We start from the raw sequence: 72,089 nt of genomic DNA on the forward strand, positions 1-72,089 counted from the left end.
TTGGTGATGTTAAAACAGTTAAAAATATGCAGAAATGTGGGGGAAAACGGCAGAATTTGTTTGTGTTGAGAATATACAATATATAATATATAATTGAAGGGGTGAATGATTACATATCAAACATAATATGATCATTTTTACCAGAACATGTCACTGTAAAGAGAGTACTGTCACGTTCCTGACCTGTTTTCCTTTGTTTTGTATTCATTTTAGTTGGTCAGGGCGTGAGTTGGGTGGGTTTGTCTATGTTTGTATTTCTATGTGGGGTTTTGTGTTCGGCCTGGTATGATTCTCAATTAGAGACAGGTGTGTATTGTTTGTCTCTAATTGAGAGTCATACAAAGGCAGCCAGGGTTTCACTGGTGTTTTGTGGGTGTTTGTTCCTGTGTCCTCACAGGACAGTTGAAGGTTAGTCACGTTTGTTGTTTTGTAGTTTGTAGTGTCTTGTTTGCTGTTTGTTCATTAAAAGATGGCTTATTTCCCTCAATCCGCATCTTGGTCCTATCCATGCTCCTCCTCGTTAAAGGGGGAGAACAACATTGACTGCCTTTACAGAAACACCCACCACAACAGGACCAAGCGGATTGAGGAGAGAGAACAAGAACTAAAGCAATGGAGAGAAGAGGAATGGAGTTGGGAGCAAATTTTCAATGGAGAAGGACCCTGGGCTAAGGTGGGAGAGAATCGCCGCTCTCGGGAGGAGAAGAAGGCAGCCACAGCCCAGGAGCGCAGGTATGAGGGTACGCGGCTAGCACGGAAGCCCGAGAGGCTCACCCAAAAATTTCTTGGGGGGGGGCTAAAGGGGAGTGTGGCGAAGCCGGGTTGGATACCTGAGCCAACTCCCCGGGCTTGCCGTGGAGTAAGAGGGCGTCGTACTGGTCAGACACCGTGTTATGCGGTGAAGCGCACGGTGTCCCCAGTACGCGTGCTTAGCCCAGTGCGGGCTATTCCACCTTGCCGCACTGGGAGGGCTAGGTTGGGCATCGAGCCGGATGCCATGAAGCCGGCCCAACGTATCTGGCCTCCAGTACGTCTCCTCGGGCCGGCGTACATGGCACCAGCCTTACAGGTGGTGTCCCCGGTTCGCCTGCATAGCCCAGTGCGGGCTATTCCACCTCGCCGCACTGGCAGGGCTACGGGGTCCATTCAACCTGGTAAGGTTGGGGAGGCTCGGTGCTCAAGAGCACGTGTCCTCCTTCACGGTCCGGTATATCCGGCGCCACCTTCCCACCCCAGCTCAGTACCACCAGTGCCTACACCACGCACCAGGCTTCCAGTGCATCTCCAGAGCCCTGTTCCTCTTCCACGTACTCTCCCTATGGTGCGTGTCTCCAGCCCGGTGCCTCCAGTTCCGGCACCACGCACCAAGCCTCCTGTGCGTCTCCAGAGCCCTGGACGCACTGTTCCTTCTCCCCGCACTCGCCCTGAGGTGCGTGCCCTCAGCCCGGTACCTCCAGTTCCGGTACCACGCACCAGGCCTAGAGTGCGCCACGAGAGTCCAGTGTGCCCTGTTCCTGTTCCCCGCACTCGCCCTGAGGTGCGTGCCCTCAGCCCGGTACCTCCAGTTCCGGTACCACGCACCAGGCCTATAGTGCGTCTCAGCCGGCCAGAGTCTGCCGTCTGCCCAGCGGTGCCTGAACGGCCCGTCTGCCCAGCTCCGTCTGAGCCATCTGTCTGCCCAGCGCCGTCTGAGCCATCTGTCTGCCCAGCGCCGTCTGAGCCATCTGTCTGCCCAGCGCCGTCTGAGCCATCTGTCTGCCCAGCGCCGTCTGAGCCATCTGTCTGCCCAGCGCCGTCTGAGCCATCTGTCTGCCCAGCGCCGTCTGAGCCATCTGTCTGCCCAGCGCCGTCTGAGTCAGCCGTCTGCCACGAGCCATTAGAGCCGCCCGTCTGTCCCGAGCCAGTAGAGCCGTCCGTCAGTCAGGAGCCGCTAGAGCCGTCCGTCAGTCAGGAGCTGCCAGAGACGCCCGCCAGTCAGGAGCTGACAGAGACGCCCGCCAGTCAGGAGCTGCCAGAGACGCCCGCCAGTCAGGAGCTGCCAGAGACGCCCGCCAGTCAGGAGCTGCCAGAGACGCCCGCCAGTCAGGAGCTGCCAGAGACGCCCGCCAGTCAGGAGCTGCCAGAGACGCCCGCCAGTCAGGAGCTGCCAGAGACGCCCGCCAGTCAGGAGCTGCCCGCCAGTCAGGAGCTGCCCGCCAGTCAGGAGCTGCCCTACAGTCAGGAGCTGCCCTACAGTCCGGAGCTGCCCTACAGTCCGGAGCTGCCCTACAGTCCGGAGCTGCCCTACAGTCCGGAGCTGCCACTCAGCCCGGACCTGCCGGAGTCCCTCAGCCCGGACCTGCCGGAGTCCCTCAGCCCGGACCTGCCGGAGTCCCTCAGCCCGGACCTGCCGGAGTCCCTCAGCCCGGACCTGCCGGAGTCCCTCAGCCAGGACCTGCCGGAGTACCTCAGCCAGGACCTGCCGCCCCTTATCCCGGTGCTGCCCCTTGTCCCGGTGCTGCCCCTTGTCCCGGTGCTGCCCCTTGTCCCGGTGCTGCCCCTTGTCCCGGTGCTGCCCCTTGTCCCGGTGCTGCCCCTTGTCCCGGTGCTGCCCCTTGTCCCGGTGCTGCCCCTTGTCCCGGTGCTGCCCCTTATCCCGGTGCTGCCCCTTATCCCGGTGCTGCCCCTTCATTTAGGTGTGGTTAGTGGGAGGGTGGTCATTGGGAGGGGGATAAAGAAGCGGGGATTGATTATGGTGGGGTGGGGACCTCGTCCACCGCCAGAGCCGCCACCGTGGACAGACGCCCACCCAGACCCTCCCCTAGACTTTGTGCTGGTGCGCCCGGAGTTCGCACCTTAAGGGGGGGGTTCTGTCACGTTCCTGACCTGTTTTCCTTTGTTTTGTATTCATTTTAGTTGGTCAGGGCGTGAGTTGGGTGGGTTTGTCTATGTTTGTATTTCTATGTGGGGTTTTGTGTTCGGCCTGGTATGATTCTCAATTAGAGACAGGTGTGTATTGTTTGTCTCTAATTGAGAGTCATACAAAGGCAGCCAGGGTTTCACTGGTGTTTTGTGGGTGTTTGTTCCTGTGTCCTCACAGGACAGTTGAAGGTTAGTCACGTTTGTTGTTTTGTAGTTTGTAGTGTCTTGTTTGCTGTTTGTTCATTAAAAGATGGCTTATTTCCCTCAATCCGCATCTTGGTCCTATCCATGCTCCTCCTCGTTAAAGGGGGAGAACAACATTGACTGCCTTTACAAGTACTAAATGTTACATATTACTGAATTAACTACTGTACAGCCATTTGTCCTGGTTGCTCCTCAACACACTTTCAGCATGAAATGTATGTTGTTTGTCTACCTTGAGAGTGAACAAATCCGTTCGAGTCATGATAAGTTCTAGCAATCCTGACTTGAGCTTTGTTCAATGTCACAACGCTGTTGTATGCTCCGTCCAAACTGTCACAATACTTTTCTCTCAGGTCTCTATGCCCTGAGGAGATCTGCTATTTTTACGCAAACACACACACACACACTGTGTGTGTCTCTCTCTATCGAAGAGACTGAGCAGCTCTCTGCCTCCAGCTCTTGTTGAAACCCTGTTGTGTCAGTGAGGTGGACAACAGAAAGAAACATTGTGCATATGAAATCCCTGAACGGTGCTTTTAGCCTCCAGGCTTTCCACCTATTCCTTCATCGTATGAGACAGGACTCAGACACAATGTCATCAGGTAGATAAAGTATATTAGAGTAGAGAGTGAAGGAGAAGACAGTCTTCTGAGGGATTGTGGTGTCTGGAATCGTTGTGGATGCTTTTTATTGTTTGGGTAGATTTCGCAAGACTTGATTGTTGCATTTCTTTTCCCATCGCCGTGCTTTGAAGAGAACTGTAGTGTTGTTTTCGAGCCAGAAAGTAAGGTCTCTGTGAACACCAGGGGTGATTTAGGGTCAAACAGAAATGCCAGGCAAATGAGTAATATTCTATAGGTGTGGAGAGGAAATCAACCAGATGCTGCCTGCGTGACCAAAGTGCAGACCACCAAACTCTATTCATAGAGCTGCTATTGTCATTTCATTTCCTGGTGGTGACAGTATCACAGTTGCACATCCAGATGATAGTTTTTGCTCTAACTTCATAAAGTGCCCATGCTGGAACCTGGTCTCACATTTGACGTTTGAACGTAGCCTTGCAGTTTGACGCTTGCGAACGGTTGGACAAACGTCAAGAATGGAAGTGAGTTTGTGATATCAGAACTCATCCCATTGCTAACTGTACCTTCTCCTATATATAAAGGAACGATGAATAGGGAGACAAAAGAGACTCGTCCTCTCTGGAGAAAACGTCTCCCTGGGCACAGATCTATTCCACGTTGGTTCAACGTAATTGAATTGAAATGATGTGGAAACAAAGTTGATTCAGCCAGTGTATGCCCAGTGGGACGTGCATCTCTCCCGTAATAAACCAGTGACATCATAATCACTAAGCTAATGACAGCCATTATCAGTGGTGTCATTAGGCCTGGGCTTCTGGGGCTTCAGCCCGGGATGTTTTTGGTCCAGCCCCAAACATTTTGATGCTCATATTAAAAAAAAAGGTGTTTAACTCTGTGACAAAAACTACAGCAATATAATATACTGCGCTAGGCAGTAGCAGACACTGCAAGAAGCCCCAGGAGTAACACGGTGACTGCTGTGTGTGATTGTTCGAGATTTTTCAACTCAGTGGAACGCTCACGTCCCTTCACCCCTCCCCCATCCCTACGGCACTGGTTAGATGTTAATGTCATCACTCAGCCTGTCACTCAGTCAGAGTCTGCAGCATAGCAGAGTAAATATGGATATTCTGAACTTCTTCCAAAAGAGAGGCAAAAAAAGCGAGCAGGTTGAGCAGGTTGAGCATCAGCAGGCAGCAGTGAATGAGGTGTAGGGGGCAGAATGGCCAGAATGTCAAAGTGCAGAGTTAGCCACAGGTTTGTGCAGGGTTGGTGCTAGCTAACTAGCTAGTTAGTCTCTCTCGGCATAAGGGTCGGCTAATGCCAATAAGCTAGCGTTAGCGCTCTGCATCCTTAAGCTATTGGGTGTCAGTCACCCAATAGTTATTTAACAGTATATTTAGTGAATGGGCAAGCTATGGATGTTGATATAAGTCATGCTATTAGAATATGTTTTATTTCAAGCGAGTGTATTTGATGGGTTTCATTTCTGTATCTAGCTTGGCTGGCTAGCCACTTTGGTAGCTACTGTCTGGCTAGCTAGCTGAGACCAGAGATGAGAGAACGTTTTTTCTGACTGAAGCACATATCTTCTGACAGTGACTCAGTGCCCCCCTGTGGACTGAAGCTGAACTTTACTACAACTAGATATTTAACCCTGTTTAAAATGGGCAATGTTGAGGTGGTAGAACTGACTAAATTAAATGAAACATAGGAGGTCTTAAAACCTATTCCATTCTACAGGAAAACACGCTAGGCTCATGTCTGTTATTTAAATTGGTGAAATTATTTAAATGAGCTTAAATTTTTCTTACTCTTTTTATTCACTTAGCTACTTACTTTTCTATTATTGTTGCGTTGTTGAGAGGTTAACCTGCAAGTACCCATTTCATTGCCTTGTGTACTCCATGTACAGTGCCGTCAGAATGTATTCACACCCCTTGGCTTGGTTGTTACAAAGTGGGATTAAAATAATTGTACATTTTGTTAATGATCTACACAAAATACTCAAAGTGAAAGAAAAATATTAACATTTGTTTTTAATTAAATATATTTTGATGAGAAAAGTATTCAACCCCCTGAGTCAATACATGTTAGAATCACCTTTGCCAGCGACTACAGCTCTGCAAGCCTCCCCCTTTTTCCTCCAAACATAACGATGGTAATTATGGCCAAACAGTTCTATTTTTGTTTCATCAGACCACAGGACATTTCTCCAAAAAGTATGATCTTTGTCCCCATGTGCAGTTGCAAACTGTCGTCTGGCTTTTTGATGGCGGTTTTGAAGCAGTGGCTTCTTCCTTGCTGAGCGGCCTTTCAAGTTATGTTGATATAGGACTCGTTTTACTGTGGATATAGACACATTTGTACCTGTTTCCTCCAGCATCTTCACAAGGTCTTTTGCTGTTGTTCTGGGATTGATTTGCACTTTTCACACCAAAGTACGTTCATCTCTAGGAGACAGAATGCATCTCCTTCCTGAGTGGTATGACGGCTGCGTGGTCCTATGGTGTTTATAATTGCGTACTATTGTTTGTACAGATGAACGTGGTACCTTCAGGCATTTGGAAATTGCTCCCAAGGAGGAGCAATGGAGGTGAAGGTCTAAAATGTTTTTTTCTGAGGTCTTGGCTGATTTCTTTTGATTTTCCCATGATGTCAAGCAGAGACCCACAGTAGCTACTGTAATTGAGTACTGGCAATGTCTGCTGTGGCAGGTGTGAAGGTACCTGAAAAAAGTGCACCAAAGTGCACCAAATTCCTGCATTTAGCTATTGAAATAACTTTTGGGGGGGATGGGGGTAGAATGCACCTGGAGGCCACTACTACTTTTGCACACACTGTATATAGACTTTCTTTTTTTTCCTACTGTGTCATTGACTTTTTTATTGTGTTATTGGCTTGTTTATTGTTTATTCCATGTGTAACTATGTGTTGTTGTCTCTGTCACACTGCTTTGCTTTATCTTGGCCAGCTTGCAGTTGTAAATGAGAACTTGTTCTCAACTAGCCTACCTGGTTAAATAAAGGTGAAATAAATAAAAAATAAAATAAACTGGCTTTGGGCTAAGCCTCCCAATGTCTTCAAATCCTAGAAATGCTGCTGGCCATTACACCAGAGGCCAATTCAGGACCCCACTGGACATTATGAAGCCTATCACCTAAGTACCAATTTCACGCCTACCCCGACTTCACTTCCACTGCAGCAAATAGCCTAGTTTCAGACTTCTAATTATCCTTACACCTCTGAAGACTCGAGCCACTTCCATGCCAGTCGGAAGAACGTAGGCGTTTTATCTCTGAACACTCTAAAGCTTGTTTCCCCAGCGACTGTTGGATAAGGGGAACCACGGGGTGCTAAATAGCTAAAGACACTAACCACCCAAGCAGTAGACGACTCTCTCTGCTTCCGCACGGCAAGTGGTACCGGTGCATCAAGTCTGGCACCAACAGGCTCTTGAACAGCTTCTATCCCCCAGCAATAAGATTGATAAATAGCTAACAAAATAGCTGCACTCACTCACACATAATATGCACACACATCCGTGGCAGTCGGTGCTGTTTAAGATGAGGTAGGACAATCATACTGGATGACTGTCGTTCATATTCCATTCACCCAGTTCAAATCAAATCAAAGTTTATTTGTCACGTGTGCCGAATACAACAGGTGTAGACCTTACAGTGAAATGCTTACTTACAGGTTCGAACCAATAGTGCGAAAAAAAGGTGTGTGTGTGTGTGTAGATAGGTAGGTAGGTAGGTAGGTAGGTAGGTAAAGAAATAAAACAACAGTAAAAAGACATTTGAAAATAAGAGTAGCAAGGCACTATTGGTTCGAACCTGTAAGTAAGCATTAGTCAGACACAGGTTAGTCAGGCTGATTGAGGTAGTATGTATATGTAGATATGGTTAAAGTGACTATGCATATATGATAAACAGAGAGTAGCAGTAGCGTAAAAAGAGGGGTTGGCGGGTGGTGGGACACAATGCAGATAGCCCGGTTAGCCAACATGCGGGAGCACTGGTTGTTCGGGCCAATTGAGGTAGTATGTACATGAACGTATGGTTAAAGTGAATGCAAATAGTCCGGATAACCATTTGGTTACCTGTTCAAGAGTCTTATGGCTTGGGGGTAAAAACTGTTGAGGAGCCTTTTTGTCCTAGACTTGGCACTCCGGTACCGCTTGCCATGCGGTAGTAGAGAGAACAGTCTATAACTGGGGTGGCTGGGGTCTTTAGCAATTTTTAGGGCCTTCCTCTGACACCGCCTGGTGTAGAGGTCCTGGATGGCAGGCAGCTTTGCCCCAGTGATGTACTGGGCAGTACGCACTACCCTCTGAAGTGCCTTGCGGTCGGAGGCCGAGCAATTGCCATACCAGGCAGTGATGCAACCAGTCAGGATGCTCTCGATGTTGCAGCTGTAGAACCTTTTGAGGATCTCAGGACCCATGCCAAATCTTTTTAGTTTCCTCAGGGGGAATAGGTTTTGTTGTGCCCTCTTCACGACTGTCTTGGTGTGCTTGGACCATTCTAGTTTGTTGTTGATGTGGACAGCAGGGAATCTGAAGATCTCAACCTGCTTCCCTACAGCCCCGTCGATGAGAATGGGGGCGTGCTTGGTCCTCCTTTTCCTGTAGTCCACAATAATCTCCTTTGTCTTGATCACGTTGAGGGAGAGGTTGTTGTCTTGGCACCACACGGGCAGGTCTCTGACCTCTTCCCTATAGGCTGTCTCGTCGTTGTCGGTGATCAGGCCTACCACTGTTGTGTCATCTGCAAACTTAAGATGGTGTTGGAGTCGTGCCTGGCCGTACAGTCATGAGTGAACAGGGAGTACAGGAGGGGACTGAGCACGCACCCCTGGGGAGCTCCAGTGTTGAAGAGCAGAGTGGCAGATGTGTTGCTATCTACCCTCACCACCTGGGGGCGACCCATCAGGAAGTCCACGATCCAGTTGCAGAGGGAGGTGTTTAGTCCCAGGTTCCCTAGCTTAGTGATGAGCTTTGAGGGTACTATGGTGTTGAACGCTGAGCTGTAGTCAATGAATAGCATTCTCACATAGGTGTTCCTTTTGTCCAGGTGGGAAAGGGCAGTGTGGAGTGCAATAGAGATTGCATCATCTGTGGATCTGTTTGGGAGGTATACAAATTGGAGTGGGTCTCGGGTTTCTGGGATAATGGTGTTGATGTGAGCCATGACCAGCCTTTCAAAGCCCTTCATGGCTACGGACGTGAGTGCTGCAGGTCTGTAATCATTTAGGCAGGTTGCCATTGTGTTCTTGGGCACAGGGACTATGCTGGTCTGCTTGAATCATGTTGGTGTATCAGACTCAATCAGGGACATGTTGAAAATGTCAGTGAAGATACCTGCCAGTTGGTCAGCACATGCCCGGAGCACACGTCCTGGTAATTTTTATTTTTTTATTTTTTTATTTTACCGTTATTTTACCAGGTAAGTTGACTGAGAACACGTTCTCATTTGCAGCAACGACCTGGGGAATAGTTACAGGGGAGAGGAGGGGGATGAATGAGCCAATTGTAAACTGGGGATTATTAGGTGACCATGATGGTAAGAGGGCCTGTAACGGTCCTGACCTGTTTTCTGTTGTTTTTGTATGTGTTTATGGTCAGGGCGTGTGTTTTGGGTGGGCAGTCTATGTTTTCTGTTTCTATGTTGGTTTTGGGTTGCCTGGTATGGCTCTTAATTAGAGGCAGGTGGTTTGCGTTTTCCTCTAATTAAGAGTCATATTTAGGTAGGGTGTTCTCACTGTTTGTTTGTGGGTGATTGTCTTCCGTATCTGTGTTATGTTTTGCACCATACGGGACTGTTTGGTTGTTCGTTTCGTTTTGATGTAGTCTGTTCCTGTCCGTGAGTATTACGTTAGTTATGTAAGTTCATGTTCAGGTTTTTTCGTCTACGTCGTTTTATTGTTTTGTAATTTTGAAAGTGTTTGTTTTCGTGTTGCCATCGTGTCAAATAAAAGATGGCTTATTTCCCAAATGCTGCGTTTTGGTCTACTGATCCTTCTCTCCTCTCCTCATCTGAGGAAGAGGAGAACGACAGCCCTTACAGAATCACCCACCACGCTAGGACCAAGCGGCAAGGGAAAACTCAACGGATTAAGGGACAGGAAAAGAAGGAGCAATGGACATGGGACGATATATTGGACGGAAAGGGTTGCTACACATGGGAGGAGATCCTGGCTGGTAGGGATCGCCTCCCATGGGAACAGCTGGAGGCACTGAGGAGAGCAGAGGCTACAGGAGAGAGGAACCGGAGTTATGAGGGAACGCGTCTGGCACGGAAGCCCAAAAAGCCCGTAAGTAACACCCAAACATTTCTTGGGGGGGGGCTAAGAGGTAGTGGGCCAAGGGCAGGTAGGAGACCTGCGCCCACTTCCCAGGCTTACCGTGGAGAGCGGGAGTACGGGCAGGCGCCGTGTTACGCAGTAGAGCGCACGGTGTCTCCTGTACGAGTGCATAGGCCAGTGCGGGTTATTCCACCTCCCCGCACTGGCAGGGCTAGATTGGGTATTGAGCCAGGTGTCATGAGGCCGGCTCAACGCGTCTGGTCTCCAGTGCGTCTCCTCGGGCCGGCATACATGGCACCTGCCTTACGCATGGTTTCTCCGGTTCGCCTACATAGGCCGGTGCGGGTTATTCCACCTCCCCGCACTGGTCGGGCAACCGGGAGTATTCAACCAGGTAAGGTTGGGCAGGCTCAATGCTCAAGAGTGCCAGTACGCCTCCACGGTCCGGTATTTCCGGCGCCACCTCCCCGCCCCAGCCTAGTACCTACAGTGCCTACACTACGCACTAGGCTACCAGTGCGTCTCCTGAGCCCTGTTCCTCCTCCACGCACTCTCCCTGTAGTGCGTGTATCTAGCCCGGTGCCTCCAGTTCCGGCACCACGCACTAAGCCTCTTGTGCGTCTCCAGAGCCCTGTACACACTGTATCTTCTCCTCCTACTAATCCTGATGTGCTTGTCCTCAGCCCGGTGTCACCAGTGCCGGTACCTCGCATCAGTTATAGAGTGGGCTTTGAGAGTACAGTGTGCCCTGTCCCTGCTCCCCGCACTAGTAGGAAGGTGCTTATCCTTAGCCCGGTGCCTCCAGTTCCGGCACCACGCACCAGGTCTACAGTGCGCCTTATCCGGCCAGAGCCATCCGTCTCCCCAGCGCCATCTGAGCCATCCGTCTCACCAGCGCCATCTGAGCCATCCGTCTCACCAGCGCCATCTGAGCCATCCGTCTCCCCAGCGCCGTCTGAGCCATCCGTCTGCAATGAGCCTGCAAAGCCGCCCGTCTGCCATGAGCCTGCAAAGCCGCCCGTCTGCCATGAGCCTACAGAGCCGTCAGCCAGACAGGAGCCGCTAGAGCCGCCAGCCAGACAGGAGCCGCCAGAGCCGCCAGCCAGACAGGAGCCGCCAGAGCCGCCCGCCAGACAGGATCTGCCAGAGCCGCCAACCAGACAGGATCTGCCAGAGCCGCCAGCGAGCCATGAGCAGCCAGAGCCGTCAGAGAGCCATGAGTGTCGAGAGCCGTCAGCCAGCCATGAGCGTCGAGAGCCGTCAGCCAGCCATGAGCGTCGAGAGCCGTCAGCCTGCCATGAGCGTCGAGAGCCGTCAGCCTGCCATGAGCGTCGAGAGCTGTCAGCCTGCCATGAGCGTCGAGAGCCGTCAGCCTGCCATGAGCGTCGAGAGCCGTCAGTCAGCCATGAGCGTCGAGAGCCGTCAGCCAGCCATGAGCGTCGAGAGCCGTTCAGTCAGGATCTGCCTGAGTATCTCAGCCGGGACCTGCCCCTTGTCCCGGTGCTGCCCCTTATCCCGGTGCTGCCCCTTGTCCCGGTGCTGCCCCTTGTCCCGGTGCTGCCACTTATCCCGGTGCTGCCCCTTGTCCCGGTGCTGCCCCTTATCCCGGTGCTGCCCCTTATCCCGGTGCTGGTCCTTATCCCGGTGCTGCCCCTTGTCCCGGTGCTGCCCCTTGTCCCGGTGCTGCCCCTTGTCCCGGTGCTGCCCCTTGTCCCGGTGCTGCCCCTTCTCCCGGTGCTGGCCGTTCATTTAGGGGATGTTAGTTTTAGGGTGGTCATTGGGAGGGGAAGACAGAAGCGGGGAGTGACTATGGTGGTGTGGGGACAGCGTCCAGAGCCTGAGCCACCACCGTGGTCAACTGCCCACCCAGACCCTCCCCTGGACTTTGTGCTGGTGCGCCCGGCGTTCGCACCTTGAGGGGGGGGGTTCTGTAACGGTCCTGACCTGTTTTCTGTTGTTTTTGTATGTGTTTATGGTCAGGGCGTGTGTTTTGGGTGGGCAGTCTATGTTTTCTGTTTCTATGTTGGTTTTGGGTTGCCTGGTATGGCTCTTAATTAGAGGCAGGTGGTTTGCGTTTTCCTCTAATTAAGAGTCATATTTAGGTAGGGTGTTCTCACTGTTTGTTTGTGGGTGATTGTCTTCCGTATCTGTGTTATGTTTTGCACCATACGGGACTGTTTGGTTGTTCGTTTCGTTTTGATGTAGTCTGTTCCTGTCCGTGAGTTTTACGTTAGTTATGTAAGTTCATGTTCAGGTTTTTTCGTCTACGTCGTTTTATTGTTTTGTAATTTTGAAAGTGTTTGTTTTCGTGTTGCCATCGTGTCAAATAAAAGATGGCTTATTTCCCAAATGCTGCGTTTTGGTCTACTGATCCTCCTCTCCTCATCTGAGGAAGAGGAGAACGACAGCCCTTACAGGACCAGATTGGGAATTTAGCCAGGACACCGGGGTTAACACCCCTACTCTTACGATAAGTGCCGTGGGATCTTTAATGACCTCAGAGAGTCAGGACACCCGTTTAACGTCCCATCCGAAAGACGGCACCCTAAAGACGTAATCCGTCTGGCCCTGCAGCCTTGTGTATGTTGACCTGTTTAAAGGTCTTACTCACGTCGGCTACGAAGAGTGTGATCACACAGTCGTCCGGAACAGCTGATGCTCTCATGCATGCCCCAGTGTAAGATTGATAGATTTAGGCTTCTACATGATACTTACATTTTCTCTATATCCATCATGAGGAAGCTACAACCTATGAATGAAAGTTTATTTGAGGTGACAGACAGTGACACATTCAATACTGCGTTACACACGCTTACCTGCATCTAGCTGATCTAGAGTGTAATCATTAGTCCAACAGTTGCAAATTCAGCCACGTTATATTCCTTCTTGCATCTACGCTCTCTCCTCCTCTCACATTTCCCCTTCGCTTGTGGACTTCAATGCACAACACATCAACTGTATGTGATCAGGCGAAAAATCCTTTCAAGACAAAACATATCATAACCTCTAGCAGCTACACACAGCCTACATCGTTGTCACCATCTTAGCTAAACTAATGTGCTAGTCAACATAGCTAATAGAACTAATGAGTTAGTAAACCTGCTACAATCATGCAGTCAGTAAGCAGCTTAGCAGTTACACCGGCAGGCCCCGGTGGTTATAAATTAGTAAAACCTAAAGCTTACCTTGACTTGGAAGAGTTCCAGTGTTAGATAACCATAGCCAGCTAGCCTACATAGCATCCCTCTATTTGAGCCTGGTGTTTGAGTAGGCTAAACTAGCATACTGCATTTGCTGGTTAAGTAAGTGTCACGAGATTTTTCAATCCCAGTGATGATAACTAAACAATTATTTAAACTTTGACCAATCCCCGAGGTTTGTAAGACCCTGGGTTTAATAATAATTAGGCAAAGACTCAGATTCTGCAAAAGGTTCGTAAGCTTTATTCAGAAAACGTTCTAAAGTCAACCAAAATTTGAACAGTCTTTATAACCCCCTCTATACACACACACACACACACACACACACACACACACACACACACACACACACACACACACACACACACACACACACACACACACACACACACACACACACACACACACACACACAGACAGACAGACAGACAGACAGACAGACAGACAGACAGACAGACAGACAGACAGACAGACAGACAGACAGACAGACACACAGACAGACACACAGACAGTTTTATCACTTTTCTACCAGCCTTGGCAGTTTCTCACCGTTCCTCTCCTCCCAAGATTAGAGAGGCCTTGGAAGGGCCCTCCTGTTATCAGGTCATGTGTAGTCTATTAGCCTCCTTTTTCCCAATCATACATTTCTCCCTCTTAACTTGTCCCACATTACTACATAGTAACACAACGGTCTAGTCACCCATATTATGGAATTATGACTCTTAACACATTTCATAAAATTATATGATTTCAGGGTGGAATCCTTTAGTCATTACTTTAAACATATAAATTCCCTTATCAGTAAGTGAAATTTAAAAAAAATAATGCTGAAATAACTGTCTCGCTCTCTCTCTCTCTCTCACTTCTCCTTACTTTTTGAATTAATGAATTTGTTCAAAACTGTTCATATATTGTCTTTCTCTCTCTTTGAGTCAACTACTCAGCACATTTTATGCACTGCAGTGCTAGCTAGCTGTAGCTTATGCTTCAGTACTAGATTCATTCTCTGATTCTTTGATTGGGTGGACTACATGTCAATTCTATCAAGGCACAAGGCGAGACCCAGATGCAGAAAGGAGGCAGATGGTTGGACTCTTAGATGTTTATTGATCCAAGAAAGAGTAGGCAAGAGAATGGTCGTGGACAGGCAAAAGGTCTAAACCAGTTCACAGTCCAGGAGGTACAGAGTAGCAGGCAGGCTCGAGGTCAAGGCAGGCAGAATGGTCAGGCAGGCGGGTACAGAGTCCAGAAACAGGGAACGGTCAAAACCGGGAGGACTAGCAAAAAGAGAATAGAAAAAGGCAGGAGCACGGGGAAAACCAAGCTGGTTGACTTGGACATACAAGACGAACTGACACAGAGAGACAGGAAACAGGGATAAATACACTGGGGAAATCAAGCAACACCTGGAGGGGGTGGAGACAATCACAAGGACAGGTGAAACAGATCAGGGTGTGACCAGTTCATGCTGCAAGAGTTCTGATAGGTTGGAGAACGTTCGCCAGATGTTGTCATAATTACTGTGTAAGTCTATGGTAGGGGGTGAGAACCATGACCCTCCTAGGTTTTGTATTGAAGTCAATGTACCCAGAGGAGGATGGAAAATAGCTGTCCTCTGGCTACTCCATGGTACTACCATACAGAGCGCTCTTGAGGCTACTGTAGACCTTCATTGCAAAATAGTGTGTTTTAATAAATTATTTGGTGACGTGAATATATTTAGTATTATCTAAAAAGGATAACTTTTGAAATATTTCAATATTTTTGAGGAGGATGGTCCTCCCCTTCCTCCTCTGAGGAGCTTCCACTGACATGCATTTATACTGCCTCTACACACACGCACACCGACTCACATACAAGCTGCTGCTACGCATTTTTATCTCATATACTTTTGCCTAGTCACCTTACCTCTATACATATCTACCTCCATCACTCCAGTATCCCTGTACATTGTTAATATGGTACTGACCCTGTATATAGTCACCTTACCTCTATACATATCTACCTCCATCACTCCAGTATCCCTGTACATTGTTAATATGGTACTGACCCTGTATATAGTCACCTTACCTCTATACATATCTACTTCCATCACTCCAGTATCCCTGTACATTGTTAATATGGTACTGACCCTGTATATAGTCACCTTACCCCTATACATATCTACCTCCATCACTCCAGTATCCCTGTACATTGTTAATATGGTACTGACCCTGTATATAGTCCCCTTACCCCTATACATATCTACCTCCATCACTCCAGTATCCCTGCACATTGTTAATATGGTACTGGAACTGATCCTGTATCTAGTATGCTTACTTACTCACTTATTGTGTGCTTCATATTTCTTCTTACTTCTTGTGTTTTTTTCCCTAGTATTACATTGTTATTGATTATTGCATTTTGGGGTTTTGAGTTTGCAAATGACACATTTCACCTTATTTGTGCATGTGACATTAAAACTTGAAACTTTGTAAAATCGCCTTCGTTTGATTTGATTACTTACCTTTCAATCACTACACCCTCCCTTCTATTCCCATATATTTGATTGGCTGATTAGTTTGTGCCAGTGTTTCATGAAGCTACATTTCCTGTCCTATCAAAATAACTCAGTGATATGTGTGTGTTGCTCCCAATGACCGTGTGTATGGCCTGCTCCAGCAGTGATCTAAAAGGAAGCAAGACATCTCACTGGCTAAATGTTTATGGTTCGTATAAAAGTAGACCAGACCCAGCTGCTATCGCATTGGTGTCTATGGGACCGGAACTGTGACAATTTTTTGAAAGGTAAAGGGCCTGAGTAAGACATCTTAATTTATCCACCATCATTGGCTTTAGGTGCACAGATCCACAAGACTTCGCTCAAAGTCTGTATCAGTAATTTTGGTAACACTTTACTTAACACCCAGTGTTATAACACGTCATAACCATGTCATTATATGCCGAAACAGCTGACATAACTTGCCATAACCTGTCATAAGATGGTCATAACACTGTCATGACCCATATATTTACACCTGTTGTGACACATATTGCATTATTTTATGCCTGGTTATAACACCTACATAAGAGAGTCAAAACCCATATTCATTCAAATGAGTTTTTTCCCTGCCAAGAAGTTTCCTTTCATTTGAAAGTTTGTTTCTTAAATCCTTTGTTGTTGTTGTAATGAATCCTTTACAGTCATGTTTTTTTCATCACATTTTAAATAACTTGTAGAAAATACAAATGTATGACACTGTCATGAAGCATTATGACCAGCTTGTGTCACTTTACTTGGACTAAAAAATACACTTTAAGACACTGTCAATACGCATTATGACAAATAGGCGTATCACGTACATGCCCTTATGTCAGTCATCAGACAAAAATAGGGTGTTTTGCTCCTGAAATCAGCCCCTACATTCATCCCAGTCATCAGCAACAGAGCATTGGGGTAGTTGCATGTCTGACATCAATGTGTGCGCAATTACAATGATCATTTAACATGGCAAATAAAAATAAAAATATATATAACAGAAACATACTGTTGACACGTAGAAAATGGTGTAATGGAATGTTTTGCCTTGTGTGGTAGGTTTTGACACTCTTATGTAGGTGTCACTAAATAAAATAACTACCGTGGTAGGTTTTGACACTCTTATGTAGGTGTCACTAAATAAAATAACTACCGTGGTAGGTTTTGACACTCTTATGTAGGTGTCATTAAATGAAATAACTACCGTGGTAGGTTTTGACACTCTTATGTAGGTGTCATTAAATAAAATAACAACCGTGGTAGGTTTTGACACTCTTATGTAGGTGTCATTAAATAAAATAACAACCGTGGTAGGTTTTGACACTCTTATGTAGGTGTCATTAAATAAAATAACTACCGTGGTAGGTTTTGAGACTCTTATGTAGGTGTCATTAAATAAAATAACTACCGTGGTAGGTTTTGACACTCTTATGTAGGTGTCATTAAATAAAATAACTACCGTGGTATGTTTTGACACTCTTATGCAGGTGTCATTAAATAAAATAACTACCGTGGTAGGTTTTGACACTCTTATGTAGGTGTCATTAAATAAAATAACTACTGTGGTAGGTTTTGACACTCTTATGTAGGTGTCATTAAATAAAATAACTACCGTGGTAGGTTTTGAGACTCTTATGTAGGTGTCATTAAATAAAATAACTACCGTGGTAGGTTTTGACACTCTTATGTAGGTGTCATTAAATAAAATAACTACCGTGGTATGTTTTGACACTCTTATGTAGGTGTCATTAAATAAAATAACTACCGTGGTAGGTTTTGACACTCTTATGTAGGTGTCATTAAATAAAATAACTACCGTGGTAGGTTTTGACACTCTTATGTAGGTGTCATTAAATAAAATAACTACCGTGGTAGGTTTTGACACTCTTATGTAGGTGTCATTAAATAAAATAACTACCGTGGTATGTTTTGACACTCTTATGTAGGTGTCATTAAATAAAATAACTACCGTGGTAGGTTTTGACACTCTTATGTAGGTGTCATTAAATAAAATAACTACCGTGGTAGGTTTTGACACTCTTATGTAGGTGTCATTAAATAAAATAACTACCGTGGTAGGTTTTGAGACTCTTATGTAGGTGTCATTAAATAAAATAACTACCGTGGTAGGTTTTGACACTCTTATGTAGGTGTCATTAAATAAAATAACTACCGTGGTATGTTTTGACACTCTTATGTAGGTGTCATTAAATAAAATAACTACCGTGGTAGGTTTTGACACTCTTATGTAGGTGTCATTAAATAAAATAACTACCGTGGTAGGTTTTGACACTCTTATGTAGGTGTCATTAAATAAAATAACTACCGTGGTAGGTTTTGACACTCTTATGTAGGTGTCATTAAATAAAATAACTACCGTGGTAGGTTTTGACACTCTTATGTAGGTGTCATTAAATAAAATAACTACCGTGGTAGGTTTTGACACTCTTATGTAGGTGTCACTAAATAAAATAACTACCGTGGTATGTTTTGACACTCTTATGTAGGTGTCACTAAATAAAATAACTACCGTGGTAGGTTTTGACACTCTTATGTAGGTGTCATTAAATAAAATAACTACAGTGGTATGTTTTGACACTCTTATGTAGGTGTCATAACCAGCCATAAAATAACGCAATTTATGTCACAACAGGTCTTAATATATGTGTCATGACAGTGTTATGACCATATAACAGGTTATGTCAGCCATTGTGACATATTATAACATGGTTATGACCGTGTCATAACGTGTTCTGACGCTCGGTGTCAAGTAAAGTGCTACGGTCATTTTACATACATTTGACATTATTTATTGACGATTGGCTGTAAAAACAGATTTAGTGTCACTATCATGTCAAAGCACAAGGCAGATTATCTCAAACCCAGGACTTGGCCCATGAAAGACTGTATCCACTGCCACAGACTTTTGGGAAAGACAGCATGCTCTGTCATGAAGCTAAGTTCAAGGATAAATTCACTCGTCAGTGGACAGTTGAATAGCAAGACACAGCCACCTTTCCATGGAAATGAGGTGAATAAGCAGATTACTCCATCATGGGCTGGACGGACAACCGTGTACTGCAACGTCAGAATGAAGTTCACAAAATGCAAAGGAGTAGGCCCATGTGGACACAGGCAAAGACCAAGGCAGAGGGGAAAACAATGGAGACCAAAACTGGGGCCAGATTCTCTGAGCTATTTAAATTGACATATTTCATGCTCATAGACATGGATGTAGTGGACCCTATGCATAATATGTTACTGGGGACAGCAAAGCACGTTTTAAGAATCTGAAATAATGTTGGTGTGCTGGATGGTGGCGTACTAAGAAATATTCCGCTTAAAGTTGATGCACTGAAAACACCTGCAGAGATCCCACTGGGCACGCACTGGTTGAATCGACGTTGTTTCCACGTCACCACAAAGAAATTGCGTTGAACTAACTTGGAATAGACGTTGAATTGTGTGCCCAGTGTGATTGGCCAACTACATGCTAAAATCTCAAGACATTTGCCTGCCCTGTAAAACAGCTGTTTGTCATAACAAGTGAATAAAGGAATGATCTGAAGAGTGTCTTCAGATGAATGTATGCTAACAAGATCTCACCATCGTACAGCTGACAGAGCAACATGATGAGGTAGACATGCTGGGAGAGGTTCAAAGTCAAAGTTTTCATTCATCGTGTGTACTTGCAAAGTGGTTCGCCACTGACAGACAGATGGGCCTACCACACATTCACCCAGATGCAGAGCTAACACCAGGCGTAGTAACACAGTTGTTCTCTTGTGATGTGCTTGTTGGTCCAGCACATGAAAATCCATGCATTTCTCATGTCATAGCTCGTGTAAATTGGTTCCAGAAACATCAGAATCAATATAATTTCAAGCCCCCTGTTGAGGTTTGGGGCAAGGCATTGAAATCTGTTTCAGAGGCACAATTTTTTCCAGTTCAGAGAATTATGAACCGTTGTGCGTATTGCCAGTATAAAGTGCAGTTTGCCAGTATAAAGTGCAGTTTGCCAGTAAAAAGTGCAGTTTGCCAGGATAAAGTGCAATTTTCCAGAACTACAGAGAGTAACTGTGGTAGTAACCCTTTCAAGCAGGGCTGTTTTTTAGGCATTCGGCTGCTTGGAGGAAAAACTGTGAGAAATCAAGGGGCCTATCATTGGGAATTTGAGAGCAAAGCTACTGTCCACTTCTTAAATTGTAGAGGTAAAAAACATTTCATTATTAATCATTGTGTTTATTTTACAAAGTGTATCATTGTCACGCCCTGACCTTAGATATCTCTGTTTTCTATATATTTTGGTTAGGTCAGGGTGTGACTAGGGTGGGTACTCTAGTGTTGTATGTCCAGGGTTTTGTATATCTAGGGTTGTTGTAGGTCTAGGGGTTTTGTATTTCTATGTTGGCCTGATATGGTTCCCAATCAGAGACAGCTGTTTATTGTTGTCTCTGATTGGGGATCATATTTAGGCAGCCCTGTTTCACACTTTCTGTTGTGGGATCTTGTCTATGTGTTGTTGCCTGTCAGCACTTGTTTGCATATCTTCACGTTTCATTTTGTTAGTTTATTCAGTGTTCATTCTTTAAATAAATAAGAATGTACGCATACCACGCTGCGCCTTGGTCCGATCCTTATAACGAATGTGACAATCATACTTTAAAAAAAGTTTTATTATCCATTTTTTTATATGCAACTTTGCATTGTACTGTGAAACTGCTTGACGTGGTAAAATCCAATTTTTAGCTTGGCCTTCAATCAATCACTCCTTTGTGTTTGATGTTCTTTGATAACATTTGACCTCTTTTATTGTGGGCTTGTTTTTTCATTTGATTGTTTTAATTGTGTTGCTATTTTAAATGCACGTCAAATAAATGTTGAATTGAAGTTAATGGATGATTGCATGAATATAGACTCCATTAACTTTATAGTCTATCATTTTTATTAAGATCAATCAATCAAAAGTATTTATAAAGCCTTTTTTACATCAGCCGTCAGAAAGTGCTATACAGAAACCCAGCCTAAAACCCCACACAGCAAGACATTCAGGTGTAGAAGCATAGTGGCTAGGAAAAACTACCTAGAAAGGCAAGAACCTAGGAAAAAACCTAGAGAGGAACCAGGCTCTGAGGGGTGGCCAGTCCTCTTCTGGCTGTGCCGGATGGAGATTATAACAGTACATGGCCAAGATGTTCAAATGTTCATAGATGACCAGCAGGGTCAGATAATAATAATCACAGTGGTTGTAGAGTGTACAGCAGGTCAGCACCTCAGGAGTAAATGTCAGTTGGCTTTTCATAGACAAGCATTCAGAGTTCAAGACAGCAGGTGCAGTAACGAGAGAGAGTTGAAAACAGTAGGTCCGGGACAAGGTAGCATGTCCAGTGAAAAGGTCAGGGTTCCATAGCCGCAGGCAGAACAGTTGAAACTGGAGCAGCAGCAAGACCAGGTGGACTGGGGACAGCCAGGAGTCACCAGGCCAGGTAGTGCTGAGGCATGGTTCCACAAACCGCGGGCCCAGCTTCCGGCAGGGCAGGCGAAGGGGCAGGTTTCGGATCGAGAGCCAGACCCTGTCCTCACTGCGGTGACGGTCAGCGCTGGTCTTTTGGCACAGCGCGGTCTGCTGGAGGTGACCATGGGCGGCTTCCCAGGTCTCCTCTGTGCGTATGAAACAATCGTCCACCGCAGGAGCCTCGGTCTGACTCTGATGCCACGGTGCCAGAACCGGCTGGTACCCCAATAAATACTGAAAGGGGGAGAGGTTAGTGGTGGAGTGGCGGAGCGAGCTCTGCCCAGGGCACGAACGCCGCCCACTCCCCGGCCGGAAGTGGCAATAGGACCGCTAAAATCTGCCCACATCCTGGTTCACTCTCTCCACTTGCCCATTACTCTCAGGGTGGAAACCCAAGGTGAGAATGATTGAGACCCCCAAAGGTTCCATTAACGCCCTCCAGACTCTTGAAGTGAACTGGGGACCTCGATCAGACACTATATCCTCAGGCACCCCGTAGAACCGGAAGAAGTGTGTAAACAGGGCCTCCGCAGTTTGTAGGGCCGTAGGGAGACCGGGCAGAGGGAGGAGACAACAGAACTTAGAGAAACGATCCACAACGACCAGGATCACGACCAGGACCAGGATCGACCACAACGACCAGGATCTTCCTCCCTGTGAGGGAGGAAGATCCGTTAGAAAATCCACCGACAGGTGTGACCAAGGCCATTGTGGAACGGGTAAGGGATGTAGCTTACCTCTGGGCAGGTGTCTAGGAGCCTTACACTGGGCGCACACCAAGTAGGAGGAAACATAAATCCTCACGTCCCGAGCCAAGGTGGGCCACCAGTACTTCCCAGTCAGACAGCGCACCGTCCGACCGATCCCCGGATGACCAGCGGAGGGCGATGTGTGGGCCCAATAGATCAACTGGTCACGGACAGCAGACGGAACGTACTGACACCCGACGGGACACTGAAGTGGAGAGGGCTCTGTACGCAACACCTGCTCAATATCCGCGTCCAGCTCCCACACGACCGGTGCTACCAGGCAGGAGGCCGGGAGAATGGGAGTCTGATCCATGGGCCGCTCCTCTGTGACATACAGCCGAGACACTGCGTCTGCCTTCACATTCTGGGAACCTGGTCTGTACGACAGGGTAAACACAAAACGGGTAAAGAACATAGCCCACCTTTCCTGACGAGGATTCAGTCTCCTAGCTGCCCGGATGTACTCCAGGTTGCGGTGGTCAGTCCAGATGAGGAAATGGGGTTTAGCCCCCTCAATCCAATGTCTCCACGCCTTGAAAGCCTTAACCACAGCCAACAGCTCCCAGGCCCCCACAACATAGTTCCGCTCCGCCGTGCTGAGCTTCTTCGAGAAGAAAGCACAGCGGCGGAGCTTCGGTGGCGTGCCCGAGCGCTGAGAGAGCACGGCTCCGATCCCAGCCTCGGACGCGTCCACCTCCACTATGAATGCTAAAGAGGGATCTGGATGGGCCAGCACGGGTGCCGAGGTAAACAGAGCTCTTAGGTACCCAAAGCCCTGTCCGCCTCAACCAACCACTGCAGACGTACAGGACCCCCCTTCAGTAGTGAGGTAATGGGAGCAGCCACCTGGCCAAAAACACGTAGGTAGTAATTGGCAAACCCTAAAAATCGCTGCACCTTCTTTACCGTGGTGGGAGTCAGCCAATTACGCACGGCTGCTATGCGGTCACTCTCCATCTCCACCCCTGATGTGGAAATGCGATACCCTAGGAAGGAGACGGCCTGCTGAAAGAACAGACATTTTTCAGCCTTGACATACAGGTCATGCTCCAACAGTCGTCTAAATACCTTGTGCACCAAGGACACATGCTCGGCATGTGTAGCGGAGTATACCAGAATGTCATCGATATACACCACTACACCCTGCCCATGCAGGAGCATTCATCAACCCGTACGGCATGATGAGGTACTCATAATGCCCTGAGGTGGTACTAAACGCCGTCTTCCACTCATCTCCCTCCCGGATACGCACCAGATTGTACGCACTCCTGAGATCCAGTTTAGTGAAGAAGCGCGCCCCGTGCATTGACTCAATCGCCGTGGCGATAAGAGGTAGCGGGTAACTGTACCTCACCGTGATTTGATTGAGACATCTATAGTCAATGCACGGGCGCAGACCTCCATCCTTCTTCTTCACAAAAAAGAAACTCGAGGAGGCGGGTGAAGTGGAGGACCGAATGTACCCCTGACGCAGGGAATCGGAGACATATGTCTCCATAGCCACCGTCTCCGCTTGCGACAGGGGATACACGTGACTCCTGGGAAGTGCAGCATCTACCAGGAGATTTATTGCACAATCCCCCCGTCGATGGGGTGGTAATTGAGTTGCCTTCTTTTTACGGCGGATACTCTCTCCCTTCCTGAGGGAGCTTGGCGAACGGTGGCCAGGTATAGGTCCAGTTGTAAAAGGAACCCCTGGCACTATACACTATTTGCCATCCCATCATACTCCCTGGGAAGGGAGATACGCATCCCACTGGAGCTGGATCCGGACGGGACGGGTAGAGGTAACCCCGGTTGCGCTGGTCGAGGCGCTGGAGAGACTTCCTGTCTCTCCCAGCGGTCTATGGCATGGTCAACGCGATCCATCATGGCACCGAGATGATGTAGCATTGCCGCGTGTTCCTGGACGCGCTCCTCGACTCCTCTGACCGGGGTACCTGCTCCTGCTGACTCCATGGTAGGTGAAAGATTCTGTCAAGTGTGTGCGTACTGGTAGCGAAGTCAGGTGCAGGAGAGTAGAGATTTGTGAACAGGCGCACACTTTATTGAGGCAAAAGTGAAAAACGTGCAAAACAGTCACAAGAATTATGTTAAACAATAAACATCTTCGTGATATACCACGGAAAAAACAAACCAGTCTGACGCGTCGACAAATAACACTTAACACAAACATCTTTCACAAAGACATGATGGGGAATAGAGGAATAAATGCATGTAGATTGATTGGGGAATGAAAACCAGGTGTGTAGGGAACAAGACAAAACAAATGGATACATGAAAAATGGAGCGGCGATGGCTAGAAAGCCGGTGATGTCGACTGCCGAACGCCGCCCGAACAAGGAGAGGAGCCGACTTCGGCGGAAGTCGTGACAAAAACACGTTTTTAGAAATATTTGCAACTTTATTAAAAATAAAAAGCAGAAATACATTATTTACATTATTTACATAAGTATTCAGACCCTTTGCTATTAGACTCGAGATTGAGCTCAGGTGCATCCTGTTTCCATTGATCATCCCTGAGATATTTTTACAACTTACCAATGGTGAATTCAATTAATTGGACATGATTTGGAAAGGCACACACCTGTCTATATAAGGTCCCACAGTTGACAGTGCAAAAACCAAGCCAAGAGGTCGAAGGAATTGTCAGACACAAATCCCCCGAGACAGGATTGTGTCGAGGCACAGATCTTGGGAAGGGTACCAAAACATTTCTGCAGCATTGTAGGTCCCCAAGAACACAGTGTACTCCGTCAATCTTAAATGGAAGAAGTTTGGAACCACCAAGACTCTACTAGAGCTGGCCGCCCAACCAAACTGAACCACCGGGGGAGAAGGGCCTTGGTCAGGGAGGTGACCAAGAACCTGATGGTCTCTCTGACAGAGCTCCAGAGTTCCTCTGTGGAGAAGGGAGAACCTTCCAGAAGAGCAACCATCTCTGCAGCACTCCACCAATCAGGCCTATATGGTGTCCAGATGGAAGCCACTACTCAGTAAAAGGCACATGACAGCACGCTTGAAGTTTGCCAAATGGCACCTAAAGGACTCTGACCACGAAAAACAAGATTCTCTGGTCTGATGAAACCAAGATTGCACTCTTTGGCCTGAATGCCAAGCGTCATGTCTGGAGGAAACCTGGCTCCATCCCTACAGTGAAGCATGATGGTGGCAGCATCATGCTGTGGGGATGTTTTTCAGCAGCAGGGACTGGGAGATTAGTCAGGATCGAGGGAAAGATAAAACTGAGCAAAGTACAGCGAGATCATTGATGAAAACCTGCTCCAGAGCGCTCAGGACCTCAGACTGGGGCAAAGGTTCACCTTCCAACTGGACAACGACCCCAAGGACACAGCCAAGACAACGCAGGAGTGTCTTCGGGACAAGTCTCTGAATGTCCTTGAGTGGCTCAGCCAGAGCCCGGACTTGAACCCGATCGAACAGCTCTGGAGAGACCTGAAAATAGCTGTGCAGCAGCGCTCCGCATTCAACCTGACAAAGCTTGAGAGGATATGCAGAGAAGAATTGGAGAAACTCCCCAAATACAGGTGTGCCACGCTTGTGGCGTCATACCCAAGAAGACTCGAGGCTGTAATCGCTGCCGATGGTGCTTCAACAAAGTAGTGAGTAAAGGATCTGAATACTTATGTAAATGTATAATTTTCATTTTTTATTGTTAACAAATTTGCTAACATTTCTAAAAACCTATTTTTGCTTTGTCATTATGGGGTATTGTGTGTAGATTGATGAGGGAAAAAAGCAATATAATCCATTTTAGAATAAGGCTGTAACGTCACAAAATTTGGAAAAAGTCAATTTCTGAATACACTTGGTAACAGGCCAATTAACAATTAACACAGTCTTCCTGTCTTTAGCATTTCACTGTGATGGCTGCTGTAAATAAATGGGACAAATTACTGCCAAAGAAGAGTGATTTACTCCAAATGCTCATTAGGCTCATTACCTGTTCAGTTGAAAAGGTCAAGTGGGTTCAAATCAGTTCAGTCAGTTCCTATGGAGAAGCAGCTCTCAAACACAATAGGCCTAATATTCAATGGAAATGGACCTTGATCCCTTTGACCCTTAATGTTTCATATTCATAAATGTTATATATAGAATGCAGATTATTCAAAATCCCATATTTATTTTACAGAGCTGTGAATGTACAGAACAAGAAGACCTGTACGTTGTTAAAGCTCCCATTTCATAGCTTTTTTGACGACGTTTCCATCCGAAAAGGATCTTCGTCAGGTCAAACACGCGGAGTGTTCACATCCCAAAATATACAAGGAGTTGTATAAGTCCACCGTCAAACACATGACCTCATAAACAATTACAGTATTTTACCTCTCTGTGTACATGCTAGGCAGACAGAGAGGAAACAATTATGGCTAATAGATGCTAACAACATCATTTACCTTGAAATGGCCATTCAGTGACTATGGAGAGCAATTGTTTACTCTACCATCAGCTCCCCTGAGGCCCCACTTGACATTTCTCAATGAAAGGCCACCAAGGACCCTGCCTGTTATGTCGTGTAGGCCAGTGCCAGAGCACCATGTTTTTAGAGATAGAGAGAGGCGGTGGATGCAGTGTTTACATGGGACTAGATGTAATCAGCTCGATTGCATTTTGGCAGGGGTGGCGGGTTTAAAGAGCACTCGTGTGAGCGCACACACACGGACACACGCGTTTGTGCACCTTTTTAAAAATAAATTCAATTTTAACATTGGGAAACCAACTCCACTTGGGATTAATCCTTTTGTTTTCCCGAGTGGGTCCACTTACGCTCAGCAAACACCAAATCAAAGCCAACCAAACCAAACCAAACTGAGCCTGTGTTGCAATTAAACTACAAACCCAACAAGACATAGCACTCTTTCCATTTTCAAAGCTCCAGAAGGAATACATTTACATTTGGACCGAGGCCAGTCTTTGTTTACAGAGCATCCCCATCCCAATAGTCTGCCTGGCACTCCCGCTGTATGGCAGAGAGAGAGGAGACCACAGGGAACGGAGTGATTTATGCTAAGACAACACCCAGGACCCCCCAAGTGCGTCAGTGCTCCAAGAAATCTGCTTAAACAACAATAGAGGGAAGAATTAAACCAGCCAGACATCAGCTAGAATGATTTACCAAGGCAACGGTGTGTTGGAACCCGGTGAGGTTCAAGCTTCTTGAAAATCAGTCACTATGAGTCACAGAGGCCAACTCATGGTGCAAGGCTAAGCTAGCTGATGTAGGCTAAGGCCTCCAGCCATTGTTTAACCCCCTGGCACTGGTTTTGATGGAGAGTGACAAAGAACAGGATGACAGGAGGGACAGGTACAGAAAGGTCTAAATGCCATGCTGGGATGGAGCTGACCTTTCTTAATGTCTGGAGGACCTGGTAGCTTGGGGGTCGGGAAGGAAGGTGGGAGGGAGGGAGGTGATGAGAGGGAGAACTGTGGAGGTGAATGGTATGGCAAAATATAAATCTGTGGAAGTTTCCGGTAAAAGTGGAAAGGCTAAGTTGCAAAATTTGACTCAATCGTTCGGTTTGTGAAAAGATTTTGATGTGGAGACACCCTAGACATGGGCCTTAGGGGCCGTAGCGGCCATCTTACAAAATGGCTGCCAACTGTAACACTAATTTACAGTTCAGAAGGACTATTTTTAGATAAACACTGGTATTGAACTTGTATTGTTCTGTACCTTACACCTTGTGATGACAGCTTAAAACACAGGACAGTTGAGCTAAAGGATGGGCAAAGTGCTCTCTCTCTTTCTCTCTCTCTCACTCTCTCTCTCTCTGTTTCTCCCCCCTTTCTCTCTCTCTCTCTCTCTCTCTCTCTCTCTCTCTCTCTCTCTGTTTCTCCCCCCTTTCTCTCTCTCTCGCTCGCTCTCTCGCTCTCTCTCTCTCTCTCTCTCTCTCTCTCTCTGTCTCTTTCTCGCTTTGTCTCTCTCTCTCTCTCTCTCTCTCTCTCTCTGTCTCTTTCTCACTTTGTCTCTCTCTCTCACTCTCTATCTCTTTCTTTCTCTCTCTCTCTCTCTGAATTCAATTTAATTTAAAGGGTTTTATTGGCATGGAAACCTATGTTTACATTGCCAAAGCAAGTGAAATAGATCATAAACACAAGTGAAATAAACAATCCGAAATTGTAAGCACAACACACACAACATTTTTTAAATAATAGAGACATTTCAAATGTACAGTGTTGTAACAATGTGCAAATTGTGTAGTTGTAGTACAAAAGGGGAAATAAATAAACTGATAAATATAGGTTGTATTTACAATGGTGCTTGTGCTTCACTGGTTGCCCTTTTCTGGTGGCAACAGGTCACACATCTTGCTGTTGTGATGACACACTGGTATTTAACCTAATAGATATGAGAGTTTATCAAAATTGGATCTCAAATTCTTTGTTGGTCTGTGTAATCTGAGGGAAATATGTGTCTCTAGCAGGAGGTTAGTAAGTGAAGCCCCCCCTCTCTCTGCTCATCTCTCTCTCTCTCTCTCTCTGCTCATCTGACACAGAGTCACAGGCACACGGTGATTCCTGATTTGCCCTCGTCACAAACACACAATCTGGTTGGTAGAGCCTATATGAGGGACAGTGTATCCATTGATCTTTACCGCGTACGTTTTTATTGAGGCGCGCGCGGTGTGTCGACCTATAAAAGAGGAGTGCGGCTTGGAGCGCGGGACCAGACTTTCCCCTGTTCTGTTCTTGAGGTGCGATAGAGACTCCATACAAAGATACTGAGCAATATGGAGGGGACTTTCCGAGAGCAGCTTTTCTTCCTTGTGTTATGTCTGTCATTTCTGAAGGGAGACACCAGATACATCGAGGTAAGCCTCAGAAGTCACTTTGCCCTTAATTTACCTTTTTCGTTCCCATGTGTTTAATGTACGAGACTTTGTCATACGAGCTCAATTAATGCAATAATGTTTTCTGTATGAGAAAAGTTGTTACAACTTTTTGTACTCGGTCAAATAATGTTATCATTGTAATAACTGTCATTGTGCACTTGATTTATGCATTACGTACGCTTCTAACCTTTACTAAAACACTTGAGTTATCTTGCTTGACGGTATATTGTTGTCACTTGTCCACATTAAATCTTGACCCTCTTTTTCTAAATATTATCTAAATGTGGTTGTTTTTGTGTGCAGGAAAATGACATTACACCAGAGGGATTATTTGCACTTCTTAATTCAGAGCTCAAAAGAGAAATACCCGAGACATTAATTTACAGACGACCCCTCCGTAAGTAACTAACTGAAGTAATTTCTTAAAAGCCTTTATTATGCATATTTGCCGTATACACGGTCGATCTGTGAAGCAATAAAAACAAATTGCCGACATGATCAAATCTTCAAAAATGCTTTTATTTAGCATGAAAGGTTTATAAAAATGTAAATTTTGAATTTTTCAGTTACAATTGTGAACGGATTTGTGTGAATACTATATAATCGAAAATAATAAATGTGTGATTTAGGCCTCTTGTAATTTATATAATTATAATCTGAATATAACTTTATTGACTAAATTTACAAATTGATGTATACTACTTGAGGAATTGGAAATGTATATTAGATTGCATTTTTTTGTCAGAAAAAAAGATAAACAGCCAATGTGCACACAATTTAATGTTAACCCTGTCTCTGTCTCCATTTCTCTCTCCCTCTCCATGTCATCTCTCTTTCTGTCTCTATATCTCCCACTCTCCCCCTCTCTGTTACTCCCACACCCATCTCCCTCCTTCTTCCCCTCTTCCCTATCTCTCCCCTCTTTCTCTCCTCCTTCTCCCTATCCTTCTCTACCACCTTCCCTTTCTTCCTCCCGTCCTCATCCTCTCCCGCTCTCAGGTTGTCTGGACATGGTGGCAGTAGAGGGTCAGTTCACCTTCACAGCAGACCGGCCTCAGCTCAGCTGTGCTGCTTTCTTCATCGCTGAGCCCGAACAGGTCATCAGTGTGGAGTATGACAGTGTCGACATCGACTGCAGGGGAGGAGACTTCATCAAGGTAACCGCACGCACACATGCAAAGTACACACGCACAGCAAACACACACACACCACCTCTTTCACACCCACATACATCCCAAATACTATTCCCCTCCCACCTTCACCTTAACTGACATCAGCACCACCAGGTCCAGGGATAGATTCACTTTTCCAGACAATGGGATGATGGGATGAAATTCCCGGCAGATTATTTTGTTGTTATTCGTGCCCAGGTCTGAGTAGTGCTCTTCCCCCGTGGCTAGGCGTAATCCCTCACCTTACCCCCTGGCCTGGGAACACTCGTTCTCAGTAGAAGATAATTACAGACTCCTAAATACCACAAAATGATATAGTCACTTAGCAGATGCTGTCACCAAGGGTAACATAGGGTATTTTCCGGTGTCGTTTTCTTACTTGACTTTTGTGAATTTGTGCTAAGGCTTCAATTGAGTCCCACCCTTGATTTACAGCCAGGTCATACCAGATCGACTTCAGTATTCAACGTTTGTCCAAGTCCCCAGGACATCGGGAGATACCTCCAATACCGTCCACTAGGGGCAACCTGAGCACCTATTACCATCTAGTAGGCTCCAAGGATGGCGTGTTCAATCCCAGTGCTAGGCACTCTTTGTATTTTTCTGTTTTAACCCTATCCCAATCCTTAATCCTTACCATAGCCCTTTACACTCATACGCATATGTGGGTTGAAAATGGCATCTTTGGGCACTAATAAGCACCTAATCGGAAAGCAGTATTTTGAAAGATGAGACGTTGAGGATTATAATAAATACTGATTTGATGTCGTACAAGCAAGCCAAACACCCGTGAGTCCAAATGTGCACTTCACATTTCTATATTATACAACTCATGTCATATACAGTGTCAACGTCTTTTTCATCGCTGTGTTTGATGTACAGCCACAAGATGACATGGTCGTACCCTGGGTTGTTCATTGTGAAGAACACCCGCCTGAACGTGCGCATGACTCCTTTCTCTGCGCCCCAAAATGACGATCGGTTTCTCTGAATTGCCTTGTGGAAAGCCTTACACTTACCTTACATCATATTTTATAACTTGTCTTGTTATGTTGGCAACAGAACAAGCTCGCAAGTAACACCCACCTGACACAGATTGCGATTTATAATGAGATGTGTTTTTTTAATGTTTTTACAGTAATTGTGTTTGGATGCAGGGCTGTGTTCCAAACAAAACAACTACAAGTGTGCTTGTTCTAGTTCCTTAACAGCACATGGGAGAGCTACAGCACCATATAGTTGAGGACTCTTCTTTGAGTCATAAAAGTGTATTGGAATTACTTTGGAACTGTAAACGCTTTGGAGGGATGTTTGGCCACTTGGAGTTAGTCCTCTCACTCAAATCCTTGTCATTTTTCTGTCTTATGTTGCACCCACCTCAAATTTTCCAGGAATATTCTATTCATCTTACTAAATGTTCAGAATCGTTATCAGATTTCGTTATCAACAAATGCGGTGAAAAGTACAGTAAATGTCAAATGCGCATAAAATCAACAGTGTAATGTTTGGATTCAGTCTTGTGTCAGGTGAACTGTTGTTTCATCAACTTTGGTCAGATAATTTCCCCACGATCTCAAAACTGTTCCTTTCAATTGCTACCATGCTTATGCATTTGCTTTTCACATTTCTTCTGTAAGAAACGTTTCAATTTAGCCATATTCATATCGGCCAATTCCCTCGAGTGTAAAGAGTTAATCAGTCGGAATTAATGGCTAAACTTAACTGTAGAAATTTGACGTTTAAAAAAAATTGCATTGTTTAGAAGGAGTGCAAGGGCAAATTGAGTCACAGAGTACGCATTTTCTAACGGAAATATGCAAATACATGCTACAACGCGCCAATAGGATCTCGCTAGCTTGTGCTTGGCTCTGCCCACCGCCTTGCTTGTTCTGCCCACTATGCTTAACTTGCTCCCATTGGAAACGATACCCTGTGGTCTATCTTGGGTTAGTTCTTAGGTGATACCTTGTTTGGAATTAACCACACGCAGACACAACAGAGTCACTTCTTGATTTGAACACTGGCGCAAACGGAATCCACCTTTAAAAGTCAATTACAGTGAACAGGTTGTTCATCTGCATTTTTTGGAACCCTCGTTATGCGTACAGAGAAAACTTCTGGGGATTGGATTTGATTGAATGCTTTTGATGAAGTCCACATCTCTCTCCTCTCCCAGGTGTTTGACGGCTGGGTGATGAAGGGAGAGAAGTTCCCTAGTTCCCAGGACCACGCCCTGCCGTTGATGGAACGCTATGTGGACTACTGCGACTCTGGGACGGTCAGGAGAACCGTGCGGTCGTCTCAGAATGTTGCCATGCTGTTCTTCCGCATTCACACTGCCGGGAGCTCCTTCACGCTGACAGTCAGGAAACCCATCAACCCTTTCCGTGAGTAGAGACCTGCACCAGCCTGGTGGCCAGACTTCGTGTTAATGACCTTTAAGGTTGTACTTTGAGTGCATGAACTGAAGCCCCACATCAGTTGTCCTGATCTTCTCCACATTCTGATTGTGCCCACATTTGTCGACAGGTGTAGACAATCAAGTCGCATTGTGAACTGATTGTGATTAGATCTTCCTGACCACGTCCAGAGGTAGTCGAAGATATAACTTGTACGGATTTCCTTGAAGTGTAAAAAGATCCGGACAACTCAAGCTTAAAGCCAATTTATGCTTGCTCTGGGGGGCACCGTAGAGAAGGCTTGAAGCAATTGCAGAGTCTCCGGAGGCTTGCGGAAGCCAAATGGAGCTCCGTACCGCATCGCCGCGTACCTCCCAAATGTTGTAACAATGCGTCGGGCTCTGTGGAGCTCTGCATTGACATGATTAGTTGATGGTAGGTGGGAGCAAGAGGTCCTGTATAAACACAAACTCATTTCCTTGACAACAGCTCTGATCTGCTCCACGAAGTGCAAGAAGTAGGCCTATAAATGATCTGACTTCTGTAGAGGCCTCAGTGCAGTAAATGCTGTACGGCCACTGCAACTGAAAGGTTGCTAGATCGAATCCCCGAGCTGACAAGGTAAAAATCTGCCCCTGAGCAAGGCAGTTAACCCACTGTCCCTAGGCCGTTATTGTAAATAAGAATTTGTTCTTAACTGACTTGCCTAGTTAAATAAAGATTAAGTAACAATAAATAAGAAGATTGACCATGTAGAGCCTTTTATTCCTTTTGGCCAAGGTCACGCTTGTTCCGCTCTCTAAAGAGAAATCACACCGGCCAGTTGAAGTAGTAATTATGGACAAAGTTACCTCTACAATTCCTCTAGAATTAACATTGTGGTCTTCATTAGAAACAAAGTGCCTATACTGGCACTGTGGTCGGATGCCACAGGCATTCGAAATTAGATAACGCATATAGAAGTAAGGATATTTATGAAGAGATATCGTTCCGAATGAGAGAAAAAGGGTTCTCCCGTTCCCACGTCCAATGCCAGTGAAAAATATTAATAAAATACTGGAAAACATTGTACAGAAAGGCCAAGGGCTGTAATAACAGGCGTGCTATTAGGTGTGCCAACATGGGGCAGGATGCCAATGTAATGCTATAATAGTACTTTATACCACGTTATAATGCCAGGGTTGTGTGCTAATGTTTTAGGTGACCCTTTAGGTTGTTCAAGCTGCTCACGTCTAAGCCGTACTTGTGTGTGTGTGTTTGCATTTGTACTAAGCAATTTTGCCCACTTAAATGGATGCATTTTTGCTATAAGGTCAACACGCCTTGAGACACTGAAACATCCCCCAGCCCGCGCACCAATGACATGGACGTCAATTAAGGCAGCCCCCCGATCCTCTCTGATCCAGAGGGGTTGGGTTAAATACAGAAGATACATTTCTGTTCAATGCATTCAGTTGTGCAACTGACGAGTTATCCCTTTCCTATCTCATGCCACCCCCACCTCTCCCCCTACAGCCTGTAATATCATCTCACAGACACCAGAGGGCAGCTTCACCATGGTGATACCCCAGCAGCACAGGAACTGCAGCTTCTCCATCATCTACCCTGTAGAGATCAAGATTGCTGAGCTCAGCCTGGGACACCTCAACGACTTCCCCATCAAGGTGAGCCCTGAGCAGGGAAACATCTGAGCCTAGAGGTCCGAAGCACTGCTCATTTTCTTTTCGCCCCGGGATATGTTTTGGTTGATTAATGTCACTCACTAATTAGCCAGAGATTCCACTAACTAGGTGTCACAGGTCATTCAAAAATCCTAATAAGAGGGGAAGAATAGGAAAAACATCAGCGATTCTGGCTTCTGGCAGGAGGTGGTTTAGTGAACTACCCTGCCAAAGACCTAGAGAACTGTGTTAGCTCGCAGTGAAGATGAGTGGATGCTTGGAGTCAGTGGACATGAGTGTGAGGGGGTAGAAGGAAAGAAAGAAAGATGGAAGGAAGGAAGAAAGAAAGGGAGGGAAGTAAAAATACTTGTTAATCCATTGAGCTGGTCTCTCTCTACAGAGGTCTATCCCAGGCTGTGCGGGAGCAGGGGACTTTGTGGAGCTGCTGGGAGGGAACGGGATGGACCCGTCTAAAATGTTCCCTGTAGCTGACCTTTGCTACAACTTTAACGGTCCCGGTGAGCGGCACACACACCATCACCATCCTAACTACAGTAGATCTTTACTACCCACCATCACAATCCTAACTATAATATATCTTTATTACCCACCATCACCATCCTAACTAGAATATATCTTTATTACCCACCATCACCATCCTTATTAGAATATATCTTTATTACCCACCATCACCATCCTTATTAGAATATATCTTTATTACCCACCATCACCATCCGAACTAGAATATATCTTTATTACCCACCATGACCATCCTAACTAGAATATATCTTTATTACCCACCATCACCATCCAAACTAGAATATATCTTTATTTTCCACCATCACCATCCTAACTAGAACATATCTTTATTACCCACCGTCACATCCTAACTAGAATATATCTTTATTACCCACCATCATCATCCTAACTAGAATATATCTTTATTACCCACCATCACCATCTTAACTAGAATATATCTTTATTTTCCACCATCACCATCCTAACTAGAATATATCTTTATTACCCACCATCACCATCCTAACTAGAATATATCTTTATTACCCACCATCACCATCCTAACTAGAATATATCTTTATTACCCACCATCGCCATCCTAACTAGAATATATCTTTGTTACCCATCATCACCATCCTAACTAGAATATATCTTTATTACCCACCATTACCATCCTAACTAGAATATATCTTTATTTTTCACCATCACCATCCTAACTAGAATATAAATTTATTACCCTCCATCAGCATCCCAAGTAGAATATATCTTTATTACCCACCATGACCATCCCAACTATAATATATCTTTATTACCCACCATCACCATCCTAACTATAATATATCTTTATTACCCACCATCACCATCCTAACTAGAATATATCTTTATTACCCACCATCACCATCCTAACTAGAATATATCTTTATTACCCACCATTACCATCCTAACTAGAATGTATCTTTATTACCCACCATCACCGTCCTTACTAGAATATATCTTTATTACCCACCATCACCATCCTAACTAGAATATATCTTTATTACCCACCATCACCATCCCATGTAGAATATATCTTTATTTTCCACCATCATCATCCTAACTAGAATATGTCTTTATTACCCACCATCACCATCCTAACTAGAATGTATCTTTATTACCCATCATCACCGTCCTTACTAGAATATATCTTTATTACCCACCATCACCATCCTAACTAGAAAATATCTTTATTACCCACCATCACCATCCTAACTATAATATATCTTTATTACCCACCATTACCATCCTAACTAGAATGTATCTTTATTACCCATCATCACCATCCTTACTGGAATATATCTTTATTTTCCACCATCACCATCCCATGTAGAATATATCTTTATTTTCCACCATCATCATCCTAACTAGAATATATCTTTATTACCCACCATCACCATCCTAACTAGAATATATCTTTATTACCCACCATCACCATCCTAACTAGAATATATCTTTATTACCCACCATCACCATCCTAACTAGAAAATATCTTTATTGCCACCATCACCATCCTAACTAGAATATATCTTTATTACCCTCCATCACCATCCCAAGTAGAATATATCTTTATTACCCACCATGACCATCCCAACTATAATATATCTTTATTACCCACCATCACCATCCTAACTATAATATATCTTTATTACCCACCATCACCATCCTAATTATAATATATCTTTATTACCCATCATCACCATCCTAACTAGAATGTATCTTTATTACCCACCATCACCATCCTAACTAGAATATATCTTTATTACCCACAATCACCATCCTTACTAGAATATATCTTTATTACCCTCCATCACCATCCTAACTATAATATATCTTTATTACCCACCATCACCATCCTAACTAGAATATATCTTTATTACCCACCATCACCATCCTAACTAGAATATATCTTTATTACCCACCATCACCCTCCTAACTAGAATCTATCTTTATTACCCACCATCACCATCCGTTTTAGAATATATCTTCATTACCCACCATCACCATCCTAACTAGAATATATCTTTATTACCCACCATCACCATCCTAACTAGAATATATCTTTATTACCCACCATCACCATCTTTACTAGAATATATCTTTATTACACACCATCACCATCCTAACTACAGTATATCTTTATTACCCACCATGACCATCCTAACTAGAATATATCTTTATTACCCACCATCACCATCCTAACTAGAATATATCTTTATTACCCACCATCACCATCCTAACTATAATATATCTTTATTACCCACCATCACCATCCTAACTATAATATATCTTTATTACCCACCATTACCATCCTAACTAGAATGTATCTTTATTACCCACCATCACCATCCTAACTAGAATATATCTTTATTACCCACCATCACCATCCTAACTAGAATATATCTTTATTACCCACCATCACATCCTAACTAGAATATATCTTTATTACCCACCATCACCATCCTTACTAGAATATATCTTTATTACCCACCATGACCATCCTAACTAGAATGTATCTTTATTACCCATCATCACCATCCTTACTGGAATATATCTTTATTTTCCACCATCACCATCCCATGTAGAATATATCTTTATTACCCTCCATCACCATCCTAACTATAATATATCTTTATTACCCACCATTACCATCCTAACTAGAATGTATCTTTATTACCCTCCATCACCATCCCATGTAGAATATATCTTTATTACCCACCATCACCATCCTAACTATAATATATCTTTATTACCCACCATTACCATCCTAACTAGAATGTATCTTTATTACCCATCATCACCATCCTTACTGGAATATATCTTTATTTTCCACCATCACCATCCCATGTAGAATATATCTTTATTTTCCACCATCATCATCCTAACTAGAATATAGCTTTATTACCCACCATCACCATCCTAACTAGAATATATCTTTATTACCCACCATCACCATCCTAACTAGAATATATCTTTATTACCCACCATCACCATCCTAACTAGAAAATATCTTTATTGCCACCATCACCATCCTAACTAGAATATATCTTTATTACCCTCCATCACCATCCCAAGTAGAATATATCTTTATTACCCACCATGACCATCCCAACTATAATATATCTTTATTACCCACCATCACCATCCTAACTATAATATATCTTTATTACCCACCATTACCATCCTAACTAGAATGTATCTTTATTACCCACCATCACCATCCTAACTAGAATATATCTTTATTACCCACAATCACCATCCTTACTAGAATATATCTTTATTACCCTCCATCACCATCCTAACTATAATATATCTTTATTACCCACCATCACCATCCTAACTAGAATATATCTTTGTTACCCACCATCACCCTCCTAACTAGAATCTATCTTTATTACCCACCATCACCATCCGTTTTAGAATATATCTTCATTACCCACCATCACCATCCTAACTAGAATATATCTTTATTACCCACCATCACCATCTTTACTAGAATATATCTTTATTACCCCCCATCACCATCCTAACTACAGTATATCTTTATTACCTACCATGACCATCCTAACTAGAATATATCTTTATTACCCACCATGACCATCCTAACTACAGTATATCTTTATTACCCACCATGACCATCCAACTAGAATATATCTTTATTACCCACCATCACCATCCTAACTACAATATATCTTTATTTTCCACCATCACCATCCTAACTAGAACATATCTTTATTACCCACCATTACCGTCCTAATTAGAATATATCTTTATTAACCCCACCATCACCATCCTAACTAGAACATATCTTTACTACCCACCATCACCATCCTAACTAGAATATATCTTTACTACCCATCATCACATCCTATCTAGAAAATATATGTATTACCCACCATCACCATCCTTACTAGAATATATCTTTATTACCCACCATCACTATCCTAACTAGATATTAGCTTTATTTTCCACCATCACCATCCTAACTAGAATATATCTTTATTACCCACCATCACCATCCTAACTAGAATATATCTTTATTACCCACCATCACCATCTTAACTACAGTATATCTTTATTACCCACCATCATATCCTAACTAGAATATATCTTTATTACCCACCATCATATCCTAACTAGAATATATCTTTATTAACCCCACCATCACCATCCTAACTAGAATATATCTTTATTACCCACCATCATATCCTAACTAGAATATATCTTTATTACCCACCATCACCATCCTAACTAGAATATATCTTTATTATTAACCATCATCACCATCCTAACTATAATATATCTTTATTACCCATCATCACCATCCTTACTGGAATATATCTTTATTTTCCACCATCACCATTCCATGTAGAATATATCTTTATTTTCCACCATCACCATCTTTATTCGAATATATCTTTATTACCCACCATCACCATCCTAACTAGAATATATCTTTATTACCCACCATCACCATCCTAACTAGAATTTATCTTTATTACCCACCATTATCCTCTTAACTACAATACATCTAAATTACCCACCATCACCATCTTTATTAGAATATATCTTTATTACCCACCATCACCATCCTAACTATAAAATATCTTTATTACCCACCATCACCATCCTAACTAGAATATATCTTTATTACCCACCATCACCGTCCTAACTAGAATATATCTTTATTACCCACCATCACATCCTAACTAGAATACATCTAAATTACCCACCATCACCGTCCTAACTAGAATATATCTTTATTACCCACCATCACCATCCTAACTAGAATATGTCTTTATTACCCACCATCACCATCCTAACTATAAAATATCTTTATTACCCACCATCACCATCCTAACTAGAATATATCTTTATTACCCACCATCACCGTCCTAACTAGAATATATCTTTATTACCCACCATCACATCCTAACTAGAATACATCTAAATTACCCACCATCACCATCTTTATTAGAATATATCTTTATTACCCACCATCACCATCCTAACTACAGTATATCTTTATTACCCTCCATCACCATCCTAACTAGAATATATATTTATTACCCACCATCACCATCCTAACTAGAATATATCTTTATTACCCACCATCACCATCCTTATTAGAATATATCTTTATTACCCACCATCACCATCCTTATTAGAATATATCTTTATTAACCCCACCATCACCATCCTAACTAAAACATATCTTTACTCCCCACCATCACCATCCTAACTAGAATATATCTTTATTACCCACCATCACTATCCTAACTACAGTATATCTTTATTACCCACCATCACCATCCTAACTAGAAAATATCTTTATTACCCACCATCACCATCCTAACTAGAATATATATTTATTACCCACCATCACATCCTAACTAGAATATATCTTTATTACCCACCATCACCATCCTAACTAGAAAATATCTTTATTACCCAACATCACCATCCTAACTAGAAAAATCTTTATTACCCGACCATCACATCGTATCTAGAAAATATCTCTTTTACCCACCATCACCATCTTTATTAGAATATATCTTTATTACCCACCATCACCATCCTAACTAGAATATATCTTTATTACCCACCATCACCATCCTAACTAGAATTTATCTTTATTACCCACCATTACCATCTTAACTAGAATACATCTAAATTACCCACCATCACCATCTTTATTGGAATATATCTTTATTACCCACCATCACCATCCTAACTACAGTATATCTTTATTACCCACCATCACCATCCTAACTAGAATATATCTTTATTTTCCACCATCACCATCCTAACTAGAATATATCTTTATTACCCACCATCACCATCATAACTAGAAAATATCTTTATTACCCACCATCACCATCCTAACTAGAATATATCTTTATTACCCACCATCACCATCCTAACTAGAATATATCTTTATTACCCACCATCACCATCCTAACTAGAATATATCTTTATTACCCACCATCACCGTCCTAACTAGAATATATCTTTATTACCCACCATCACATCCTAACTAGAATATATTTTTTTTACCCACCATCACCATCCTTATTAGAATATATCTTTATTACCCACCATCACCATCCTTATTAGAATATATCTTTATTAACCCCACCATCACCATCCTAACTAGAACATATCTTTACTCCCCACCATCACCATCCTAACTAGAATATATCTTTACTACCCATCATCACATCCTATCTAGAAAATATATGTATTACCCACCATAACCATCCTTACTAGAATATATCTTTATTACCCACCATCACTATCCTAACTAGAATATAGCTTTATTTTCCACCATCACCATCCTAACTAGAATATATCTTTATTACCCACCATCACCATCCTAACTAGAATATATCTTTATTACCCACCATCACCATCTTAACTACAGTATATCTTTATTACCCACCATCATATCCTAACTAGAATATATCTTTATTACCCATCATCACCATCCTAACTAGAATATATCTTTATTACCCACCATCACCATCCTTACTAGAATATATCTTTATTACCCACCATCACCATCCTAACTAGAATATATCTTTATTACCCACCATCACCATCCTTATTAGAATATATCTGTATTACCCACCATCACCATCCTAACTATAATATATCTTTATTACCCACCATCACCATCCTTATTAGAATATATCTGTATTACCCACCATCACCATCCTAACTATAGTATATCTTTATTACCCACCATCACCATACTAACTACAGTATATCTTTATTACCCACCATCACCATCCTAACTAGAATATATCTTTATTACCCACCATCACCATCCTAACTAGAATATGTCTTTATTACCAACCATCACCAACCAAACTAGAATATATCTTTATTACCCACCATCACCATCCTTACTAGAATATATCTTTATTACCCGCCATCACCATACTAACTACAGTATATCTTTATTACCCACCATCACCATCCTAACTAGAATATATCTTTATTACCCACCATCACCATCCTAACTAGAATATATATTTATTACCCACCATCACCATCCTAACTAGAATATATCTTTATTACCCACCATCACCATCTTTATTAGAATATATCTTTATTACCCACCATCACATCCTAACTAGAATATATCTTTATTACCCACCATCACTATCCAAACTAGAAAAATCTTTATTACCCACCATCACATCCTAACTAGAATATATCTTTATTACCCACCATCACCATCCTAACTAGAATTTATCTTTATTACCCACCATTATCCTCTTAACTACAATACATCTAAATTACCCACCATCACCATCTTTATTAGAATATATCTTTATTACCCACCATCACCATCCTAACTATAAAATATCTTTATTACCCACCATCACCATCCTAACTAGAATATATCGTTATTACCCACCATCACCATCCTCATTAGAATATATATTTATTACCCACCGTCACCATCGTTAATAGAATATATCTTTATTAACCCCACCATCACCATTCTAACTAGAATATATCTTTATTACCCACCATCACCATCCTTATTAGAATATATCTTTATTACCCACCGTCACATCCTAACTAGAATATATCTTTATTACCCACCATCACCATCCTTATTAGAATATATCTTTAACCACCATCACCATCCTAACTAGATTATATCTTTATTACCCACCATGACCATCCTAACTAGAATATATCTTTATTACCCACCATCACCATCCTAACTAGAATATATCTTTATTACCCACCATCACCATCCTAACTAGAATATATCTTTATTAACCCCACCATCACCATCCTAACTAGAATATATCTTTATTACCCACCATCACCATCCTAACTAGAATATATCTTTATTACCCACCATTACCATCCTAACTGGAATATATCTTTATTACCCACCATCACCATCCTTACTAGAATATATCTTTATTAACATCCATCACCATCCTAACTAGAATATATCTTTATTACCCACCATCACCATTCTAACTAGAATATATCTTTATTACCCCCATCACCATCCTAACTACAGTATATCTTTATTATCCACCATCACCCTCCTAACTAGAATATATCTTTATTACCCACCATCACCATCCTAACTGAATATATATTTATTCCCCACACCATCACCATCCTAACTAGAATATATCTTTATTACCCACCATCACCATCCTAACTACAGTATATCTTTATTACCCACCATCACCATCCTAGCTACAGCATATCTTTATTACCCACCATAACCATCCTAACTAGAATATATCTTTATTCCCCACCATCAGCACTCCTCATAGCTTGGTTCCTCTCTATGTTTCTTCCTAGGTTTTGGCCTTTCTAGGGAGTTTTTGTACAGCACTTTGAGATATCAGCTGATGTAAGAGGGGCTATATAAATACATTTGATTTGAACTAGAATATATCTTTATTACCCACCATCACCATCCTTATTAGAATATATCTTTATTAACACCACCATCACCGTCCTAATTATAATATATCTTTATTACCCACCATCACCATCCTAACTAGAATATATCTTTATTACCCACCATCACCATCCTTACTAGAATATATCTTTATTACCCACCATGACCATCCTAACTAGAATATATCTTTATTACCCACCATCACCATCCTAACTAGAATATATCTTTATTACCCACCATCACCATCCTAACTAGAATGTATCTTTATTACCCACCATCACCATCCTAACTAGAATATATCTTTAATACCCTCCATCACCATCCTAACTAGAAAATATATTTATTACCCACCATCACCCTCCTAACTAGAATATATCTTTATTACCCACCATCACCATCCTAACTAGAATATATCTTTAATACCCTCCATCACCATCCTAACTAGAAAATATCTTTATTACCCACCATCACCATCCTAACTAGAATATATCTTTATTACCCACCATTACCATCCTTACTACAATATATCTTTATTACCCACCATCACCATCCTAACTAGAATGTATCTTTATTACCCACCATCACCATCCTTACTAAAACATATCTTTATTACCCACCATCACATCCTAACTAGAATATATCTTTATTACCCACCATCACCATCCTTACTAGAATATATCTTTATTACCCACCATCACATCCTAACTAGAATATATCTGTATTACCCACCATGACCATCCTAACTAGAATATATCTTTATTACCCACCATCACCATCCTAACTAGAATATATCTTTATTACCCACCATTACCATCCTAACTAGAATGTATCTTTATTACCCACCATTACCATCCTTACTACAATATATCTTTATTACCCACCATCACCATCCTAACTAGAATATATCTTTATTACCCACCATCACATCCTAACTAGAATATATCTGTATTACCCACCATGACCATCCTAACTAGAATATATCTGTATTACCCACCATCACCATCCTAACTAGAATATATCTGTATTACCCACCATGACCATCCTAACTAGAATATATCTTTATTACCCACCATCACCATCCTAACTAGAATATATCTTTATTACCCACCATTACCATCCTAACTAGAATGTATCTTTATTACCCACCATTACCATCCTTACTACAATATATCTTTATTACCCACCATCACCATCCTAACTAGAATATATCTTTATTACCCACCATCACATCCTAACTAGAATATATCTGTATTACCCACCATGACCATCCTAACTAGAATATATCTGTATTACCCACCATAACCATCCTAACTAGAACATATCTTTATTACCCACCATCACCCTCCTAACTAGAATATATCTTTATTTTCCACCATCACCATCCTAACTAGAATATATCTTTATTACCCACCATCACCATCCTAACTAGAATATATCTTTATTACCCACCATCACCATCCTAACTAGAATATATCTTTATTACCCACCATCACCATCCTAACTAGAATATATCTTTATTACCCACCATCACCATCCTAACTAGAATATTTCTTTATTACCCACCATCACCATCCTAACTAGAATATATCTTTATTCCCCACCATCAGCACCCCTCATAGCCTGGTTCCTCTCTATGTTTCTTCCTAGGTTTTGGCCTTTCTAGGGAGTTTTTCCTAGCCACTGTGCTTCTACACCTCCATTGCTTGCTGTTTTGGGGGTTTAGGCTGGGCTTCTGTACAGCACTTTGAGATATCAGCTGATGTAAGAGGGGCTATATAAATACATTTGATTTGAACTAGAATATATCTTTATTACCCACCATCACCATCCCAACTAGAATATACCTTTATTACCCACCATCACCATCCTAACTATAATATATCTTTATTACCCACCATCACCATCCTAACTAGAATATATCTTTATTACCCACCATCACCATCATAACTAGAATATATCTTTATTACCCACCATCACCATCCTAACTATAATATATCTTTATTACCCACCATCACCATCCTAACTATAATATATCTTTATTACCCACCATTACCATACTTACTAGAATATATCTTTATTTTCCACCATCACCATCCTAACTAAAATATATCTTTATTTTCCACCATCAACATCCTAACTAGAATATATCTTTATTACCCATCATCACCATCCTTACTAGAATATATCTTTATTAACCCCACCACCATCCTAACTAGAATATATCTTTATTACCCATTTTTGAATGGAAAGTTTTTTGATGTTGCTTTGCTTACCGTGTGCAATATACTGTCTGACTGTTTTTGACTTTCACTCTTTTTCTCTCTCTTTCCCTCATCCTTCAGCCCAGATGAAGATAGGTTGCGATAACACAGTGGTTAGGATGGTGTCCAGCGGGAAGTTTGTCAACCGGGTGGCGTTCCAGTACCGTCTGCTGGACCGGCAGGAGCTGCAGAGGATCAAGGTTAACAGTGTGGAGGATTTCTGCTTCACTGGTTGAGCTCTCTGTCTCTTTATCTATCCCCCTCCCCCAACATTTTGTCTATCTACCACCTAGCTAATGGGGACCACCCGTCACCGGCTGCCAAATCTACTATGAGACTGATCACAGAAAAAAAGCCTGAAGGTTGCCATAAAATTCTGTTCTGTACTACATTTTGAGTTTAAAGAGATTTATTAATTTTGTACCTCATTCGTTTTTTCTTTTGCTCACTATATGTTCAATGAATTGTGGCTGGCGCTCAAGCTTAATAAAGTGTTATTTTGTGTTTGTGGGCATTTCTAATATTGGTTTTGATTTTGTATTTAGATTGTTTAACTTGTGTGATTATATGCAGTACATGACTGTACAAACGGGCCAGTGAGGGTGTTAGCAGGGCGTTTTTGGTTCACATTCTTTACAAGAAAGGGTTCTGAAAAAACAGAATGTTTCTATCTATTTATTTTGCGAGACGATGTATGTGGTTACGGGACTGTGGATGGAGGCGAGTGTTCAATGGAGGATGTAAAATACATGTTCATTAGTGTTATCTATATTTATTTGTATCAAACAATTTTTTTGTAATAAAACTGAATCGCATGAGAAAGCACTCATTGGAGATGATAATTCCTTTCATTTTTGAATCAGTAAAATGTCGCAGAACTAACAGGGTTGGCTGTCAGGGGAAGGATGCTGGGGGGTGGTGGGGGGGGGGGGGGGGGGGGCTCGTGGGGTCACTATGAAGAGGAATGGAAGATGTCAACATCAGTCACATGTCTCAACCTAACAAGAAAACCCTCTCCAGTTCCCGATTACACAGAATTTAAGCACCCTTAAAATAGTCAATAGTTAAAGACATGTTAATCTAATTTGATTAGTTGAGTTTACTTCAATAGAACCAGAAAGAACACTGTGATATTTTGGTATCCAAGTCATTCCATATCCTGAAGCGTAATCCCTCTAGTTCATGATTACATTTAGATTAGAATGTATTAATTCAGTAAATTATTCATATATTGCTTTGCAGCATTATTCCACATCGCACATGAAACAAACCAATAACAAATTCTCTTGATGAGACACTTTTAGAAGTGGGCTACTTTTGATACCAAGGGTTGATGGTTTAAAGCTTTATGGTTTATTTAGGGTCAAACAGTACTTCATATTTGGTTTCCTGTACACAGAATTAATCACAAACAGATATTCAGTGATATTACCCAAATACAAATATCGGAGCCTCAATAAGCCCACTGTCTTCTACCTGTTTGTTGAAGAAGAAAAAACCCTGAACACAATCAACCTTTCTGCCACCTTTTATATGGCATGACATTACTTATCAATTACTTCTGATTTCCTTTATAAAGGGTTCATGAAGGATTCATTAAGCCGCATTTCAAGTTCTCCTTCATTAAAAGTGCCATATGTCTGACGTATGTATGAGTAATACCCCCCCCCCCTCTCTCCACATGGTGTGGGTGTTGCTGACGAGTGCTGGCTTGATTAAAGGTCAGAGTGTGTATTGTCACGGTGAGACACCTGGTGCACCACCCCACCGAGCAGCACAGCTAATTGATAAGGATTTGAGATCACCCCAGTCGGGTTTGAGGGTACGCAGCTGTGTGAAGAGTCCTGCAGTGATGTCACGACTGTAAGTCATCTTCAATTGGAAATGGGTCTCACACTGACTCACATCAATGCCTAAACTAGTGGAAAATAAGTGTGTGTGTAAGGGGGGGGGGGGTCTATGATGGAAGCTCTGAGGCAATTTTGGCGTATGTATTGATTTCTGATTACATGTTGGGAAAACTCATTCTGAGCCTATGGCTGCGTTTACACAGGCAGACTAATTTAGATCTTTTTCCATTGATTGGTCTTTTGACCAAGAATTTGGCAAAAGATCAGAATTGGGCTGCCTGTGTGAACACAGCCTTTGTGACCTGAGAAATGTATGACCTGTATCTGCAGGAGTTGCTGGTTCAAGGCCTGCTCTAGCTGTTACACTTAAGCGCTACACTACTGCCAGACTCCAGAACAGAGGACCCTACTGCCAGACTCCAGAACAGAGGACCCTACTGCCAGACTCCAGAACAGAGGACACTACTGCCAGACTCCAGAACAGAGGACACTACTGCCAGACTCCAGAACAGAGGACACTACTGCCAGACTCCAGAACAGAGGACACTACTGTCAGACTCCAGAACAGAGGACACTACTGCCATACTCCAGAACAGAGGACACTACTGTCAGACTCCAGAACAGAGGACACTACTGCCAGACTCCAGAACAGAGGACACTACTGCCAGACTCCAGAACAGAGGACACTACTGTCAGACTCCAGAACAGAGGACACTACTGCCAGACTCCAGAACAGAAAACACTACTGTCAGACTCCAGAACAGAGGACACTACTGCCAGACTCCAGAACAGAGGACACTACTGCCAGACTCCAGAACAGAGGACACTACTGCCAGACTCCAGAACAGAGGACACTACTGTCAGACTCCAGAACAGAGGACACTAGTGCCAGGTGTTTTGTTACATTACATAAATGTCCATCATCATAGCAGGACAAAATGCACACGATTTGCAATGTTTTCCAAGCATGTTAAATCTAAACATAGACAAAGGGGATATGCACTTTGATAGAAGGGAAATGCCAAATAGGATGAATCAGGCATGAGGTCCTTTTAAACCGAACCGTGCTAATGGTCCTGTTGAGTAATTATTATTTTACGTAGGTCTTGATGGTGACCTAGGCATTGTTTGTACCTTCAACCCAGCCATAAAGAGTCAGGGTGATAAAATTACTTTTTGTCTAATGGATGACAGTCCATTACAGATCTGAAAATAAAGCTATATTTTGTGTGTTTTTATGGAGGTATTTCTTGCCCTCATTACCATATTACATGGTCATTTTCTACTTAGGCAGTCGAGTCTCTAATGGGGCTAAATATTGAAGAATAAATTAGACACACTTTTCTTTTCCCCATTATGTAACACTAAACACTATAAACTGGTGTTTAGAGAGAGAGAGAGAGATAGAAAGAAAGAGAGCGAGAGAAAGAGAGAGAGAAAAATTGAAAAAAGAGAGAGAGAAAAGAGACAGAGGAAAGAGAGAGGGAGAGAAAACGAGAGAGAGGGAGATAAATAGAGAGAGAGAGAGACTGACAAATCAACCAAATGGAAATAATGCCCTGAAGCTCTGAAGAAATATTAATAATAAAACAAAGATGTTTTCAGGGGGTCAGAAAATCATCCAGCGCCCAGGGTTATGCAGCTCTGCAGAACTGAACCGATGTGCACTCATCAGGAGCCGACCATATCTCATTTCTCTTCATCCATTTTCTCCCTGCCTGTTTAAGACCTACACTATCGATCTGAGTGTATTTCTCCTGTATGACTGGACTTTAATCTCTCTTCCTCCACTGGGTCGTGTTTCTCCTCCTCCTCCTCTCTTCCTCTCAGGTATCGCCTGGTATCAGCAGGAGCCATTACAGCTTTTCTCATCTCCTCTCTTCTCTGATGTATTTGATTTGATCCACTCCCCTCTCCTTTGCCGTATCGCTAACTCTCCTCCCTCCTGACAGTGACCCCTTGTCTTATCTCCACCCCCACATACCAGTGTCCCACCACCTGACAGAGTGACTCTGATCGGCAGGGAGATTGACACGGAAGGGGCCTCCTGAGCTTTGTCTCCAGATAACAGTGTAAGCTTACATGTCCTTACCCTGGGCCCTGCTTCCATGGTGCTTTCTGCCTCACCGATCCCCTCTTAGGACAGGAATGATTCCTGTTGACATTGTTGAAGAGCGATAACGTTCCTCTGATTCTTTCTATTTTACTATTTTTCTTTTGGATATATACTGTATACTGCCTAATATATATTTCCTCTCTATAGTTCTTCATGTCCCTTGATTGTCTCATGATGACATTGACCTTTTAGTGCAGGTGGAAAAACTGCAGCAATCATGTCAGTCACCACATTCCCTCTCAATGGAAACTGTCCCATTTCTCCTGCAGCAAGCAGGTCATAAGAAGTGAAAGTCTTACAGTAAACAGGAATCACAAGGGACTTCATAACTAGGGTTGCAACGTGTCGGAAACTTTCCGGTAAATTTCCAGAATTTATGTGCAGTGCACTCTTCCATCACATGTACAGCTGATTCTCAAGATCTTGCACCATGAGATGCTATTGAGCCCACACTACTACACTGCCTGAGCCAAGGGCTACATGCTTTCTGGTAAGTTTTGATTACAATAATGGGTGGGGTGAACATATTTTATATGACACATGATTTTTTTGTTAACTAGTAAATAGTAGACTGCAGCAAAGTGTGTTTAAATAATTTCTAACTAGTTAACAATTTCTGCTAGTTAGTTTTTGCTGCTGTACCATGTGGGTTTTAGCTTTCTTGAGCCTGCTAACTGAGGAGAGTAAATTCACCTGTTTCCATACATGTTTCATTTTAAAACATTTATCTTACAAAGGAGATGTTTAATCTAACTGCGTAACTATTTATCTGTACATGGAATTGTATTTGGTTTAAAAAATATAATAATCTAATCTTTACAGGAAAATGCCACAAGCACTATCTGATGTGTGGAGACATTTCACTGCAGCTAATGTAGAAGGAAAAGCTGTGTACATTTGCAAATACTGTGCCAAATCATATGTGAAGAATGCAACAAAGATGCAGAATCATCTGGCCAAGTGCATAAAGTTCCCTCAGTGCTCACAACAAGCAACCTCTGACAAAAGTACCTCTACTTCTATTCGAGGTGAAAATTATGAATCAGACACCTTATCGATAGCAACAGCTCATGGTCCTCCTGGAATCCAAAGTTTTTTGACTCAATGGAGGAACGTAGTCAGAGAAATGCTGATAAATGTCTTGCTCGAGCTGTGTATGCAACTGGTTCACCTCTGATGCTCACAGGCAATGTGTATTGGAAGAGATTTCTGAACGTTCTTCTCCCAGCATACACCCCTCCAACCAGACATGCTTTATCTACTCATTTGCTGGATGCAGAGTTCAACAGAGTTCAAGTGAAGTTCAAGCAAATCATAGAGAAAGCAATCATCTCTGATGGGTGGTCGAATGTTCGTGAGCAAGGAATAATTAACTACATCTCCACCCCTCAACCAGTATTCTACAAGAGCACAGACACAAGGGACAACAGACACACCGGTCTCTACATTGCAAATGAGCTGAAGGCAGTCATCAATGACCTTGGACCACAGAAGGTATTTGCACTGGTGACAGACAATGCTGCGAACATGAAGGCTGCTTGGTCTAAAGTGGAGGAGTCCTACCCTCACATCACACCCATTGGCTGTGCTGCTCATGCATTGAATCTGCTCCTCAAGGACATCATGGCACTGAAAACAAAGGATACACTCTACAAGAGAGCCAAGGGCATGGTTAGGTATGTGAAGGGTCATCAAGTTATAGCAACAATCTACCTCACTAAGCAAAGTGAGAAGAATAAGAGCACCACATTGAAGCTGGCCAACAACACCCGTCGGATGGTGTTATCATCATATTTGACAGTCTCTTGGAGGGGAAGGAGTCTCTAAGAAATGGCCATATCACAGTCTGCTGATATGGACAGCCCCATCAAGAGGATCCTCCTAGATGATGTATTTTGGGAGAGAGTGGAAAGCAGCCTGAAACTCCAGAAACCTATAGCAGTAGCCATTGCACGGATTGAGGGAGACAATACCATCCTGTCTGATGTTCAGACTCTGCTTGCAGATGTAAGAGAGGACATCCCTGCCCACTTCACTGTTGCTCCAAGAAGAGGAAACTGCAGTTCTGAAATACATAAAAAAGCATGAAGACTTCTGCCTGAAGCCCATACATGCCGCAGCGTACATGTTGGACCCCAAGTATGCTGGCAAGAGCATCCTGTCTGGTGCAGAGATCAACAAGGCCTATGGTGTCATCACTACTGTGTCTCGCCACCTTTGCCTGGATGAGGGCAAGTTTCTTGGCAGTCTGGCGAAGTACACTTCCAAGCAAAAGCTTTGGCATGGAGATGCAATATGGCAGTCGTGCCAACATATCTCATCTGCCACCTGGTGGAAGGGACTTTGTGGATCTGAGGCTCTTTCCCCTGTTGCCTCCATCATCCTCCAAATCCCATCAACATCAGCCGCCTCAGAGCGCAACTGGTCCTTGTTTGGGAACACACACTAAAGCACGCAACACACTGACCAATACATGGGTTGAAAAATTGATGGCCATCCGGGCAAATTTGAGGCTTTTTGAGCCTGACAACGAGCCATCCTCAACAAGGTTGGAAAGTGACAGTGAAGAGGAGGCCTCAGAGTCTGATGTTCAAGAGGTGGACATTCAGGAGGTCCAGGGAGAAGACATGGAAGCCTGAGAGGAAGACAACAAAAACTTTAGTTTCTAGACTATCATTTTACAGATGTATGTTGGAAACGTTTTTGGGAGATGCGATGGATCATTGGGGATCATTCAATATTCCCTTTCTTTTGTTGTTCAGTGAAATCATCCCATGTGAAGAGTCAATTCATTTAATTAAAGTTCAATTCGTAACTAAATTGTTGTTTTTATTTCTATTGGAAGGATTTAATCATTTGCAATTATGTCTACTTATGATAAGGTAAAAGGTTTATGTTTCTGTCTCCATATGTTATGATAAATATATCCAATGCAAAAAACATCTTGTTTTAAATGGTATTAATATTAATTTGCTAATATTTCCATTAATTCCATATATTCCCGTTAATTCCCACTGAAAGTTTCCACCTCTGAATATTCCCCAAAATGTGCAACCATAGTCATAACTGACGCAAAGACCATGCAAACCCTTCAGTTACACTGAAACAGGAAGATTATCCCACTCAATACTGAAACCCATAGGGTAGGAGGGGGGCATGCTGTGTGTGGTGTGTGTGTATGTATGTGTGTGTATGTGTGTGTGTGTGTGTGCGCGTGCGTACGTGCGTTACATAGAATGGTTAGATAGTGATGACCACAGAGTATAGATTTGAATGGGATTCTCTTTCTAGTAATCTAGTTCATTGTACTTCTATGATGGCAACTCTCTCCATCTCTCGTTCACTCTGTCTGTCATTAGGCCCCAGGGGATGACCAATGCTGTTTGGCAGAACAAACCCACCTGTCCTGGAAAACTGTCCTGGAGGCTGGACCTCACGTGTTGTTTGTTAGCATGAGCTTCCATCTGTCGCTAAAGGAGAGCGCCACGGTGTGAAAACGTCTCAACGATCCGTCTCTCTGTCTCTTTACATCTAACCCCCCCCTCGGGGGAGAAAAATCTCACACTTATTCTTTCTCTTTCTCCCTCTATCCCTTTCCTTCTCTCGTTTTCTCACTCTTATCCCTCTCTTTCTTTCTCTTGCTCTCTCTCTCTCTATTATTCTCTCGCTTTCCCTCTTTACGTTATTTTGGGGGCATACAGAGAGAAACCGCAAAGGACAACCTTGGATGTAGTGGTTTGAGTGTCTTTTTCTAATAGGCTGATATGCCTCTGAACAATACAGTCCTCCGTCCCCATTGAAGGAAACGTTTCCCTCTATCAGCCTACTGATGGCTGATCCCTGGCAATTGGAGTGTACATAGACCCTGGTTGTGGCTATCGCTGACATACAGTCAGTCAGTCCTGTCAGGCTTTGCTGACTTCCTGTTGCATTCAGGAAATGGATTAGAGAGAGAAGGACCACAGATCTACTACAGATAACAGGCACCAGCGAGAGCCGATCCTTTCAGTATGAAGCCCCATTGTTAGGTGAAAGACACGGAGACAGACACAGAGACCGACACCAAGGGACCATCTGAAGTTATTCTAGTGTTAAAAAATGGGCTGTTGCTGTGAAAAGAAAAATCTACCATCACAACCCTCCATCTCCCTATCCCAAACATAGCATGACGTGAGGGGGAGTGATCGATGGTAGCAGTTTACGCTCAAATGGCAAAACAAGCCCTTCATCATCAGTTCTGTAGACGTCAGAGGCTGATGGGGACCGCTCAGGGTTTGGCAAGAGGAGAAGGAGATAAATGTTGCCACCAAAGAAATAAATGAGGCTTTCTGACGGAGAGAGGGAGGGCTGTGTCTGTGTGATGGGAAGAGACAGCGGTCAAAAGGAACGGTGTGTGTGTGTTTGTGTGCTGCAGGGCAGCCATATAAGGAAACCATCTTAAGGGACAGGTAATAGTTGTTCTGAGTTATTTTCATAGTGTCCATCAGAGGAGGCTGCTGAGGGGAGGACGGCTCATAATAATGGCTGGAAAGGAGCGAATGGAATGGTAACAAAACACATGGAAACCACGTGTTTGATGAGTTCGATGACCATTCCATGTATTCCATTCCAGCCATTACCATGAGCCGTCCTCCCCAATTAAGGTGCCACCAACCTCCTGTGGTGTCTATAGAGCGTGCTCTGGTACCTGCCCTGCTGTCTGGAGGTTGGCAGGCCCCAATAACTTTCTACTGTAACACACGCACACACTGCTGACTTTCTTTTTAGCTGCATATAATTGCCCAACTTGATCAACCACAGATACTGTGTTCAGACATTCTTGGAGGGACATGGAAGTTCAGGAGAAGGGGTTTCTTTGACGCACCAGTTTAAACTCAACTCAACGTGGGACTCTTCATGATTATCTACTGTGACAACGACATGCTTCTAGTACTGAAGACTAGTAGGTTTTCTATGGAATACACAGCTCTTTTGGTCTTCTAACATGTATTCACTAGGTACAGACCACACCTTCAACGTATAGCTATGCACGTTTGAGATAGCTTAATGCAGGAAAGGTTGCAATGTATGAATAGAGAATGATGTCATGCTGAAATGAGCTTGAGCTTGGAGTGAGGTTTGATGATAGGTGGTTGTAGAATGGAAATGTCTTTGTAGGCAGGATTTGAGAGGAAGACACTGGATGATTAAAAGTGAGCGTGACTGTTCAGGATGCTCGAAGGAGGGATGGTTGGAGGAGCTTGATGGTTCGGGATGGTTGGAGGAGCTTGATGGTTGGTGGAGCTTGATGGTTCAGGATGGTTGGTGGAGCTTGATGGTTCAGGATGGTTGGAGTAGCTTGATGGTTCAGGATGGTTGGTGGAGCTTGATGGTTCAGGATGGTTGGTGGAACTTGATGGTTCGGGATGGTTGGTGGAGCTTGATGGTTCAGGATGGTTGGTAGAGCTTGATGGTTCAGGATGGTTGGTGAAGCTTGATGGTTCAGATGGTTGGTGGAGCTTGATGGTACAGGATGGTTGGAGGAGCTTGATGGTTCTTATGGTTGGTGGACCTTGATGGTTCGGGAGGATAGTTGCTTGGTCGTCACAGGATAGGGAAGGGGAGAGGAAGACTGAGTTTTGGGGTGGGATTACTGGTGGTCTCTGCTTCTCGGCGCAGAGTTAATCCCAAAAAAGGAAGGGTCAGGACTCCCGAGACGTCTGTGAACAAAGCAGCGTGAACATGTCAGAGGGTTTGGTGGTTGGAATGGAAAGATCATAGTTCTCATTGCCTAAGAGTCCAGGGACCAGGGGACAGATGATGTGGATGGGAAACATCTGAGTTGAGATGGGAACTGAGTTGAGATAGGAAGGAGGTAGTGAAGTCCTCTTACTGCATTTGGTGGTGAAGATGGGGCAATCTTGAGCTTAGATCTTGTAGTTTGAATAATTACTTAGGAAGAATGGTTCTTGTATAGCATTGTTCACATGTGGAAAAGGAAGTCTATAGTGGTTGTATGATAGCTTCTAGTCATGATCTTGAAGTCGCGGGCAGCCTAACTTGATGTGTAGAGGGTCTTATGGTGGATTGCGGACAGGATCAGATTGAAGTTTGTTAAGAAGCAATTCTGTTGACATTGAAAGCTAGCATAAGAAAACTCCCTAGAAGGAAGAAACCTTGAGGAACTAGACTCGATGGGGAAGATGCCAGATAGCTTGCATAGGCGAAGAATCCTATGTGGTCTGATGGTGGAGTGCAGGCAAGCCTGGAGAGGGTCAGGATAGTGAAGGGGGATGTTGCACGTTGCGCTTGGGGTGGGGAGGGATGGGATTGTGGCCTGTGGCATGAGGACAAGATGGCTGCAACCTCCGGGCCTGCAGGGGGAGCAGCGCTGGAAGACGCAGTAGGAATGGGCATCGCTGGGCCAGCAGAGGGAGCTGTTGAGGCTGTGGCAGATGCTGGATCGTCATCTTTGTTCGGTGCGTAAGAGAAAGGGGGGAGATAGTGGAGAGGGAAGAGTACCTGTGTTCAGGTAAAAAGAGAGAGCGGGGAGAGGGAGAGAGTGTGGCCTGCTGTAAGCTGCTGGGCCATCAGGTGGAGCTGTAGCCGCAGCGACGTGAAAGCAGAAGGCTGTGTCGGATGCCAGGTCGTAGTCTGTGGAAGCTGTGTGAGAATCCAGGTCTGGAGCTGGTTTGGGCCTAGTTGATGGTGGTGGAATATGGCAGTGGAGGCCGCAGGGGATGTCATCATGGTTGACCTTGGAAGCATGGTATTGTCAGTTGGTGGGCAACATGGGTGGAGGTGGATGTGGATGTGGTTGAGCCCCAGGGAGGAGTGGCAGCCTTAGGCGACCAACCCGGAGAGCCTGAGAAGTACACTACATGACCAAAAGTATGTTGGACACTTGCCCCTCAAACATCTCATTCCAAAGTCATGGCCATTAATATGGAGTTGGTCCCCCCTTTGCTGATATAACAGCCTCCACTCTTCTGGGAAGGATTTCCAATAGATGTTGGAACATTGCTGCGGGGACTTGCTTCCATTCAGCCACAAGAGGATTAGTGAGGTCGGGCCCTGTGATTAGGCCTGGATCGCAGTTGGCGTTCCCAATTCATCCCAAAGGTGTTCGATGGGGTTGCTGTCAGGGCTCTGTGCAGGCCAGTCAAGTTCTTCCACGCCGATCTCGACAAACCATTTCTGTATGGACCTCACTTTGTGCACGGAGGCATTGTCATGCTGAAACAGGAAAGGGCCTTTCCCAAACTATTGCCACAGCGTTTGAAGCACAGAATCATCTAGAATGTGATGGTATGCTGTAGCGTTAAGATTCCCCTTCACTGGAACTAAGGGGCCTAGCCCGAACCATGAAAAACAGCCCCAGACCATTATTGGGAGCATGGTATTATCAGGAGGCGGGCAACATGGGTGGAGGTGGATGTGGTTGTAGCCCCAGGGAGGAGTGGCAGCTTTAGGCGACCAACCGGAGAGAGGGAGAAGTACTGTAGTTTAGTGGAATAAAAGTGAGAAGGGAGCAAGATAAGAGAGAAATGAATCATGGCAGGATGGATCTCCATGCCATTACATAGCGATAGGCATTCCTAGATTGTGTGAGTCTAAATAGTATGGTGGCCAATAAAAGGTTAACATTAGCATGATGCGACATCTGTGTTTACACAGGCAGCCCAATTCTGATTATTTTGCCACAAATTGTTTTTTTGATCAATCAGATCAAGTCTTTTGCAGCTAATTTGGCAGAAATCAGAAGTGGGCTGCCTGCCATGTGTGACCTGCCCTTATGTGGATTATGGCTTGGTGAAGAGGAAACATTGGGTAGGCAGGTAGCTTGCTGGTCCGTGATACGAGAGGAACGAGGTATAAACAACCCGGAGGCAGCAACGGACTGAATATAAAACTAAAGCAGGGCTCTCCATCCCAGTTCCTGGCGAGCTACCGTCCTGAAAGTTTTCGCACCAACCCTAATCTAGCACACCTGATTCTAAGAATTAGCTGGTTGATAAACTGAATCAGGTTAGTTACAACTGTAGTTGGATTGAAAAGCTGCAGGAAGGTAGCGCTCCAGGAACAGGGTTGGAGAGCCCTGCTCTAAAGCATGAAACACCAAGAACCAAATGATTTCAACAGCGAGGCTGAGAGGCGAACGGAGTAGTAGAGGTTTGTGAGCAAGACATGATGGGAGCAGGTGTTTTGACAGCCAATATTACAATAACAGGGACTGGATTGGGTGAGTAGAGGTTTGTGAGCAAGACATGATGGGAGCAGGTGTTTTGACAGACAATATTACAATAACAGGGACTGGATTGGGTGAGTAGAGGTTTGTGAGCAAGACATGATGGGAGCAGGTGTTTTGACAGACAATATTACAATAACAGGGACTGGATTGGGTGAGTAGATACACAGCCAATGATTGGCGAAGGGAGGAGTAGAAAATATTTTGATAAGCAGGAGGGGAGGTGTTCTAAATGGTTTGATTGTTGAAAGGTTAAGAGACGTAGATTGTTCCAGGTGTGGTCTTTCCTCCAGATCTTTAGTTACGTTACACATAACAACACTTTGTTCATGCTCAGTAAAGTACATACTGTACCTGTGTGTGCGTCTATTAAACATTTTGTTGCTTGGGGACTGCAGAATAAGTATTCCATATATTTCCTCCAGTAGGCTCTGTGTCGTGTGGTTTTCTCAGTTTCTTTCCAAGCCGTTGTGTGTGTGTGTGTGTGTGTGTGTGTGCGTGCGTGCGTGCGTGCGTGCGTGTGTGTGTGTGTGCGTGTGTGTGCGTGACGCGGAGCATGGATAATGGCGTTCACAGTTCCGTAAACCAATTCGACATGACGTGTATGGGAATAGACTCTGTGTCTCTCTCAGTGTTTCTTCATGTTTCCAACTCGGCATGGCTTCAGCTACGTCTCAGTATCTCAGGAGGACAAGGAGAGGGATTGGACTTCAGATGGGGCTGTGATAGGGAAGGTGCGTGCATGCGTGTGCTTTGTGCACACGTCTGTATGTGTGTGTGTGTGTGTGTGTGTGTGTGTGTGTGTGTGTGTGTGTGTGTGTGTGTGTGTGTGTGTGTGTGTGTGTGTGTGTGTGTGTGTGTGTGTGTGTGTGTGTGTGTGTGTGTGTGTGTGTGTGTTACAAACGAGGCCAACTGAGACACACTGCCAACACTAGGCTCGTTCATGGAAGCCATGATGTAAAAATGACTGTTCGTGTCATGTCACTTACAGTACACAAATATTAAGTGAAGAGACTTTACAAGCTACGCAATGCATTCGTGTAGTATGCTTCCATTGGAACAAAATGACACAACAGCCAACTTGAGCTGTAAGAAACGACATCACTCCAAGGGAGAGGGCTAGCAAAAGATAAGAGGGTCACGCCAAGTACAAGTTCTCTAACAAAGGGAGAATCTATAATTCTCTGAAAAATAAGTACTATTTCTAAATCGATGAGAGGTCCTCTATGATTACAGCTATTGTGAAATGTCAAAGAAAAAGATAATCATCACATCATTTCCCTCCAGACAGACTCATTATCTTGCTCAATTACAACCAATCACACCGAACTGAGAAATGACCTTTGTGTGTGCGCGCGTGTGTGTGTGTGTTTGTGTGTGTGAATTAGTGCTTACGTAGATGATGGCTCGTTAATCTTTTTGCTTCAGGATCCTCACAAAGATGTGTCTGTGTCAGAGTAGAGAGAGGTGGATGTGGGTTTGCAAAAAGGAAATGAAGACTACTACTTCTAAATGTGATGGTTCCAGACAACACTGGTGATATTGTTAGAACTGTTGAGAATTCATGAGATACTGTATATGTTGTTGTTAACAAAATGGTTCTTATATGGCGCTTTTCTAAAACCCAAAGATGCTTTGTTGGTTGTAATGGGTCAGTGGTTGGATGTGAGGTTAGTGTAAAAGTTAAGGTTCCCCTTACAGAAAAAAAACACATCAATTTCAGGTGATGTGAAGTAAATGTGATAGCGTGACATGTAAAACCAGGGGCGCAACTTTGGTTTTGGAAGGGGGGGGGCATAATTTTGATTATCATTTTTTTTTAGTCGGATAAACTTTCCAAACAGCCTACCCAACCGCTCGTAGGCTTCCGCATGGTCCTAAATCACGACGTTGCCTCTTTTTGTATCACATTCCAATGCTAAAACTGGGGGGGGGGGGGGGGGGGGGGGGTGTAATTTCAGATTGTGGGGGGTACCATGTCCACAGGGAAAGTTGCACCCCTGTGTAAAACCAGCGTGATAATATGTTTTCACATGTGAAAATGTTAGCTCAACTTGTGAAAACTTTTATACATTTCACGTGCTTTTTTTGTAAGGGAAGTAATGTAATGGTATGGGGGTTTTAAGGTAGGTGGTACACTGTTCAGAAAAAGTTCAATTATTCAAATGTTCAAATATTGAATCAATGACAATATGATTACATTTGACATGTTCATTTAGTACAGACGTTTCAATATGACCCCACCTGGGTTTTGAACTCATAACCAGTGCCATTTTAGTTATCAGTTAATCATTGATTCTATTCACTTATTTCAGCAATTTGGAGGTTTTCAGAGACATCCTAATGACTCATTTTTGTTTGCGGGGAATCATTTCAAAATGTGAATGCACATGTGAAACTTTATGTGAAATATCATCACATGGGAAGTGTTCCAAAACCACATGATTTTACCTTGGAAAGGTTATGTGATCACTTGTAAAAATCCATGTGAAGTGTTCGGAAAATTTAGCAAAATGTGTGAAAATTTCACATGTGAAATCATGGCCATTTTTTCTGTAAGGGTTAGGTTAGGGGTTAAAAATCACATTTGTAAATTAAACATTTTATTCTTCTGCCCTTTCTAGCATGGGCGTACTTTATGAATCGCAAGGAGAAACGCCACTGATTGCTGCTGAAGGAGGGATGTCATGTGTCACTTTGATTGACAGGTGGTGGAGGGGCCAGCTGGTTAATGTGGATCGTCATCATCATGCATCATCGAATGCATCACCAGGCGCGTTATATAGAGACCTCCCAAAAGCACAGCGCAACCTCTCCTTGAGAAATGTTCTGAACCCTCCAAGGAGAGTAATGGGGAAGGACACACAGGACAGGCACACACAGATACTGTAGAAAAAATATATTGATTCAACGTACAATTGCAAGGTAACCAGCTGCAATTGGATTGGGAGTTGCTCAACATTTGGGCATATGGGCATAACCCAGTGGTGTAAAGTAATTACGTATAAATACTTGAAAGTACGACTTAAGTAGTTTTTTGGGGTATCCATACTTTACTATTTATATTTTTGACAACTTCTACTTCCTTTTACACCATACATTTTCCCTGACACCCAAAAGTACTCATTACATTTTGAATGCTTAGCAGGACAGGAAAATTGTCTAATTCACACAGTTATCAAGAGAACATCCCTGGTCATTTCTACTGCCTCTGATCCAGCGGACTCACTAAACACGTGCTTTGTTTGTTAATGATGTCTGAGTGTTGGAGCATGCCCCTGGCTATCGGTAAATACAAAAAACAAGAAACGTATGCTGTCTGGTTTGCTTTATATAAGAAATGTGAAATTATTTATACATTGATACTTAAGTATATTTAACACCAAATACTTTTACTCAAGCAGAATTTTACTGGGTGGCTTTCGCTTTTACTCGAGTCATTTTCGATTAAGGTATCTTTACTTTTACTCAAGTATGACAATTGGGTACTTTTTTCACCACTGGCTGAACCAAAATACAAGTCAACCTTAGAACGTTTGTTCACTCAACTTTTTGAGGTTGAGGGAACCTACAATTCAATTTGAGAATGTAGTCTACCTTTTTGCATATTTCCCAGTATGCCTTTTGTGTGAAGTGTAGTTACCACCAATGGCTGTATTTGTTAGTGAGAGAGACATGGTTGTTGTATTCAATGGCTTTCAGTCCTGTAGCCTTCACCAAGTAAGTGTCTAAGTCAATATTTTATCTTCAATTAAACACTTTAAACAATACATTACAAATACACACTAACACAGTGGTCTGATACTCCTTGGTTACAGGTCACATCAGGCTTGCAAATCACATAATGCTGGCTTGCAAAGTGACATGTAATTCTTATTGGAATCCAGACAGAATGAGGAGATCCAACAATTGGAACGTTTAATGACCCACAACCTACATTGAGAATGACTGCCAGGATAAGGAAAAGTTCATATTGAGCCGACCTTAATCATATAAACTGGAACAGCCATCTCAATAACGGGTGCAATAAGCCCAACTATTAACATGTTGGATTAGTTTAGAAACATGTATGTTATTTATGTTTGTGTAGCATCAGATTAATCAACCAATCAAATTATATGCAAAAACACAGGTATTGCAACAAACAATTCTGAAAATCAACCTGCGATAATGAATGCTGGGAAATATGATAATGATGGGCGTGTTTTGAGTGATTTTTTAGCAAACATGAATCTGAAATTTTACTCAACAAGCTTATTCAAATTCGTCTCATTTTGAGCAGAGTATGTTGAGTAACAAAATGTAAAACAGTAGCTGAAATGATTGTTCTTTTCAAGTCCTTTCAACTCACAGAATAACGCTGATTAAGCAATTGCTTAAATCGGCTATTTAAAAAAACTTTTTTTTACAGTGCACACTAACATAAACTCTAAAACACACACACTCAAGGTGTTGGGTATCAGAACAGTATATGCTGTGTTACTGTCACAATATAAGAACATCATTGTCAAGCTAATCGCTTTGCTTGACAATGTCATGCTGTCAAAATCATTTACATGTGATGGCAAATTAATAATTTCAGTACGAATAAGAAACACGCTCATGCAACTGTAACATTGGATTTAAATGTCTCCTTACGTGACGCACAGTTTATGTGACACGAGTTAATTCTACAACGACAAGAACATTCTCAAGTACATTTCGGATTGACATTTCTGACAAATTCAGAGTTACATTACAAAAATCTATGAACCAACCGGCGGATGAATGACAGAATCAATCAATCAACTAACCAAGCATCAGAGGAAAATGATTGTTTGGGTCCCGGTCTGTTTTGGTCGAGACAGATCTTTTATGGTTATCTTCTCTGGCAGGAAGTGTTGTTGAGAACAGAAACAGTCTGGCACTTAGGCTAGTGTGACAACATGCTAACATATGTTTGAAATAATCTGTTTTTGACGCGTCGGAGGCACCGAAGGATCCTATCTCTAGCAAGAGTATATCAATTGATGCTTTCTACTTTAGTCTAGTGCCCTTCTGCTGTTGACATTCTTGATGCAAAATACAACAACATATTTAGTGTGAGGCTTTTAGTAGCACTGAAACCATAATGTAAATCAATGTTCAGCGTGAGGGGTGTGGTTGGTTTCTAATTCTATTTTGATCCACAGGGCAATCTGAAATGGTTCCCTATTCCCTATGCAATGCACTACTTTTAGCCAGAACCATTAATAGACCGGTCATAGCACTATGAGGGTTGGCAAATAATAGTGCATATATAAGCAATAGGAAGCCATTTAGGCCTCAGCCGTTAGTTGGCGTTCTTCTTCTGCTGCTCCTGGAAGAAGTCATTGCAGGCTACGGTCAGGGTCGCCACCAGAACCACAAACTCATTGAAGTCCACCTCGTTGTCTTTGTTGGAGTCCAGAACATTCATGATCTTCTCCAGCAGCATGGGATCTTTCTGAGACTGGAAATTAAAAGAAAGAACAATTAATCAATCTATCAAAGATCTATCCACCAATCAATATTTTCAAACCCTGATTAAGTCAATTTGATAATGTAAGGGATGGGGCTGGGAGAATGTAACCACGCTCAAATTCATAGGCACAGCCATTATGCAAGGGTTGAAAGTCAATGAGATCAACATCGTTTTGAGTCTATAAAGTCTTTACAAAGATATAGGCATATCTCATAAATGAAACAACCATTGAACAGCTGCAAATCTTCCAGACTGTAACTCTAGTGTTCTGTTCCCCTGGGCTTATTCCAGTTGACGTCAGGACACGCACAGGTCTCTGACTTACTCTACTACACCACACAGCACTATCAGGAAATGGACCGTCCTGAATCCTGATAGGTCTTATATCGCCTATTGACCGGTCTGGATTCAGCTGCCTGGCCAATAAATAAGTTCCCCCCGGACAACAGACTGCAATTAGGCCCTGTGTCAATCTCCCAGCATGAGATCTGAGATGGAGATCTGAGGAGAGACGCCTCAGGCTCTGAGTCATTGGATTCATGGTGCTGAAGTCCCATCCAGGATATTAGAAGGATAGGATATTACCACCTAAGGCACTGACTGGCACAGCACCTCACCACACAGCCAATGTCCACTGGAAGCTAGTGTGACAGTGGTAATAATCAATGACACATGAGCTGAGACCTATCAGAGGTAGGTGTGTGTGTGTGTGTGTGTGTGTGTGTGTGTGTGTGTGTTTGCCCGTATGTGTGAGTTGGTGACCGTTGGATGGCTTCTTTCAGTCAAGCCAAGCCAGTCTGGGATACAGAGCCCTGTGGTGACTTCAGGCTGTGGTGATATGGAGCTAATGGAGGTATGTAACACACACAAACACACACACACACACACACACACAAACACACAGCTCAGGGGGCCATATCCTGATTTGATAGTTTGATTGGATATGTGCAAATCTTCATTGACATTTACTTGAAAAGTTACTTTTTGGCCCAAGTTAACAACGTTGGATCTAATTCAACAGTAAGCAGTATCTATCGCCTCAGCATACAGTGTGATTGATCAATGACAGAATTACTCAGTGATAGGTTATGAATCTTAAATGTTTTAATCACTAATTAGCTCAATGTTGACCCTAGGATATGAAGCTACAGTATGAGTCTGCATCCCACATGGCCACATATTCACTACATAGTGCATTACTTGTGACAAGGAGTTTATCGGCAATAGGATTACTTTTGACAAGTAGTTTTTTGGGACCTGGAATACTTTTGACAATTAGTTTATAGGGACTAGGATTACTTTTGAAAATTAGTTTATAGGGACTAGGAATACTTTTGACAAGTAGTTTATAGGGACTAGGAATACGTTTAACAAATAGTTTATTGGGACTTGGATTACTTTTGACAAGTACTAGGAATAGGGACTAGGAATACTTTTGTGACGCGTCCTAAATGTGTGCAAGACTGGTACCAGGACACCGTCTCTATACTTGTCAGAGGTACGTCAGTGGATGGAGATTAGTGACATCAGAAGGGAGTAGTCTAAGTCTAGATTTGGAGGTGATGTGGGCCACTGCTGATGATGCGTAGACACCTGAGACTTCCTTCTATCAGAGTGAGGGAGGAGATGTAGTGAGAAAACACGAGGGAATAGAGGGGGAGAGGAAAATCGAAGGAAGAGAGATTTGTCTCTTCAACCCCTCACTCACAGAGGGCAGTGGAGAGTAACAAAATAATGAAGTTATACTCAATTTAACCAGGACTCAAAACTTCACAGCAAGGAAACTAATCCAGCATAATGTAGAAGGAGAATATCAAATAATTGCCCTATGCATTAGTGTTTCTTTCTTGCTTTCCTTTTTGGACAAGTGGATAACTCTACCATTCTCTTAATCAACTGTGTTCTAGTTGTATGCTTTCTGTAGATGTAAGACTAGGATCTTAATACAAGCCAGGAAAATATTCCTGCAGCAACAGAAAATGTGAATTATTATGTGGATTATAATTCATGGATACATTTATTAGGGGTTGATACATTTTCCGTTAGGGCAACTCAAGTCTGACATTTTAAAGTGGAAATGACAAACTTTAGAAACCTTTTTAAACCTTGAATACACTACAAGTTTGCATTTCCTGCTGTGCAGGAAAATTCTCGGCGACAAAAGAGTGATCAAATTGTAGCCACTGAGGTATATTGAAGAACATAAAAACGAAATTGCCACTCTTCACATCTTTGAGAATCATGTACATTGTGTGTCGTAGGCCTAGGTCTAAAATTAGAACAAAATTAACATAACAGACAACATGAATTTGTACAACAACGAGTTGAGTGAGTGTGTTTTTTTAAACACTGGACATTTGCAAATTCAATATGCACTTAGTTGTCTTGTTCATCTTTCAAGTCTCAATGGGTAATCAAGTAGGATTAAGAAGCCCCCGAACATATCCACGAGTCTGCATAATCCTCACTGTTGATCACCATGAAATCAACGGAAGGAAAGAAAACAAGTTGAAAAGTTCACGCTCCACTAAACCAAAGCATTTCCAATAATGAACATGTTGTCGACGTAACGACAGCCGGACGTGTTGTTATTATTTCATCTAAATACGTGGGTTCCACTACTCCAACTGTCACAAGGATGTCTCTAATTCAAGACAACATATTACTTCAGGTTCAGCACACAGCTAATGTGCTACATCTATTCAAAAACATGTCACTGTTTGAGGAGGAGAGGGCAATACCTTGTGACACTTTTTACTACGTGGTGCCAAGTGAAAACAGCTGAACACGAATAGAACTTACACAGTCGTTTTCCTTTTTCCTGTTCACGTTTTACAGTTTCACAAAAACAACAGTGTGTCACGCCCTGGCCTTAGTTATCTTTGTTTTCTGTATTATTTTAGTTAGGTCAGGGTGTGACATGGGGGATGTTTGTGTGTGTTTGTCTCGTCTTGGGTGGTTGAATTGTCTAGGTTTTTTTTGTAGAGTTCATGGGATTGTGTTCAGTGTAGGTGTTTAGGAAAGTCTATGGTTGCCTAGATTCGTTCTCAATTAGAGACAGCTGTCTCTCGTTGTCTCTGATTGGGAGCCATATTTAAGGCAGCCATAGTCATTAGGTAGGTTGTGGGATATTGTCTAGGTGTATTGTTTAGTGTCAGCACATTTTGTTTGTATAGCGTCACGTTCGGCGTTTTTTTGTTAGTTTGTAAAAGTGGTTGTTTCGTCTTCATTAAAAAAGAGAAGATTTATTGCTATCACGCTGCGCCTTGGTCCTCTCTTTCACCATACGACGATCGTGACACAGTGAAATAGTGTCATAAGAGGACATTTCTTCCTAGGCCCATTCATGTAAGGTCCTCAGAAATATACCGATTATGGGCCTTTCAACTGTTAAACCTGGTCAAGTGAAGAGAATATCAAAATACTGTAAAACTATATTGAAAATGATGGATATTGGACATCTTCTTCACCGTGTGGAAGACAGTGAGTTTACTGTTCAATAGTTGTTTCAGCTCTCCCGTGTTGAGCTTGTATTTGTCTCCGTCGCTCCCGGAGTAGGTGTAGAAAACTGTTCTAGTGTAAGCGCGTCCAGAGCACCTTCACGTCGGCCTGGCTTGAGGGTGATAAGTAGTACTTTAAAGTATTTTTACTTAAGTTCTTTACACCACTGTAAATACTGTATATATGATGGTGTATATAGACAGTATAGACAGTATATGAATAGAAAAGGTGTGTACAGCATTAGTTATATAGGATGAACCTTGACTAGAATACAGTATTTACACTGAGTGTACAAAACATTAGGAACACCTTCATAATATTGAGTTGCAACCCCTTTTGCCTTCAGAACAGCCTCCATTCATCAGGGCATGGACTCTACAAGGTGTCCAACTCGTTCCACAGGGATACTGGCCCATGTTGACTCCAATGTTTTCCATAGTTGTGTCAAGTTGGCTCGATGTCCTTTGGGTGGCGGACCATTCTTGATTCACACAGGAAACTGTTGAGCGTGAAAAACCCAGCAGTGGTGCAGTTTTTGACACAATCAAACTGGTGCGCCTGGCACCTACTACCATACCAACCTTTTTCAAAGGCACTTACATATTTTGTCTGCCCCATTCACCCTCTGAATGGCACACATACTGTATATAATCCATGTCTGAATTGTCTCAAGGCTTTAACATCCTTATTTAAACTGTCTCCTCCCCTTCATCTACACTGATTGAAGTTAATTCAACAAGTGACATCAATAAGGGATCATAGCTTTCACCTAGAGTCACCTGGCAAGTCTATGTCATGGAAAGAGTTTTGTACACTCAGTGTACATATGAAGTGGGTAAGACAGTATGTAAACATTATTAAAGTAACCAGTGTTCAATGACTATGCACATAGGGCAGCAGTCTATAAGGTGCAGGGTAGAGTACCGGCTAGTAACAGTGACTAAGTTTAGGGCAGGGCACTGGGTGGAGGCTGGCTGGTGGTGACTATTTAACAGTCTCTCTGTCCCAGCTTTGATGCACCTGTACTGTTTCCACCTTCTAGAAGGTAGCGGGGTGAACAGGCCATGACTCGGGTTGCTGAGGTCCTTGATTGTCTTCTTGGCCTTCCTGTGACACCGGCTGCTGTAGATGCCCAGTGTGCTCCCGGTGATGCGTTGGGCTGCTTGCACCACCCTCTGGAGAGCCCTGCAGATGCAGATGGTGAAATGACCGTATCAGGAGGTGATACAACCCGACAGGATGCGCTCTGTAGAAGTTTGTCTTTTTATTTATTTATATTTTACCTTTATTTAACTAGGCGAGTCAAGATGTTGCCTACCTTCACCACCTGGGGTCGGCCCGTCAAGAAGTCCAGGACCCAGTTGCACAGGGCGGGGTTCACACCCAGGGCTCCGAGCTAAGCATGAGTTTGGAGTTGAAGGCTGAGCTGATGTCGATGAGTAGCATTTCTTACATCGGTATTCCTTTTGTCCAGATGGGATAGGGCAGTGTGCAGTGCGATGGCGATTGCGTCATCCATTCACGCTTTCAGTTTTGTGCAAATGCTATCATCTATCCACGGATTTTGGTTTGGAGAAGTTCTAATCGTCACAGTGGGAACAACATCCTCTATGCACTTCCTGATGTACTCAGCCACCTAGACAGTGTATACATCAATACTCTAAAATGTCATAATTAAAGGATATATGTAAACCTAACCGGATTACTCTCGCATTGGATCGAGACGAATGAGTCACCGCCACAATTTAAATGACGATATTCTGTAAATTATTCTGTAGATTACACCGGCAAACGGTTTTGTTGTTGCTCGATTTTTGTCCCTAAGATGTCTTTCGAACAGCTAACGGCAAGGCAACAGTTTACAGTGACATCAGTTCACATTGAATTTGATTTCCCAACAATATGCTCCGCACATCAACTTGTTATAATATTAGACAGAAAAACAAAGAACTTCACATACAGTTTCAGGTATTCATGAAAAACTATACATTAGGGGGATTTTCCGTTGCAGCCCTCAGAAGGGAGTTTGTGTCCACAAAACGAAACGTTTTGGAATCAACATTCCAATAAAGTAAGTGTAAAACTTCAGAAACTACCTTCTCTGCTCCAGAGCAGAACCGTCTTTCGTGCAATGATACTTGACTGCCCTCTAGCGTTCTCAGAGAGCCTGTGCAGTCAACATGTGTTTCATGACGCTATAATGCTCCATGACCATCGCAAAACCCTGGATCAGAATTCATTACCTTATTTGGTTCATTTAGATAATATAATAATATAAAGCCTCCTTTGAGTTAGAGAGTGATCACTTGAGCTCCACCATAGAAACCATCTCTGTGGCCCGCTCCACTTGCCTCCTTTCACTTCTAACCATCAGACCTTATTCTAACCAGCATGATGCAAGACGAACCACACAAAAACACAAGTCTAATGCAGCATGAATAATCTGGAGCCTTTGAACTCAAAGTCACTTTTGACAGCTTTCTATGATTTATTACTGTTGACCTCCAACAACAAGTCCATAAGAGAAAGAGAGAAGAGAGAGAGAGGAAGAGAGGAGAGGGAGAGAGGAAGAGAGGGAGAGGGAGAGAGGAGAGGGAGAGAGAAAGAAAGAAAGATAAGAAAACATATTTTTTTTAAGTTGTTTTTAATTAATAATCAACTGTTTTAACCAAAATTATCAAATTTGACAGTTCACAAGTTTCTGCATTAATACATGAGCGCCAACGTTTGGCTTTGACCACAGTGTATTGTTTCTCCTCAAAGCCAGTAAAGAAAACACACTTGACTTTGTCTTTGTCACTTCTGAACAGCGGGAGGCAGCTCTCTCAGATCTGGGTCAGAAATGTGGGAGGGGGGGGGGGGGGGGGGGGAGAGGAGGTGGCGCCTCGATCTACATAAGAGGCTAAGATCGACCGCCAACCTAATTTGGCACTACGGCACCAGATTATTTGCCTTTTGCAGAAAAACAAACATTACATTACAGCTGGAAGTATCTTTGCCATTCTTGTGGAGTCTGTTGCAACCAACCCAGATATAAATGAATCCTCTGAGACTATTAGACTTTAGTTGGGACACAATGAGTGCAGGCGGTTTGTTCAGCGGTGTGTCTCTCCCCTGGATGTCTCACCTGACCGTGGCAAACCTGACCCTGACCCTGAGTCTGGGGCTCCCGGAGCAGTCCGTCCTCCAGCCGGCGTGGGACTACCTCCTGCAGCACCACCAGGCTGAGCTGCGGAGCCCTCTGTTTCCTGTAGTCATCTCTGTCTCTACCTACCTTCTTCTGGTGACCCTCTACACCCTGCTAGACCTCCTGGCCCCCAGCTGGCCAGCCCTCAACAGCTACAAGCTCCACCCAGACAGACCTGTCACCTGGGACAACATCTGGACCACCCTGTATCTCACAGCCTACAACCACCTGGTCTATATCTTCCCTGCTGCTGTGGGCCAGTGGCTGTGGAGGCCTCCTATCCCGCTCCCCCGTGACGCACCCACTCTAATGAGCTTCCTCCTGGGCATCCTGGGGTGCATGGTGGTCTTTGACTTCCAGTTCTACCTTTGGCATCTTCTACACCACAGAGTCCCATGGCTGTACCGTACCTTCCATGCCATGCACCACCAGTACCTTCAGCCCTTCAGCCTGGTTACCCAGTATGTGTCCGCCTGGGAGCTGATCAGCTCGGGCTTCTGGACCACTGTGGACCCCCTCCTGCTGCAGTGCCACTGCCTGACCGCTTGGGGCTTCATGGTGTTCACCATATGTGTGTCCACTGAGGACCACTGTGGCTACGACTTCCCTTGGTCGCTGCACCGCCTGGTGCCCTTCGGCCTGTGGGGCGGACCCCCCAAACACGACGCTCACCACCGGATGCCCGGGACAAACTTTGCCCCGTTCTTCTCCCACTGGGACTGGCTGGGGGGGACTAACATGGTGCCCACCCCCTCCAAAGAGAAATATGTTGAGGAAGGTCTGAAAGGAAAGAAGGATAAAGGAGCTTGAGTGTTGCTTTTTTTCTCTCCTCCCTCTCTTCCTTGACCGCTTTTTGTGTGTATTTCATCCAATCTTTCTCCCTTCCTTACTCCATCTCTCCTGTCCACCTCTCTCTCGCTCTTCCCTCTTTTCCATCTTTCTTTGTGTTCATGAAATGTAATGACTTTACACTAACTGCGCTCTGTAGCGCTCTATCAGATCTCTGGTTTTGTATGATATTGATTTGTTTGGGATTAATCTGTGTTTTTTTTTTCATTGGTTTCCATGGCATTCTCAGGTCAGACTTCCCCGCATTTGAAATGTGTGTTATATTAATACCGCTAAAAATCCATGCTGAATAGAGTTTTATATTTTTGCTAAGTTGTTTGCTATTGTTTCATTTTCCTATTTTTCTCTGTTTTGAACTCTTTTTGAATAATTTCTTTGGGGGTAAATCCTATGACATACTGTATGGATAACCTGATATAGCATAACTGTCTGTTGGTAGATGAGAGACATGTAAACATAAGACTGCACAAATGTTTTATAGGTATTTTAATAACTCATGTAGTATTTTTGGAAAATGTGTGTTTTGTTGAAATAACACAGTTGAAGAATTGCAGCACAGCAATTCAAGCAGGGTAACACAAGGGAAATGCGCGCGCGTGCGCACACACACACACACAAACACACCAGAAAGCTGAATGGCAGTCTTTTAGCGGTGTCCAGTGTGCCGCCAGAGCGATGCGTGGGGCCAATACTAATTTATCATCCTCTCTTTCAGACGCTGTCAATAATCTCTTTGGCAGAGACCTCTACACTGCCCCTCCCACGTCAAAACACCTTCCTTGTGATCCATGATCTTCAGCCTCGGGCCTAAACAAAAACCAAACACAACCATTTCTCTTTTCAAGCATGTCGTTGGCAGAGCATCAAGAATACTTGGTATTCCTAGAGAGTGTGCTTTGTGTTCTAATAGATTATTAATATGGGAAACTGCAGAATATCTGTACTGTTGATGATGATTGGAGCAGAGGGTCGGTGAAGAGTTAGAGAGCAGGGTGAAATGTCAGCTGTGTTTTAATCAGATTGTCAAACTATTGTTGGGAAAGTGTCTACAATTTTGGAAATATTAAAGAAATATGAATGTTGATTGCCATTTAAAAGTCATCCTCCGCTGTGAGATGGAATCCTTTCATCCTTTTCATTCGTTCTGTGTGCATTAACTATCGTTCGCCCAAAAGGGCCCCTCTTGGATTTTCATTCCATTAATTGACGCCGGCACAGCCGATGTGTGCTCTATCTACACGTTAATTATCCTCGCTTGTGTCACAGTTTTGAAACCCATTGAACTTAACTTTCATATCGTTGAGAAATTATTTTATAAAAACAAAAGGTACAATTACTATGAACTTTTTTGACACGATTCCAACGAGGCCATATGTTACAGCTTGTTTACAGAAGCGAGAGAAGCCAACCTGTTTTAATTAGCAATCTAGTGTCTCTGAACACCTGTGTGAAACAGAAAAATATTTCCAGTAAAGTGTTGTGACTGAAAAATACTGTTGGCTGCAACTGTGTACAAACCAGGGGCGCAACTTTGGTTTTAGTGAGGGGGACA

The 72,089-nt window shown here is 43.3% G+C and overlaps 2 protein-coding genes and 1 pseudogene across 4 annotated transcripts; 2 read left to right on the forward strand and 1 right to left on the reverse strand.

Moving 5' to 3' along the window:
• The first annotated feature begins 28,542 nt into the window (after positions 1–28,542).
• On the forward strand, positions 28,543–46,159 carry LOC129863812 (corticotropin-releasing factor-binding protein-like). Of its 2 annotated transcripts, XM_055936091.1 has the most exons (8): positions 28,543–28,813; positions 29,138–29,231; positions 29,834–29,991; positions 32,183–32,393; positions 33,921–34,069; positions 34,467–34,584; positions 44,712–44,825; positions 45,407–45,496. In XM_055936091.1, the coding sequence occupies exons 1-7, from the start codon at positions 28,733–28,735 to the stop codon at positions 44,810–44,812; spliced, it is 912 nt and encodes a 303-aa protein (XP_055792066.1). In that variant the 5' UTR covers positions 28,543–28,732; the 3' UTR covers positions 44,813–44,825; positions 45,407–45,496. The 2 variants fall into 2 exon arrangements, with proteins under 2 accessions (XP_055792066.1, XP_055792064.1); XM_055936089.1 differs by lacking the exon at positions 44,712–44,825 and having other exon boundaries at positions 28,550–28,813; positions 45,407–46,159.
• Positions 46,160–62,643: 16,484 nt separating this feature from the next.
• On the reverse strand, positions 62,644–67,947 carry LOC129863252 (protein S100-A1-like; annotated as a pseudogene).
• Positions 67,948–69,390: 1,443 nt separating this feature from the next.
• Positions 69,391–71,638, forward strand: LOC129863813 (cholesterol 25-hydroxylase-like protein 2). 2 transcript variants are annotated; one of them, XR_008761020.1, is made up of 2 exons: positions 69,391–70,766; positions 71,253–71,338. XR_008761020.1 is itself a non-coding variant. In XM_055936092.1 (2 exons), exons 1-2 carry the CDS (start codon positions 69,539–69,541, stop codon positions 71,327–71,329), a joined length of 1,005 nt encoding a protein of 334 aa, XP_055792067.1. In that variant the 5' UTR covers positions 69,391–69,538; the 3' UTR covers positions 71,330–71,638. The 2 variants fall into 2 exon arrangements, 1 of the variants encoding a protein (XP_055792067.1); XM_055936092.1 differs by having other exon boundaries at positions 69,391–70,466; positions 71,253–71,638.
• Positions 71,639–72,089: the final 451 nt, after the last annotated feature.

This window comes from Salvelinus fontinalis, chromosome 10, assembly GCF_029448725.1.
Source record: "Salvelinus fontinalis isolate EN_2023a chromosome 10, ASM2944872v1, whole genome shotgun sequence".
NCBI lineage: Eukaryota > Metazoa > Chordata > Actinopteri > Salmoniformes > Salmonidae > Salvelinus > Salvelinus fontinalis.

What these genes read in the sequence shown, in the direction of transcription:
- LOC129863812 (XM_055936089.1), top strand. Translation starts at nt 28,733, where the DNA reads ATGGAGGGGACTTTCCGAGAGCAGCTTTTCTTCCTTGTGTTATGTCTG. An exon ending in AATTTACAGACGACCCCTCC is followed by an intron (nt 29,232 to 29,833) that starts GTAAGTAACTAA and finishes TCCCGCTCTCAG; the next exon opens with GTTGTCTGGACATGGTGGCA. An exon ending in CTACAACTTTAACGGTCCCG is followed by an intron (nt 34,585 to 45,406) that starts GTGAGCGGCACA and finishes CTCATCCTTCAG; the next exon opens with CCCAGATGAAGATAGGTTGC.
- LOC129863813 (XM_055936092.1), top strand. Translation starts at nt 69,539, where the DNA reads ATGAATCCTCTGAGACTATTAGACTTTAGTTGGGACACAATGAGTGCA. An exon ending in AGAGAAATATGTTGAGGAAG is followed by an intron (nt 70,467 to 71,252) that starts GTCTGAAAGGAA and finishes CCTCTCTTTCAG; the next exon opens with ACGCTGTCAATAATCTCTTT.